Source organism: Gymnodraco acuticeps, unplaced genomic scaffold (genome assembly GCF_902827175.1).
Source record: "Gymnodraco acuticeps unplaced genomic scaffold, fGymAcu1.1, whole genome shotgun sequence".
NCBI lineage: Eukaryota > Metazoa > Chordata > Actinopteri > Perciformes > Bathydraconidae > Gymnodraco > Gymnodraco acuticeps.
The window spans coordinates 1,076,254-1,144,131 of record NW_022990559.1 but is presented as its reverse complement, the minus strand read 5'-3'; the positions used below and the strand labels follow the sequence as shown (position 1 = coordinate 1,144,131).

Sequence of the window (67,878 nt, the reverse complement as noted above, 5' to 3'; positions counted from 1 at the left end):
AAAATGTAAGAAACTTATCACAGAGAGTAGTCGATGGCACAATTGAAGAACATCACAGGGATTAATAATGAGTGAGGACATTAAAAATAACCTGAGGATTATGGCTGTTTTGGGAGATTAACAGAGAAATGTGCTCTGTTTTGGCTGCTTTGACTGCCGTCTGGTAGTCGGAAAGGCAAACACGAAGGATCTCTAGGGAGACATGAAGTTTATACTTTTTCCATTTTCACTCGCCTGCAGGTGCGTCTGAGAGCACGAGTACAGTCATTGAGCCACGGCTCTGAGAGAACTCATGAATGTCAGCAGGCGTATTATGGACATTGTGAGTAAAATATGAAAAATATATGGAGCCAGGGAAGTGCAGTTATAATACGATAAAGCCGTGCATTAAGAAAGAACAACAAGGATATTCTCTGGATATGCTAAATGTAATATTCCCTGAGATTCTGAAGTCATACACAATACAATACAGCTTTATTTATAGAGCACTTTAAACCTCCAGACCAAAGTGCTGTACAGTCAAATAAACAAAACAAAACATACACAAAATAACACACCACAGCTCACACACCATAAAACAAGTACAAGTAAAAACAATAGACAATTTAAAAGCAACGCTCTACAAGATGTTAATACGCTAAAGAGAAGAGGTGGGTTTTAAGAAACGATTTAAAAACAGGCAGTGTGGAGGCCTGTCTGATATGCATGGGCAGATTGTTCCACAGTGTACACATACATTTTCTGAGAGTATGGTCACAATTTGCCACCTATAAATAGAAAATGCTACATGCAAATGTCATTCAGGAGCGGCATCATCTAACTGCATTAGAATAGAACATGGTGTTATCTGTGTGTTTGTCCATTGAGATTAATGCCAAAATAATAATAATAATATAATGATGAAATGTCATTATATTAATATGGTGATCTAAAATCATGACTAAGTACATAATACTAAATCTGCATGCATAACAGACAACAAGTGGTCATATCAGTGATGTGATGTATTTCTTGTTATTTGTGATATTTCTTTTTAAATGTACCACTTATTAATTTCAGGAACATATTTGTTTTTCTTATTACGAGTTAATTCATGTTGTATAAAGATAGGCCTCCTCCGGCTCTGTAATTAGAAAAAAAGGAATATAAGAAACCTCTACAATGACCCCAATGTGCTTTAGTGGGTTCACTTGAAACAAACATTTGACATTGCATCAATATTATGCTTTAAGTGGAATTGCATGGAAGGCAATTTCGGGGTGTGCGTAGCTTCAACACATTCTCACTCCCAACTCGGTCTATAGTGACATTATGTCAGGGTCCCTGTCGTCACTTTCCAACGTAAAGGGGGGCCCTTTAGCGTCGAGTTTCATTACATTACATTACATTACATTACATTGCATTTAGCTGACGCTTTTATCCAAAGCGACTTACAATAAGTACATTCGACCAGGAAGACACAACCTTGAAGAAAACAGAATCATATAAGTACATCAGGTTTCATAGAGCCAAACATTTCAAGTGCTACTCAACTGGCTTTAGGTAAGCCAGTCCTTTATTAGTATAAAAGTGCTTCGTTAATAGTTCTAACGCTCGAAGTGGAGTCGAAAGAGATGAGTTTTCAGTTTGCGCCGGAAGATGTGCAAGCTATCTGCCGTCCTGATGTCAATGGGGAGCTCATTCCACCATCTTGGAGCCAGGACAGCAAACCAACGTGTTTTCGCCGATGGGAACTTGGGTCCCCCTCGCAGCGAGGGCGCAACGAGTCGTTTGGCTGATGCAGAGCATAGTGCACGCGCTGGGGTGTACGGTTTAACCATGTCCTGGATGTAGGAAGGGCCAGATCCATTCGCAGCATGGTAAGCAAGTACCAGTGTCTTGAAGTGGATTCTAGCAGTTACCCGAAGCCAACTATCAGGGAGTCCCATTGAATTGCATAGAGCTCCCTGAACGTTGGTAATCGATAGATAGATAGATATTTAAGTTGTCATTGTACAGGTACAACACAATTACAATGAACACAAGGTGCCAACACGCAACAACAAGACAATATAAAAACAACAAGACAATATAAAAACAACAAGACACTATAACAAACAAGAAATGGGACTTAAGAGTTCCGGTGAAGAGAGTGACCATCATGGCTGCTTAGCCCTTTGCTCTGCTCCGCTGGGCTACTCTGCCCCCATGCCACAGTTATAAAACTGGACCAAACTCTACTAAAATAGTCTCAGATAGTGGTATAAGACAGGATGTCGCAGGAACCAAAGCAAAATCTACCTCGAACAACAAGGAATCCGAAGAAGAGCCCGACAGAGATGGAAGCTCAAGGCGGCGGTCAGGCAACACGTGCCGACGACACAAAATCTGAACTTGCAAGCATCAACAGCCTCCTGAGAGGAATTGCAGCAGATGTGAGCAGTGTGAAAATGGGCCTGGAAGTACTACAGAGCACGGTGGAGAAGCTTGGAGGAAGGATGTCGGAGGCTGAAGCGAGGATTTCTAACCTAGAGGACATTAGCAACAGCTGAGGTGCTAGCATAGATGCCACCGCAGCACACGTGAAAAAGCTCCAAGATAAAGTGACATACTTGGAAGATGCAGGGAGGCGGAATAACATTCGTATAACGGGCATACCAGAAAATGCTGAGAAACAGGACCTACATGGTTTTGTGCTTAGCATATTTACTGAAAAGCTGGACCTGGAAGTGGATATGGGATTCGAACTGGAGCGAGCACATCGCATCGGACTGAAAAAGGATGGCGGGCGCAGCCGACACATTTTGGTCCGCTTACTGAGATTCAGCGCCAGAGAAGCCGTTCTACGGGCCGCAAGAGGAGAGTCGAATGGCAGGTCAACAGAATCTCCTTCTGATCTTTCTCAGAAGGTACTTCAGCAGCGTAGGAAGTTTGATATGGTGAAGAAGCAGTTCCAAGAACGCAAAATACCGTACTCTATGTTGTATCCAGCAACTCTTAAGATTACGGTAAACAACCGATCCAATATCTTCACCTCGCCGGACGCAGCGGCGGGTTTCCTTGGAACACTAGACTGAATACCACGGTTATTGAACTGGCCCGTTTCGGAATCTAAATTACCGCACAGGTTGGTGGAGACACATGTTGCTGCGCTGCTTGCTATTCACAGTAAGAGCACCGGTTCCACATTATGTTTAAATATTACATTGATTGAGCCTGGTTGTTGTAATCCTTCTGTCTCAAAAGGGGTTTGATTTAGATATTATCTCGGGGAAATGTCGGAGTTTATTACTCCCCATGGATGTGGCTGCGCCTACATACACATTTTGGGTCGGTATGCACAGTGGTGTAGTGGGGATTTTTTTACTGGGGGGACGCTATTTTAATTAGGTCCACACAATGCCACACAAGTGCGCACGCGCGCAATGCACTCACAAAACGGGCAGACAGGACCACAGAAACTACCGGTATGCTTAGTCCTACTTTAGTTACTGTACTGCAAAAAGCAGACGGCGCTGCGCTCAACACACACAGACTCAAAACCATGGACACACTGGCACATAATACTAAACATTTATAGGCTCTCTCTCTCCACTTTCAAAATCTATTTAAAACTCATAACAAAACAAACAAAATTCCCAAAAGTTGTCCTGAAATTAACTTATTAAATAAACAAAATGAAAATATAGCCTACTTATGCAAACAACATTGAATCTGGACTGAAAGTATTCTGATTAGGCCTAGCCTACATTGCAAATAAGCAGACAGCGCTGCTTCACACACACACACACACACACACAACACACACACACCACACACACACACACACACACACACACACACACACACACCACCACACACACACACACACACAACAACACCACACACACACACACACACCACACACCCACACACACCACACACACACACACACACACACACACACACAGAGAAGAAGTGTGAAGAATAAGTCAAGTATATTATAGAGCTTTTTTCGTTAGCGTTCTTGAGGGAAAGAGCTGCCGCAAAACCGGCGGGCGACGAGCCGGCCGTGGGTGTGTCACTGACACGCCCCCAGCTCGCCGCGGGGTCACGAGCGTGATGACGAATCATAATTTTTTAAGGAAATCGTTTTTATTTTTTATTATAATTACAGTGAAATGTATTATGTTTTTGTCATTATTACAACAAATACACACTTGCAACTGATAACACTGGCAATTATATTATATTTATTAGACTATTGAAAAAAAGATCATGCTCCAAATAAGTGGGGGTACGGCGTACCCCCACGTCCAACGCCCACTACACCACTGGGTGCAGGTAGATTTACTTATCTTTATCATTACGATTTTACCACTGCATGGTGTGTTTGTGTGTACACGCACACCTACGTAAATGTGCCCCAGTCTATGTGGGTCTGGTATATGTATCTTGTTTATACATTTTGAGTTATAATTTACTAATTGCATGCCTATCTATGGGTATTTTTCATAGCTTCTTATTTCCTTTTTTCCCCTGGAAGACACACTAATATTTAGTAGTGGTTGAAGAGACGGGCGATTTTATTTATGGTAACACATTTAAATAACAGGCTTTGTATTTAAAACAAAAAAAAACGGATCTGGCTTTCTTGCAGGAGACCCACCTGGAAAAAAAAGACTCTTTGTTGTTTCAGAGGGACTGGGTAGGACAGGTTTTTTATAGTGCTGGATCCTCTAGCCAGAGGGGAGTTGCCATTTTGATACGAAAGAATCTCAAAATTAAAATACTTAAACAACAATCAGATGAAGAGGAGAGATGGATAGCTATCGATACTGAATTATATGGTATTAGATGTACTTTTATGAAGATATATGCCCCAACAGCGGACTTGCCTGGTTTCTTTATAGACGTCAGCAATACTATAAGACAATTCGGAAACTCGTATATAATATTAGGCGGGGACTTTTACAAAGTTAGGGACCCTCAAGTTGATAAAAACCTATAGGCGGGGTATAATACGACCCTCAGGGGCTCAGAAAGCTATTGACGCAATGAAAAAAGAGTTGGGATTAGTGGATGTATGGAGATTTTCCACCCGTTGGAAAGGGAATATACCTTTTACTCCAACCCACATACATCCTATTCAAGGATAGACTATTTTCTTATCTCAAAGTCACTAATTTCTATTACATTAATGTGAGGTATCTATATATTACTTTGTAAGAGTAAACCCCAGCTCGGTTCAATAACCAGAACACAGTGAACAAAGATAACAGGACTCATGTTTCCAGTTTACTTGCTGCAAGGAGAATCAGCGAGTGACAGGTCATGTCAACTCCAAAACCAACTCCCAGCTAGGAGAATCGTCGAGTGACATATGCCATGTCCACTCCTTAACCAACTCTCAGCTAGGAGAGCCAACTCTGCTCGCCTTCTCCTTGGCACCCTCTTTTTATTTCAACAAACAGTTACAAATCATGCATGAGGAAGTGTATGTAACCAACGGCTTATTTGTCAATGGGAGTCTTGTGACTCGCAGTCATGTGGGTGAGTGTGTGTGTGTGTGTGTGTATGGTCCACAGAAAAGAGGAACAGACTATTCTCTGTTCCTCTTTTCTGACTATGGTCTCTTTACAACATAAAATGACAACATATTATGAAAACACTTTTATCCTTCAATAAACTCTAACATTCCCTCCTGTTTTTCATAATTACTAGCATCTGTCAACCATTTATTCTTTTCTCTGTCGGGTGCGTTGTTCTGCATATCCCTTAATATCACAAGAGGTATTGGTTGTGAAACACTTTCCTCTCTGTGTGTATGCGTCTCCCTTCTCGGTTTAAATTGTGGCCTAAAAAGATCACTTCCTCTTTCACAAACTGAAGTTTCTGTCTTGAAACCTTGTTTCCTGTTTTGGCCAAATGTGTCAGTACTTGTAGTGTGACTTTTGTGCTTTCTTCCTGTGTGGGTGACGCAACAAGAATATCATCTACATATACCAAAATCTGCGATGTGTCAGGTATCTGTAATGTAGCCAAACAATTTGCTATTTCTCATGAAAAGATTGCTGGGCTATCCACATACCCCTGAGGTAATCTGGTGTATGTGTACTTTGTTCCTTCATGTGTGAACCCGAACCATCCTTGTGAGTCTTTTTCTACAGGAATGGAGAAAAAGGCATTGCTCAAGTCTATCACTGAGAACCATGCCATATTTGGCTTAAGGCCGTTCATTAACGTGTGTGGACGTCCTCTTCTTCCTTTTCTACGTCTAGTCAGTTGTCATAACTATGTAGGTTATGTGAAGGGGGGGGGCCATGTCTTTCGTCTTTGTACTGTCCCTTTTGTCCCCCTTCTTTGTTCTGTGGTCTCTGTTCCTCACAGTCTCTCGCCATGTGCCCCTCCTTTCCGCACCTGTAGCAGAGAAATTTGCCTTCTGCGTTTCTGCCTCCTCCTCTGCCTCTGCCTGCTCCTCTATCATTCCCTCGTCCTCTGTTAAACCTGCCTCTCCCCTGTCCTGGTCCCACAAAGAAAATCTGATTTTCTTCCCATCTTCTCCTATGAAGAAAGCTGATGCTGACGCTTTCTTATGTCTTTTTTCTTTGATCTGGGTTGCTGCATGTTCTGCATAATTTAGGCACTCTTGTAAGTCGCATGTCCTATGGTTAACATTATGCTTGCAGATAAAGTCAGCAATACCTGGGTGGAACCCATTCATCAGGCTTTGTTTCAGCTGCTGCACATATGGGGAGTCAACAGCATTGCTGGGTGGAATTCCGCTATGGATACGGAAACAATCTTCCATTCTGATTCTGAAATCTTGTACTGACTCTTTTTCTCCATGTCTACACCCTGAGACTTTAGTAAAGTCTCGTCTCAGTGCAAAAACCCTCTCGATTGAGATATTTACGGGAGCGAGTGCATTTATGAGGTCCTGCTGACCTGGTTCCAGGGGGTTTCCATTGGGCGAGGACCCGGTGAAATCTCCCTTTACCCTGGCCCATTCGTGGCCAAAAATTGTCATAAGGGTTCTTAAAACTTCATGTTTTACTCACAAAACAATATAACATTCTTCAGACTAGTAGTTAACTTTATATAAGTTGTACTCTCTCTGAACTCTTCAAAACATCTACTTCTCCTGTCTCTCTCTCTCTGTGCCCTGCAGCTGCTCCTGCACAAGCTTCTCTCATCAATCACCTCTCTGTGTTTAGCCAACAGTGTGCTTTTAGCCTCGTGCAGCACCTCTGTCATGTTTAAACATGAACAGATCCCTCCTGTTTACTTACTCTTTCTTCATAAACACAATTAATGTCTACTAATGATATTAAAACAAAACTACCTAATGACAAATACCACAAAATTCACAATGCAATGCAATAGTAACAATCAGTTCTCAAAACTTCTCATGAAAACCACAATGTGACGTAACTGCATCCCACAAAAACTATGCTAAACACGACAAATTATAGTTTCTTATTTATTTAAATATCTACGACACATTGATCTATTAATTTTCAATGTTATTCACTCCAACTTCAGACCAGTCGTTGATTATTCACTCCTTGTTTTAAATTCAACGCTCAGCAGCCATTTTTGAGGCATTTTGAGAAGAAGCACAAGCAGTCATACTGCTGCTTCAGCAATTAGAGGAAAGCTGTGAAGAAAAAAGGGGGGCTTTCTTTTTATTCTTTGTTCCTGCGCTTTGTGTTCTTCCACTATCGCTCTCAATTTGTCGCTTAATTCTCTTACTGCTTGGTGTTCCTACTGGACAACGTGCCGGTCAGATCCTAATTCCTAATTCACCACTAGTGTACTTCAACAGACCAGAGAGTTTTTGTTATCACCGTTAGGTTTCCACTCTGTGCGCTGATTCCACTTGGTGACACTTTTACACACTGCTTTCACTCAATCACTCATAAGTGTACCCAAAGGCACGTCAATCTCTACCTCCTTAAATGGTGGAGTAACCTTTCTCATAAGTGTACCCAAAGACACGTCAATCCTCCTTAAATGGCGGAGAAGCCTTTCTCTACCTCCTTAAATGGTGGAGAAACCATGTATATCAACTTTTATCTTACCCGTTATCTGTGGTCACTGGTCCGGTTGGATTCCGTCAATCGTGCCGAGGATGAGGGAGGTTGGACATATAAGCACCGGCCCGGCCACGAATTCTGCGTCCCGGGTCTTTCTCGGGGTCGGCTGATGATCCCGGCTGTCGACAGACTTGCGGCGTGTCTTTTCCCTCCTCCTTCCCGTCACGATGTATTGGACTCCGGCTCGAAGGACCAATTAATGTGAGGTATCTATATATTACTTTGTAAGAGTAAACCCCAGCTCGGTTCAATAACCAGAACCCAGTGAACAAAGATAACAGGACTCATGTTTCCAGTTTACTTGCTGCAAGGAGAATCAGCGAGTGACAGGTCATGTCAACTCCAAAACCAACTCCCAGCTAGGAGAATCGGCGAGTGACATATGCCATGTCCACTCCTTAACCAACTCTCAGCTAGGAGAGCCAACTCTCAGCTAGGAGAGCCAACTCTGCTCGCCTTCTCCTTGGCACCCTCTTTTTATTTCAACAAACAGTTACAAATCATGCATGAGGAAGTGTATGTAACCAACGGCTTATTTGTCAATGGGAGTCTTGTGACTCGCAATCATGTAGGGTGAGTGTGTGTGTGTGTGTGTGTGTGTGTATGGTCCACAGAAAAGAGGAACAGACTATTCTCTGTTCCTCTTTTCTGACTATGGTCTCTTTACAACATCAAATGACAACATATTACGAAAACACTTTTATCCTTCAATAAACTCTAACAATAACAAACGTCCATTGGTAACATCTTAATATCAGATCATGCTTCAGTCGGGATAGCGTTTCGTTTAGGCCAAATGCCAAGAACCCCACCCACTAGGTGGAGATTTAATACATCCCTACTCCGAGATGGACTGTCCCTGGAATTTATAAAAAACGAAATAATGGAATATTGGCTGAATAATGAAGGCTCAGTTTCAAACACAGCCGTGGAGTGGGATACATTTAAGGCAGTCATTAGAGGTTGACTCATTCAACACTGTTCATAACTGAAAAATAAATCGGTTCAACGGTTTAAGGAATTGGAGCTGGAAATAAAAAATCTGGAAAATGTACACTCTTCCCAGCCTGACCACGCTACCCTTTTGGAACTAAACAAACTAAAAGTAGAATTTAACTCCATATTACAGAAGAAAGTAGAATATACATTATTCAGAACTAAACAGAAATATTATGAACAAGGGGAAAGAAAAGGGATATTTCTGGCGCAGAGAGCAAAGCAGCAGTATACACGATCAATAATACCAGCAATACAAAATGATAGGGGCGATCTGAAGACAGACGAGACAGACATTAACGCTATATTTAACATATTTGATCAAGATCTCCATAAATCAGACAATCCTGAGGGTCAGAATATAAGACATTTTCTATCTGAGATAAGATGCCCAACCCTGTCAGACGAAGAACGGGGTGAAATTGGAGTTGACATTACATTAGAGGAGGTTAAAAAGGCCATAAAAGACTTACAGAATGGTACATCCCCGGGGAGGACGGTCTCCCAGCTGATTTTTATAAAGCCTTCTCAGATTTACTTGCCCCAAGGCTACTTGGAGTTTTTAGAGATGGGTTAGAGAGGGGATCCCTCCCAGACAGTATGCAAACTGCTTTAATCACTTTGATTCATAAAAAAGGTAGGGAGCCGTAGCAGTGTGGTAGCTACCGACCCGTATCACCGATTAATGTTGATGCTAAGATACTATCCAAGATTTTGGCATCTAGACTGGAGGGTTGTCGACCAAAACGTATCCACCCAGACCAAGTGGGCTTTATTAAAAATAGAACATCATCTGACAATCTCTGCAGGTTGCTTCATCTTATGTGGCAAGATGGAAATGAACCTGATGTAACTGTGGCTCTCTTGCTTGATGCTGAGAAAGCATTTGACAGGGTAGAGTGGACGTTTCTTTTCCAGACGCTGGAGAACTTCGGCCTTGGTCCATCTTTTATTAAATGGGTTAAATTATTATATCAAAATCCTAAGGCATCTGTGGTAACAAATGGCAGGAAATCCCCCCCTTTTGAGCTTCATAGAGGAACAAGGCAGGGCTGTCCTTTATCTCCCTTCATCTTTGCGCTGGTACTTGAACCATTAGCAATTGCTATTAGGCAAAATTACAAAATAGTGGGCATAAAGGCTGGTGGAGAGGAACATAAGCTGCTCATGTATGCGGATGACATTTTGATACTGACCAGAAGCCCCGCAACAACGGTGCCTCACATCCTCAACGTGATCGACTCTTTTTCAGACGTGTCAGGTTACAAAATAAACTGGTCAAAGTCTGAGTCAATGCCCCTATCGAGACTCTGCCCACCTAGTGTTAGACAGGGATGGCAATTTGCATGGCGGCCATCTGGCCTAACATATCTGGGTATCAAGCTCACTCCACAGCTGGAAGACATAATGACGAACAACCTAATCCCATTCATCAAAAAAATAGAACCTATTTTACAAAATTGGACTAAACTGGGGTTATCACTCTTGGGGAAAATCAATATTCTAAAGATGGTAATAGTCCCTAAAATTAACTATGCAAGTTATATGCTAACATTAAGCTTACCACGCAATGCATTATTGAAATATAATAAAATTGTATACAACTTTCTATGGGATGGCAAAATACCATATATAAATCGCACAAAACTTTATGCAGCCATAGAGGACGGTGCCTAGGCCTTCCCCATATAGATTGGTATCATTATGCGTTCTGTTTGAAACAGCTATCAAAAATATGTATAACAGCCGGACAAGCCCCAATATGGGTTTCTATCGAGAGAGACCTTGTAAACCCTCACCCTATCCATGCTTTCTTTACGCAAACAAATGGGGCCACCCCTTATGATAACCCAGTCCTCACCTTTTCACAGGAAACATGGAGAACCTCACACAAGATTACAGGCTCAAACCCCCACTTTTACTCGTAAAACGTCACTATGGCATAATTCATATCTGAAAATAGGCAAAAAAAACTATTTACCTTGGTTGAAATTGGGAATTGTTTATATTGGGGATCTATTTGAAGAAGATCAATTCATGTCCTTGGAACAATTAAGGAAAAAGCATAGACTCCCAGGTAGGGACTTTTGGAAGTACTTGCAGCTGCGGAGTTGTATCCTGAAACGTCTTAAACAATCACCACTTATTTCAAAAACAGAGATACAGGTCAGGCTAGAAAAAGACTGGCACTTAAAAACTAAAACGTCATGCTTTTATAACCTTATGAGGGAGTCTCATCCACCCAAATGTGCAGGCCATTAAGAGATGCTGGGAGAAGGACATAGGGGAAGAGATAACTGGTGAAACATTGGGGGAAATTATTGGGTCATGGTTTAAAGTTTCAAGGGAAATACAGACACGTCTGATTAATTATAAAGTCATCAATAGAACATATTGGACTCCAAGTAAAATGGCAAGGCTAGGACTCAGAGGCTCTGACTTGTGTTGGAGATGTGATGCTACATGTGGCACTCTTCTGCACATGTTGTATTCATGCCCCATGATAGATATCTTATGGTCGAAGATTATTACCTTCATTAATACAGTAATGGCCTCTTCTCTGGCACAGGGACCAATGCTTTGCATACTAGGTATGGTACCAAAGGAAAGTGGGTTATATATTGGATGTAGGATAGTGTTGCGACATTGGAAAACTAGAAGGGATATATCCTTTAAGGAATGGATGGACGATATAGCCAAAATCTCCTCCTATGAAAGATTATGCTATAAGATGATAAATAGAATGGATATCTACATGAAAATATGGGGCCCTTTTGTGGCAGTGACTTGAAGTGCTGGAGAGCTCCACCCTTTCAAATAATTGAAAACCCAAATAAAGTTATAATGTGCTGTACTACGTATTTGATGTATATATAATATGTTGTATTGTAGTATGTGCAGGATGGTTTACATACCACGTATCATGTATATCGTGCATGCCATGGATGATGCTCTACCTCTGTGATGTTCCCTTTGTCCGTTTTGTCCGTCTTGTCACTTATTGTCCTGTCTCTGGTGTAGTTGGCCGTGGTACTTTGATATCTTGATATGTGATACATTTCGCAGGCTGTGTTGTTATGTATGTATGTCTGTTTTTCTTTTTCTGGAACAAAATAACAAAAAAAAGAAATGGTACTTAAGTAGACATGATAGGGAATGTGTACATAAATAAATAATAAATTAGATTACACGATTCCCCTGGTATTGCACGGAAGACTTATATAATTGAAATATTAGCAGCGTTTAGTGCACATATGGCCCTGGGAAAAAAACTGAATTTGAGTCTGTTTGTCCGGGAAGACATGGTACAGAAGCGCCTGCCTGAGCGCAGCCATACAAAGTTCTTGTTACCCGGGTGGGTGTGGATCCTTGAGGATTTTGACTGCCTTCTTGAGGGCAACGAGAGCTAAACAGTACCTCCATGGAGGGGAGGGGGAAACCGATGATCTTCTGGGCCGAGTTTGATGACCCTTTGGAGCGCACCCCTCTCTGCGGCTGTGCAGCTGAGGAACCACACGCAGATGCAGTAGGTGAGGATCCTCTCCACGGCGCAGCGATAGAAGGACACAAGCAGGTTCTGTCTGAGGTGGTATCTCTTGAGTATTCTCAGGAAGTAGAGTCTCTGCTGTGCCTTCTTGACGGTTGCCGTGGTGTTGGTCCTCCAGGACAGGTCCTCCGCCAGGTGAACGCCCAGGAATTTGATCACTGAGACTCTCTCCATCAATGTACCGGGGCTGCATGTCGGTCTTCTTCCTCCTAAAGTCAATGATCATTTCCTGGGTTTTCAGCTTGTTCAGCTGCAGGTTGTTTACTTTGCACAACGCTAACAGTTGCTCCACCTCGTCCATGTACACGGTCTCGTCACCCCCTGAGATGCAGCCCACCACGGTGGTATCATCAGCGAACTTTATGATGGAGTTGCTGGTGTGGGCGGGGACGAGATCATAGGTGTAGAGGGCGTATAGTAGGGGGCTCAGCACGCAGCCCTGTGGTGACCCGGTGCTGAGACTGAGGGACGTGGAGGTGTGGGTGCCTATCCTCACTCTATGGGGGCGATCAGACAGGAAGTCCTTCATGCATAGACAAAAGGAATGGGATACTCCCAGGACTGATAGCTTGGTCACCACCAGTCTATCAGGGAGGATGGTATTAAATGCCGAGCTGAAGTCCACGAAGAGCATTCATGCGTAGCTCCCCCTACTCTCCAGGTGAGACAGGGTAGAGTGGAGAGCTGTGGCGATGGCGTCCTCCGTGGACCTGTTGGCCCTGTAGGCAAACTGGTGGGGGTCCAGACCGGGAAGGAGGGATGAGACGATGTGGGGACGGACCACCTTCTCAAAAACTTTAGCGGGGGTGGAGGTGAGTGCCACTGGACAGTAGTCATTTAGGCAGCCGATGTTGTTCTTTTTCGGCACCGGGATGATTGTGGATGTTTTCAGGCAGTGATGGGACGATGGCCTGGGACAGGGACTGGTTGAAGATCTTGGTGAAGATCCCCGCCAGCTGGTCAGCGCAGTCTCTCAGCACCCGTCCCGAGACTCCGTCCAGCCCCGCTGCTTTCCTCAGGTTCACTGCCTTCAGTGTGCGTCTCACCTCGTGCTCCATGAGGATGAGGCTGCTGAGGGCAGGTGGGTGTAATGGTGTGGCTGCTTCCGATAGCCCCGTCTCGTAGCGGGCGTAGAAGGAGTTCAGCTCCTCCGCCAGCTGAGGGTCACCCCCGTCGGCCGAGGGGTGGCTGGGTTTGTAGTTGGTCATCAGCTGGACCCCCTGCCACACCCGCCTGGAGTCGTTGCCCCGGAAGCAGTCCTCAATCTTCCCCTTGTAGTCCGTCTTGGCCCGCTTGATCCTCCGCTTCAGGTCGGCTCTGGCAGTGCTGTACAGCTCCTCTCACCAGTCCTGAAGGCGATGTCCCTCTCCCTGACCAGGCGCTGCACCTCTCCAGTCATCCACGGCTTCTTGTTGGGGCGAACCCGGATGCGCTTATCCACAGTGACGGAGTCTGAACAGTGCCTGATGTATCCCAGGACCGCTGATGTGTACTGTTCCAGGCCCTCATGTTCGAAAAAACCCCAGTCGGTGTTTTCAAAACAGTCTTGCAGCTGTGGAGTGGCGTCTAAAGGCCAGGTTTTAATTGTCTTTATAGTGGTGGAAACACTTTTCCTGATGGGGGAGTAGGCCGGAATTAGGAGAAGGGACACATAATCTGACTGGCCTAGGTGCGCTAGCGCTTTAGCTCTGTAGCCCCCCTTAATATTCGTGTAGACCTTGTCCAGTGTTTTATCCCCCCTCGTGGCACATTTAACATGCTGGTATAGTCTGGGAAGCACTACCTTTAAGTTGGCATGGTTAAAGTCCCCCGCAATGATGTGGACAGCCTCAGGATACATGCTTTGTTGACTGCTAATAGTATCATGTAGCTGAATTAACGCCACTGCAGTTATCAATACAACATTGAACTCCCTCAGAAGGTATCTAGGTCGGCATTTAACTGTCATAAATTATAGGTTCGGGGAACAGTGGTTACTCACAGTGATTGTATTTGTGCCCCAAGAATCCTCAGTGTATATAATGAGGCCACCACCTCGCGTTTTCCCCGACAATTCTCGGGTCCTGTCTAGTCTGTAACGACTGAATGAACACAAGTAGAGGACTCAATAGCACAACTCGGAGACAGTGGCTTAGGATGCAAAACAGGTCTTTATAGCCAAGGTTCGGTACACGGGAGATCAGTCAATAAGGCTACCAAAACAGACGAGGAGTAGACAGGGACCGGGTCAGGATACGAAGCTGGGTCAGGTACACGTGGAATCAGATACTAGGAAAAACACTGCTGGAATGCTAGGAATAACAAAGACGAACTGGCACTGAAGGGAATGTGGATGCAGACTAAGTAGACAGAGGGAGAGATGATAATGGGGCACAGGTGAGGCTAATTAGGGATGGGAAGCAGGTGGAGTTCAATCAAGGGCAGGAAAGCTGAGACTGAAATGAGAGAAACAAAAATGAAAACAGGAACAATAACAAAAACATCAACATGCTGGCTAGGGCCTTACATAGTCTATCTATGGGAGGTGCGGCCAGCTAGCTCGATAGCTAAGTCCGGGATGGATGGATGGAGCCAGGTTTCTTTGGCTATTAGCACGCAGCTGTCCTTCACAGTCCTGTTTGTTTTGTAACCTGTAGTCTCAGTTCGTCCATCTTGTTAGCGAGAGATCTTGCATTTGTTAGAAAAATACTCGGCAACGGTGGTTTGTCCGGGCGGTTCCTTAGCCTCTCCAGCAGGCCGGCTCTGCATCCCCGCTTTTGTTTACATTCCTTTCTCCGTCTGCGACGCTTAGTTCCGGGAATAGTGAACCACGGGTCTCCAGGATTCCTGGCGATTTCCAATGGGATGTTGTTTCCGCAGATAAACGCGTCTGTAACGGCTCTTTCACTGAGTAATCCGATTTCTAATAGATCGTGTCTGCTGAAGATGTTATTTGCCCAGCATGATGTTACCAAAAGTGAAAAAAAGATATACAAGTAAACATGAAATAACATTAAAAAGGCACTAGACTTGAGTCCTAAAGCCGCTGCGACTGGTCGCGCCGCCATTAGACGACTTGGGATTGTGGCGAAATGCTCTCCGCAGAATTATTCTCACAGCGTTTATCAACCTTTTTCTAACTCAATATCAAGCCACACTTATTGTGTTTACTTCTTTATTTTAATTGAATAATGTCGGACTTTTGTTGCCATCAGTAGAGGAGAGGTGAGTAGGGGCTCAGAATACTAAAATCTGTATTGTTTCATCGTTTTTTCCTTCTAATTTTGTATTTTTTTCTAAACCACACTGTTATCTACTCAACAATAAGACACAATTATCCTTGTGTTTATTTATTTGTTTGATTGTATAATGTCGGACTTTTGGAGTCCGTCAGGACCGAGGGTCGGAGCAGCTCATTCGAACACAGGAAGCTGTATTTTCAAAATAAGAGTTCATTTTAATATTATGTTTGATAATATTATTTGTATTAACTAGACCACTGAGTCATGTTAAGACCATCTTTTCTGTCGGTTTGGTGTTACAAATATAAAAACAATATATGTGTGGATAACAAAATGCATCCATCATAAACCAAACTGGAAACAGCAGTATATTGTATTGTGTTAACACTGTAAACCTGTGCTTTAACCGCCTAGTGGCTAAAGCAAATTATTGAATTTCTTTGTTGATACGTTATATTTGATGAAAACATAAAAATATTAAGAGTACATACTTTCATAGGGGGAAAGTAGAAGTTCAATGATAGAAATATAGAATAGAAAATATCAATAAGATACTGTAAGTGATTTCTACAATAAAACAGTTTAGTGCAGGACGTCCAAAGATATTAATGGGAGGAGGTGCAAAACAGACAGACTAATTTGGCTTTATTTAAACATTAAAGAATACTTTAAGTTTTCTTTTAAATAAGAAAAAAGCTTTGGGGGTATCTACAAATAAATATTAAGCCTGACAAAGTACTTAACGTGTAATATATTGCATAATTTGTTTTGGGACTTGACAATCAACTTTCCTGCAATGTTAACTATGTTGAAGCACTTATTTTAACTGATATTATACACTTGTATTAAACTCTTATAAGATGTATGTAGATAGAATAAGAAATGTGCAGAATATGACAGTTTAATGGTGGAGGTATACACACATATCGATAGATGTCTTGTAATGCACTGTTGAGGAACCTGCGACCCAAGTTTTTCATCTCCGACCTTGTCAGGTATTGAACATTCAATAAATGAAGAACACAGAATTATTAAATTTAAAACACAGAATTTGTGTGATTATACTAAATGATTTACAAATAAACGCTGCATATGTACAACTGTTACACATGCTGCTGTAACGAAAACATGTCCAACTTGGGATCAATAAAGTATATCTTATCTTAAGATGATCGATGGCTACTGCCATATTTGCAAGATGTGCCTCTGACCCTTGACAAGTGCATGTTTCAAGGCATATCAATTAGGGTCACAGACATATGACCAGCTAAATAAAGCTCTTCTGACCTTAGCTGTCATGTGAGTATATTAATGCTGCCCATTATGGACACAAGCAATTTTCCACCCATTTATTAATTATATGTACCCATTCCAATCCAGTTTTTGATAGTCTGCCATGGTTTCATCCCATTTCAAAGTGCTGTTTGACGCTCGGCGTAACCCTCGGCGCACACTCAAACATTCAATCACAGAGCTTGAGGACACTATGAGCTGCTCCGACTGTCGGTCCTGACGGACTCCAAAAGTCCGACATTATACAATCAAACAAATAAATAAACACAAGAATAATTGTGTCTTATTGTTGAGTAGTAATACAAAATTAGAAGGAAAAAACAATGAAACAATACAGATTTCAGTTTTCTGAGCCCCTACTCTCCCCCTAACTGACGGCAACAAAAGTCCGACATTATTCAATTAAAATAAAGGAGTAAACACAATAAGTGTGGCTTGATATTGAGTTAGAAAAAGGTTGATAAACGCTGTGAGAATGTGTCTGCGGAGAGCCTTTCGCCGCGATCCCAACTGGTCTATTACCAACGTTCAGGGAGCTCTATGCAAGTCAATGGGACTCCCTGATAGTTGAAACTCAACGCTAAAGGCCCCCCCCCTTGCGTTGGAAAGTGAAGACAGGGACCCTGACATAATGTCAACATAGGCCGAGTTGGAAGTGAGAATGTGTTGGTAGCTTATGGACTGGCTTTTTGAGAATTTCTAGTTAATGCAGTCCTTTAAAAGTTAAAAGCGTTTTTAAACCACCAACATACAGAATGTAAAAAGCCAGATGAACTTTAAAGCTGCATTGGACGTTTGAAATTCAAACAACCAAAAAAACATACAGTGAAAACTTGGCGGCAATGGGAGGACAGGGATCATTGACAAAATACATTTCAGCAGAGGAGGCTCATTAGAAGCTCTGCTGCATAACAGCATTAATGATGGATACTGTACATTGGCCTACGTTCAGCTCCTGGAGGAGCTTTTGAGTTGCTGTTTTCATCATCACGTGTTATGGCGTTTGAAGGCAGATGGCTCATCAAGATGAGTAACAAGTGTTCAGACTCCAGAGGGAGCATCTAAGGTTGAGAAGGGCAGGAGACACGAGAAACTCAAGGTGAAATGTCGTATAGTGAGTAGAAATCAGAAATCAGGAAATACATAAAATATTTTTCGACATTTCCATGTGTGATGCTTAAGGGGCTTAGAAGCAAGTTACAATCTGTCTGTGTATAATTAAGCAGTTTTCAAACTCAAGTTAGTGTTAAGGAAGATTACCTCCTTATGATTACAGCATTTGTTCTCTGTGTTGAGGTGCAGAGTGGAGGGACATGAATGCACTTTGCTGGCAAAGTGTCACAACATTACTTGAAGCAAATTAGTGATTTTCTAATTATGGCAGAAATTCTAATGTCAGTTTCTATAACACTGCTCAGTATCTTTGTAAATACATGCTCGGATGCCAATTTAGGTACAGCCAGATAAAATAAATACATTATGATACAACATTCCTACATTTATATATAGTGAAAGAACATTGTAATGTTCAGCTTTGTTGAACATTATAGTGATAATTAAACTTCCTTTTAATTTGGAAGCTGTGTAGCGTATGTGGAAGCTTTTATAGACAGTGACGTTCTTATATTGAATCCACCCTATTCATATCAATTAATTGAATAACTAATTCAGAATACAAATACAATAATAATAAAAACTCAACACCACCACAAATTGCAGATCAACAGATACGTAGCAAAAAGTACGTCATACAGCTCACACAGCATGTCTTGCTTTTTATTGTTATAAATAATCGTCTGTGTAATTTATTCTGGTCCAACACTCCATGTCCTCTAATATCCATATGTACAGCTCTAATGAGTAAGCTGCGGCTTTTAAAAATGCAATTGTGTTTTCTCAGGGGACTCATATCATTAGTTACTAAGCCATGGAGAGGACAAGCAAGTAATGAACGGATGGACAATTTTAATAACATCAAAGTACCCTACCCATATAAAGAATATCAGTCGACATGGATCAAAATGCCAATACAATCGGAAGAAAATGTATTTGCAATTTTATGGAAAGATAAAATAATTGACGATTTGGAAGCTTTTTTCAGCATTTTTAAACACGTTTGTCCAACTCTCTGTATTAGAGTTCTTATGCTTTGGTTTAAAGGGTCAGTGTGGTCATTAGGACGCCGAACACACATCGAAAAAAAATGCACATGGTGTAAAAATGATAAGCCGGGAGTGAAACACTAATGCTCTTTTGAGTAATTAAGTCAATTAAGCAAGTGCAAAATGTGATTTCTTGCTCTTTAAAGCAGAAAAGGAATGGCTGTCTTATCTGTGATTATGTTTATTTTCTACTAAACATAATATGAATAGTGCTACAAGTTGTGATAATTTTAATTGACAATGTTTTGTTTACTTATTCTCTTAATTAATTGTTTCCTTGTTTGGCCAGTGCCTGGAAAAAATGAAACACTTAATTATCTTAAGCCCAAGGGGATTTTTTTGTTTGTTCGTTTTGAGAAATGACTTTCACAAGTTAGTCGTCTCAGTGGAGAGTTACTCAATATTACACATTATAAACCAAAGCTTGCCACAGACCTGCAAAATGTACTTCATTTATGTGAAACACAGCAAAACCCCACAGACGATCGTTTTGTTGTAAATAAATAAGAACAGATAAGAGCCTGGAGCAAAATGAGAGAACATACTGGTCCTCAGGGTAAGTTTAAAATCTGTCAGTCGAGCTATCCTAAAACACACACTAAACAGAGACACACAGATGCACGAACGGACACACACACATGGACGCAGACACACACATGGATGCACGCACACGGTGTCATGCACAAATACACGGATGCACACACACACACACACACATGCACACACACACACACACTACCTTGTGGGAGGGACGCATACTGTACTATGCACAGTTGGTTTCCTGTACAATAACAAAACATCCATTTCATAAGTATGTGCACAACATATTTTGAGTCTCCCACAGGAAGTATTACTTGGGACGGATGAGCAACTGTTCTCATGTTGATTTCCTCTCAGCTTATGACCTTGCCCTTAAAAAAACGTCATGCGGCTGAGTTCGGTAAACAAACGATGACCTGACTGCAGGGTTATGTGTACAGAGGTAAAAAAAGGTCACAGGCCTATTGACAAAATACTGCCTTGTTTGATAGTTGGAGTAGTTAAACCAGTGCTACTGCTACCAGACTTTTCAGTTACTTTCGACATTTTATTTTTGTCTTAGTATGCTATGAATACACAACAAGGCTATGTTTAGTAGAATTATGTCAAATAAAGTGAAGTTGCGGCAGATCAGATTATATAACTTTTACATTTCTATATGCCTCATGATTTAAAATGAGATTTATATAACGAGAGGCAGAAACTTCAACTTGATTGGACCTGATTGTAAGTCAACACAACATAAACTCTATGCAAAAGTGAAATTGTGGATGTAAATAAATCAATATGTATTCCCCAGGAGAACTCTGAAGCTGTACTTTAAATATTAGATCAGAGTGAAGGCACCATTTCAGCTCTGCACAGCTCCACATGCTCTTGATCTATAACTGATTCCCTCAGTTACTCATATGTATCCCCCGTGTGACTGCAATCTGCTAACCCTTAGTTGATGCACCCAGGGCTTCCACACTCATCATCCAAAAAGCATTCAGTTTATGGCAGAAGGCAGGGTGGGAAGTTTGATCGCATCAGCCCAAGGATACAGACAGTTATAAAACATCATTAGAGTTGAATTTAAATTACTCAGAAATGACAAAAAGAAAACTACTTTCTAACACTTTGGCTAACTTCTGTGAATGGTGGTATACACTCAATGCCAGCACAGACTGCATATCAGCTCTATACAAACAATTGTTTGCTGAGCACCCAACTCCAGATCTCTCTTCTATCCGTCTCTCTGTTTGTGGAGATAAGAGACATACGCAGTTGGATGACTTACTGTATGATGGATGATAGCATATAATTCATTCCCATGTTACAAAGTTGAGTCTTGGGATCCTCACTTTAAATCCAAACACCTGAAGCTTTGAGCCACACCACATTACAGCTTTTTTACTGTGAGAAGAATAATCTTGTTATCTCTCAGACTCTCAGTATCACATGGCACTCAAACGCCTGAGGCCGTGATCTTTATTAAATCCCTGTTTTGTTACAAGTATTCATTACGACTGCAAATCAAATAAATGGAATGCATATAACAATTTGCCGTGAAATGTGTTATGTTATACAGTGACAGCTTGCTTATTAGATTGGAGTATTGCAATAATTTGATAACAGTGCTGCTCTACAGCCTGGAGACAGCCTGGAGAGCCTAAGTGACTTTTACCAGAGCAATTATTCTGCCGAAATAATTGCTCTGCTTAAAACATGGAGCCTTAAACAACAACTCAAATCAGATTCAACATGTAAAGGGAATTTGTGGTCACCTCTTTATTAAATACTCTTTTTATTCTGCTTTCTGCCACCTTTGCTGTTATGCTGTATATTTCCCTGCTTTAGAATGAACAAAGGATTTCTAATTTGTGGCTGTATTGTGTGTATTTTTAGATCAGTGGTAACATTTCTACATTAACATCCAAGGTACATTATCTACCTTGGAAACAGCAGTTCCTAATGACCACAAGCTGCATGTATTAGCTGCTCTTGAGGGTTTGATCTCCATTAGCTTCATCCTGTGTTGTGGGCTTTTTCCAAACAAATCATGTTCAGCTAATGTTATGTTTGAAATGGAGATCACATGATCAATATGATTGATTATAATTAAAGTGAAGTAGACCTCATGGTGAATTTTTTCTAAAGACCTCAGCTTTTAAGCTAAAATGTATGAGAAAGTGTTCAGGAAAAAGGATATTCAAATGGTCACCATGACAACCGGGCAAACTCCATCGGCTGATTGTTTCTTAACAACCTTACCCTAAAAGGCTTATGGAGGAAAGACCAAGCAATGCAGGTATTTCAATCGTATTGTCATACTGATATTTTGTACAAACTGTAAAGTCCACTGAGACAAATGTAACATTTGTGATATTGGGCTATATAAATAAACATTGATTGATTGATTGAAATTAGTACATGGACACTAAAATATGTAACATAACATGACCATATTGTTTGGTACCACTATAATGCTTCAAAAGGGGAAAACTGCTATGGATTTGAACAATAATCCTTGGTTGTATCTAAAGAAAAATCATGTTTGAGGTTTAAAGGAGTATGTTTGTTACTTACTTTAAGTTAACGTGCATAAGGTAAGTACGTCATTGAGATTAACTCCACATGTTGACTTTTGGTTAAAGACCATAGTTTTTGATCTAACAATCCACTCAAAACGTCCTCCCTACATGGACTCTGTCGCTGTTTATACCGCATCATAGATAACTAATATCCTCCAGGCATATTTAATACCAACCAAGAGGCTGCCTAACAGTTTTATACCCTCCTGTGGTGATCCAGTTTACCAACGGAAAATAACATCCTATTGTGCAAATTAGGAAATAGCGTATTGCAACAACACCTGCTCCAAAATAACAGGTCACCTGACATTCATTCTGCTGATAAAGTTCAAAGCAGGTAAACATTTCATGACATGTATACCAAGCTGTTATCATTCTTCTAACAGCTGGTGATGTTGGCTTTTATTTTCAGTCCAATTTTCATAGCTGTATTAATATTTTAGGCAAACATCTTCTCTCCCTTTCTCTGTAGTCATGTATTCATGGATTTGACCCCTTCCCTGGAAACAGAGATAAGGTCTGTTCTTGATTGAAAATACTTATTGTGTTGTTACGAAATCATTTCTGTAAGTAGTTCTCTCAGAGCAATGACATGACCTCGTTCTGCAGGTCCACTGTCCCTGCTGCTTGCGTGAAACTGAAAGGCTCGGTGGAATAATTGCTTTCAAGATAGTTTTGACCTGGGGCGTCCAGTCAATATTACTCACTTTAATAAACTGCTGATGCTCTACATTTCAAATATGTTAAAATATAATGAGTGGATCTTGGTAGCATTACATTAACATGTGGTGCTCTTAAGAAAAAACGTGTGCACTGTTATAAGGTCGGTCACATAGCCTTCAGTCATTTCAAAATGCCATGCAATGAGCACTATATAATAGGATGTTATCATTGGTTATCAAACACATATTGACTAGAACAACAATGTGTGACAACAATACCGCTCTTGGTAATCCGACATTTTACAAAACAAGTTGATGGGCCTAGAATAATGACTTTCTTCCCCAAACACAGTGCACCATTGTAACAATTTCAGCTGCAAAAAAGTGTTTCTGTATACCACAAGTGTCAAAGGAGATGCGGCACATTAAGATGTGATCTTTTTGGTCTAAGTTCTACTGTGTTTGCTGTTAAAGGAGCAGATTTATGTATTTCCTCCAAGCTGTGATGTGGATTAAGACATTAAGTGTGAATTCATACTCCTTTACCTGTCGTTTATTATTTTTTACACTGTATTATGTTCTCATGTGTTTCATTGTTGGTGTATAGCTGCTGCCTGACTATGCTCAATGAAAGGCAGGTTTTCCTATAAAAAACAATCTCTATGTGTTGAACCCCTAATTTGGGGGAAATATTAGACAAGGAAACGTTTTTAGCTTGCTTCAAGGCAGGGTTGCCAACTCTCACGCATCTGGCGTGTGACACACGCTTTCACTCTCAATCTCACGCTGCCCAAACTATTCTCACGCCAAAAACTAGATGAACCGGCGATCGTTTTTGGTTGGTTATTTACAACGTTGAGTTGACAGCTTCTCAATCTGTCGATCCGCTTCCTCCCTGCCCCCACCACTCTTAACAACGTTAACAGACAGCAGAGCAGTGGGAGACGATTGGTCAATCCCCAACCAGTATTGCGCATGCGCAGATCTAAGATCCAGTAGAAATGATAAAAAGTAAAAGTCTGCTGGTTATTGTTCTAGGCCAAAAATAGAGTCAAAGAGTATATGAGAGTGAGAGTGCGTTAATTAATATATTTGGCAGTTTGGAGTAAGTCTGTAGATTTGTTTGTGTGTGTGTGTTTCATGTATAGGCCTCTCATGATAATTAATTGTGTTGGATACATTTTCCCGGAAATTATTGCGATAAACGATAATATTGTTGGCACCGTTGTATGACCATTTTAGACCACTGACACAATGATAATATATAACAGGGTTGCCAACTCTCACGCATCTGGCGTGTGACACACGCTTTCACTCTCAATCTCACGCTCTCATGCTGCCCAAACTATTCTCACGCCAAAAACAAGATGAACCGGCGATCGTTTTTGGTTAGTTATTTACAATGTTGAGTTGACAGTTGCTCAAGCTGTCGATCCGCCCCCACCACTCTTAACAACGTTAACAGACAGCAGAGCAGTGGGAGCCGGTTGGTCAATCCCCGACCCGTATTGCGCATGCGCAGATTTAAGATCCAGCAGAAATGATAACAAAGTAAAAGTCTGCTGCTTATTGTTCTACTAGGCCAAAATACAGTCAAAGAGTATGAGAGTGAGTGTGTTAATTAATATATTTGGCAGTTTGGAGTAAGTCTGTAGATTTGTTTGTGTGCGTGTGTTTCATGTATAGGCCTCTCACGATAATTAATTTTGTTGGATACATTTTCCCGGAAATTATTGCGATAAACGATAATATTGTCGGCACCGTTGCATGACCATTTTAGACCACTGACATAATGATAATATATAATAATATAATAATGATAATATATAATATATAATAATAATCCTTTCAAACTGCTAGTCACATCCTGATGTAAATGGCAATTTATCGAGTTCATTTTTATTTATCGTACGATAAGTCAATTAATTATGAACTATGAAACCTGATGTACTTTTATGATTCTGTTTTCTTCAAGGTCGTGTCTTCCTGGTCGAATGTACTTATTGTAAGTCGCTTTAGATAAAAGCATCAGCTAAATGCAATGTAATGGCTTATCGCGACAGGCCTATGCAAACAATAAAACAGTGGAAACAAACATGTGTTTGACTTTCATTAGTGAATGAAACTTTGTGCCCTTTATAGTCTGTATCCAATATTGTGTATTTGTATATATTGTATATATATCCTATATATATGCTAAGGTCCCGCTACTAATGATGGCAGTCATTTAGTGCGCATAGGCCTATGTGTAATTAAACCCATGATATCAAAATCTCACTCCAGCCAGGCACCCAAAGTTGGCAACCCTGATATAATAATAATTCAAGTTGGCTACATCCTTTCAAACTGCTAGTCACATCCTCATGTAAATGGCAATTTATGGAGGTCAGAAAAGTTATGGAGTTCATTTTTGTTTATCGTACGATAAGTCAATTAATTGCTTATCGCGATAGGCCTATGCACACAATAAAACAGTGGAAACAACAAATGTGTTTGACTTTCATTACTGAATGAAACTTTGTGCCTTTTATAGTCTGTGTCCAATATTGTGTATTTGTATATATTGTATATATATCATATGTATATGCTAAGGTCCCGCTACTGACACGATAGCAGTCATTTAGTGCGCATATGTGTAATTAAACCCATGATCTCAAAATCTCACTCCAGCCAGGTACCCAAAGTTGGCAACTCTGTTCAAGGTCCAATGTATTATTCCAACCAACAACATGGTAAACACATAGCACTCTGTATAATACAAAACATCGATTCTTGACATAAAACAACTACTAACAATGCACATACTGCAAACATATATCCAATTTAACACACAAAATGTCCTTCTTGGAGCTAAACTGCACCATCATAGCTAGCGGCGCTAGAATAGCTAACGGCGCTAGCAAAGCTAGCATACACAGCTACAACAATTACAGAACCCAGAAAAATCCTCCAAAAATACCCTCTAACAACTAACACGCCAACAGTGTGCTTTTCACATTAATATTACACACAGACAGTCTCCATATATAACATTTATCACGGATGAACTCAGGCAGCTATTCATGAACGGTAAGGCAAGCATATTATGCCTTTCTGAGACCAAATTGGACAATTCCATTACAGATTCAGAGATTGAAATTGAAGATTATCTTGTAGTGAGAAGGGACAGGAACGTGAATGGAGGTGGTGTCTGCATGTACATACATAAAGACACCAATTTCAAAAACCGTACTGACCTGCATCATGAAAATATTGAATCTGTGTGGGTTGAAATTATTTTTGACAATGCTAAATCTGTAATAGTCGGGACAATCTATAGACCACCGGAACAGAGTGACTTTTATGATACATTAGATGGGTGTTTGGCTGATGTGGGGGATGTAGAGACAATTATTATTGGAGACTGGAACACGGATATGCAACGTAAAGACACGTCCGTCTTCAAGTCCTTCAGTAGGATTTGTGATCTGCACGGCTTCAGCCAGCTAATCACCCAACCCACCCGGGTATGTGAAACAACACAAACTACCATTGATCTCATTCTGACCTCTGACAAGTCCAGGATCTCCAGTAAAGGGGTTATAGCATGCGGTTTAAGTGATCATTATATGATATTCTGTACCCGCAAAAAGCTAAAACAAAGGGCCGGCTGTCACAAAACAGTCATATCTAGAGACCTCAAAAACTACTCTAGCGAGGCCTTTAACCTAGAACTGGAGAGCCTGGACTGGTCAGATGAGCTCAGTGGTACACAAGTTGAAGAAACATGGCTTGGTTTCAAAAACAAATTCTCTGCAATACTCAATGATTTGGCCCCCCTAAGAACAACCAGGGTAAAAAATCGCGCTGAGCCGTGGATGCACTCCGGCATACTGACCGCCATGAAAACCAGAGACAAAAAATGCTCTGAGTTTCATAAAAGTCAGTCAATGCTTTCCAAAAGCACTAGCAGTGAACTCCAGGCCCACGTGACTGAACTCAAAATTGAAAGAAACAGACTAAGAAATGACGTAAGCTCCATGATCAAAACTGCCAAAAAGAATTTCATCAATGTCAAAACTGAGGAAAACAAAAATAAACCCTGTGAACTTTGGAAATTACTCAATAACCAGCTTGGCTGCAGTAAAAAACTCAAAACGAGATTTTCTAACTTAAACATAAAGACAGATAACAGACTCATCACAGACAAACTGGATGTGGCCAAGTACTTGAACATTTTTTTCACAAACATAGCCACAACTCTTGTAAATAAATTACCCTCCCACTCAGGGCTTTTTGGAGTAGATCACATCATGACCTACTACAAAAACCTAGGGGTACGCAAAGATGATTTCAGTCTAGCAAGGGTAACAACAGCAGAGGTACTCATTAAACTCAGCGCCCTCCAACCTAACAAGGCCACTGGCCACGACAATATCCCCTCCAAATTCCTCAGAGACACAGCAACCGCCATCTCACCAGTCATAGCTCACATAATTAACCTCTCCATAAAACAGGGAAAAGTACCCAAAGACTTCAAAATTGCAAGAGTAACCCCCCTGCACAAAAAGGGCAGCAAATTGGACCCAGGCAACTACCGCCCTGTTTCTATACTTACCTCCATCTCGAAAGTCATGGAAAAAATAGTATATGAACAGGTCGAAAAGTACCTCGCGGAAAAGAAACTAATCTATGAATTTCAATCTGGCTTTAGAACATCCCACTCCACTGACACATGCCTTCTTTATTTGAGCGACCACATCAAACAAGAGGTGGACGAGGGCAAGTACTGCAGCATGGTGATGCTGGACCTACAAAAGGCTTTCGACACTGTCAATCACCCCATTCTGATTGACAAGCTAAAAGCAATTGGTTTTGATAAACTATCGGTGAGCTGGATGCAATCCTACCTGGAGGGGAGAGAACAGATGGTGGAGGTAAACGGTACTCTGTCCCCCCCCCTCCCAGTGAGCTGTGGTGTTCCACAAGGAAGCATATTAGGTCCGTTACTGTTCCTAATTTATGTAAATGACATGTCATCAGCATGTGACTGCAACTTGTTCCTGTTCGCGGACGACTCAGCCCTGCTGGTCTCTGACAGGAACAGGTTGCAGGTTGAAAAAAACCCTCAGCTCCGAGCTCGGCAGAATCTGCACCTGGCTCGCCGATAATAAATTATCATTACACCTGGGTAAAACAGAGTCCATTCTCTTCGGTTCGAAACATAATCTCAGCAAATCCGACGACTTCTCAGTTGCAGTGGGCGACATTATTGTCACAAGTAAGAAGGAAATTACATACCTAGGATCTATTCAAACCTCTCCTGTGACAAAATGGCATCCAATGTAATAAAAAAAGTCAATCAAAGAACTAGATTCCTATACCGGATCTCCTCTCTGGTAAACAAAAACACCCTGAAAACTCTGGCAGGAGCACTCATTCAAGGGTACTATGACTATGCTTGCACGTCATGGTACCATAGCACTTCCAAGGCGCTAAAAATAAAACTTCAAACATCGCAAAATAAACTGGTCAGACTACTGCTTGACCTTTCATCTAGAACCCACCTCACCTCTGCCCACTTTGACAACCTAGGATGGCTTAGAGTAGACGACAGAGTACAGCTACTTGCAATGGGACTGGTCTACAAGATCCACTACACCTCTATGGTACCCATGTACATGTCAAAATTATTCCCAAAGGTCAAGGAATACCATGATCATAACACCAGAGGGAGCTCCACAAATCATGTGAAACCCAGATTTGGCACAAAAAAGGGGGAATACACGTTTCGCAATTATGCCACATCAAGGTGGAACGCTCTTCCCACAACTGTAAAGGAAAGTAAAACTATACTTACCTTCAAAACCTCTCTTAAAGAGCACCTTCGGGGGAGAGCATTGCAAAACTGGCCCCGGTAATGGTACAAATCTCAACCTGTCGTTCAATGGACAGCTTCCCCCCCCCCCCCATCTATGTATATACTCGCATTTTAGACTCTGTTACTAACTGTATATCTGTAGACTTGGTATGTCTTAAATGTCCGGTTAGGATGTATTAGAACGAAATATAAAATGAAAATTGTAAATAAGCAATCTGTATGTAAAAAACCACCTGTATGTAAATTGTAAATAAGCCATCTGTATGTCAAAGATGTCTTATATATCTTAAATGACATGATGAATTGGAAATGGGGGACCCTGATGTAAACAAGACGAAAGTCTTTCTCTGGTCTGCATCCCCTTAACAATTGTATGTTTTGAGCTGTACTGTACTGTAACCCAATATACAAGCTGTTAATACACTTTTCAATCAATCAATCAAACCTAATTTGGGCTCTGGATGAACGTTTATTGTGCCGAGTCACCCACCGTACTCGGCCCCTTCAACTAATCATCGCTAACGGCCACACTGAATCCCTGAGTTTTCATCTTTCATCTTGTTTCATTGTTGGTGTATAGCTGCTGCCTGACTATGCTCAATGAAAGGCAGGTTTTCCTATAAAAACAATCTCTATGCAGATGACACATTTGTTATCCTAAATATCTTGATCTCCTCTTTTCGAGGTTACATTGTTCTGTTGTCTTTAATAGTACACCTAGGTAATCAACATATTATCGACATTTACTTTCTCTTATAGTTTGCTACTCAGATTGGGTTACTGATTAAAAATGTTTTACGTGAAACTATTGTAATGGATGTAGGAAAAGTCAGGGTCACCAGTGTAGTGCCGTGAAAAGAGAGTCGGAGGCGGTGTATTAAGAATGGAGTTCCAATCTTTATTATCCATTACTATCAGAGAGGTTAACACATGCACTGCTCTGCCTGATGAGCTAGCAGGAATGGCAGCTAAAGCTACAGGTGTTCCCCACTAAAGGGTCCGTGTGGCAACACAATAAGCAAGGTGAATTATGTCCAATAACGTGTCACCACACGGAATACATTTTTAAAGTAACCCTCCCAACTCTGTTAACAAGAGAAGACAACACAAGCATACAACCTCTGGATAGAGAAACTGGATAATATGGGAAAATGGACTGAGGACAAGAAATACCAGGACTTACCATTATTACCATGACCATTATTAATGAGTCCTTCAACTACAACTGCAGACCTTTTGGACTAAGGGGCCTGATTTAAAGTTAGTCTTCTGTTAAGAGCCTCTGCAGGAGCTCACTAAGTTGGTGGTGTTATCAGAGAAATGAAGGAAAGAGTATGAAATGAGGGGGGAGAAATTGATCTGATAACCATTTTAATGAAACTCTCGGTGCAATTTCCACTGAGACACCCTCAGCAGTGGATTCAGCAACAGCTTGAAGTCCTGTGGTGACGAGAAGAAAAAAATGAAAGAGAAATAAATGAGGGAGAACAAAGCTGCGCCACAAGGGTGAAATGAACTGCTTGTGATATGTATACTAAAAGGGCTGTAAATGCACTGAACACATAATATAGTGACTATTTTAAGCTTGCAGGTATGACTAGGGCAGGACATGTGTTGTTTAATTGAGATTCTGAAAGCATCAGCACAACTGTAATTGCATTCAAGCTTGCTCACCTTAGAAAAGAACATTTGCAGGCTCACTGTGATGAGTTATTTGCTCAGTGAGGCACAAGACTGGCCCTGCATGCCAGATGAGTTTCACATTGAAAAAACAACAAATAAATAAATAAATATATACCTTATACTCAGGGTATTACAGCTGACAAATCTGAGTTTTGGAAATCGATCAAATTAAGAAGGTGGTGAAGTAAGGCATGATGAAAAAATGGATATAGCAGTTGAAAATGGAAATCTTGGCAGTCTTTATATTGAAGTAAATATGCTGCTGTACTCCACTCTGTGCTGAAATGATCATTAACCAGAAAATGTTGTGAACATATTTCTTAATTACTACCAATAATCTCTGGGTTAAGAAAATTGATAAAAAAGGCTTAGAGTAGAGAGCAATGAATCAGAGATTGCGTGTCCTGTTTGAATCAAGGTTACGTACAAGATGAAACAATTTGTTAACATTTCTAAAATGTCACTGTTTATCTCATTTTACTTTATTTTGATGCATTGCAGCAACATCAATCAAAGCTTATTTTTACTTCAAATGCTCACCATAAGAAATAACATTAAAAAACTACGATGAAAATCGAATTTTGTCCAAAGAGAATGTGTTTTTATCACTGAATAGTTTTATGACGAAGGGCAAAAGTGATTGCACCCAAAATGTAACATTGAAATGTCAAATGTCAAACTTAATATTGGAATTGTGGCTGAGGCATAAAGTCTTCTTGTCTCATAACACTTTTGAAAAGTTAGTTTCTTTAATAAGTTCATATTAAATAGAAATGGAGATGGACCCTTAACATTCAACAACACTGTGGTTGTCTTCCTTTTCCACAGTGGAAGCACAGTCCTTCAATAACCCCACTCACCTTGAAATATCTACTGTAGCTTGCTGTCATATATGCGGATGTCTTTTTGTTTTTGGTCGTGTCCCTCATGTGTTTTGGGCTAAAACATAAAAAATCTAGCTAAGGGAAACAGATAAATTCATGATCAGCGCTTTGGCTCAGAAGAAACCATCAACATATTCAGACCCTGGTGGTGTCACAGACTTTTACACAACATTTCATTGTGTTAGATGAACTATTAATAATGGGAGCTTAATTTGTAATACGCCTTCTGCCTATAATTACTTCAGAGCACAGTCATAAAAAGGCAAGTTAAAGTTATGTGAATGAAAATCCCTTTAAAATCACACGGCTATTCTTTTTATTTCGATTGCATGAGACGAGTCTTTCATGTTAATAAACGCGGATGCTTTCATCTTTCAAAAACACTTCCTTTTGTTCAAACCTTTGTACAGGTGCAGCTTTAATCTGCATATGAAGACATTTTGTTGACTGGAGAGAGGTTTACATGGAGAATGAGAGAAAGAAAAGATAACATTTGAAAATATGAAAAATGTATTCGTAGCTCAGTTTTTCATGCAGTAAAATGCCATGGTTGATTTAGGTCATATGATAATCTGAACTTGACATTTCATCGAATACCGAGCACGAGCAGTAATCCATTTCATAGACAGACGTGAAATCATCACCCTGAACATGTTGCGAATGTGAGGAACAAATTAGCTATGAGCTGACCATGACGGATAGTTCATATTAAAAATGTTCTTGTATACTGTGTTGAATTCTCCAATGCATTACATTACATGATACTTGTTAGACGCTTTTATCCAAAGGCGATTTACATACTCAATACTGTGAATCCCCACATGAGCAATTTGGGGTGAAGTGTCTTGCCCAGGGACACAACGACATGCTGACTGCAGTGGGGTTTGAACCTGTGACCCCCCTGATCCGAACACCTACACACAACCCACTGCACCACGCCCACGCACAACCCACTGTGCCACACGCCTCCCACATGTATTATTGACTTTACTGGGAAACTGATCCTAGCATCCTTATTATTTATTCAAGTCATGGTTACAGCTGCTGCATCCTCCACTCTCCTTTCTCCTCATTCACCTCTACTATTATTCCACACCTGTCCACCAGCTATCACTATTTAGGGTGTCACTTCAGCCCATTACCTGACCCTGTCCTCTGTCAAACCAGCTTCTCCTATTTCTCTCTAGTTTTTGTGTGTACTATATATATAAAGAAGTGAGCTGTCAATCACTCTGTTTCCTGTTTGCACCTCGTCTGGTCACCTTCACCCTGTCTTTCGAATACCAGCTCTCCTCTGGGTTTTATTTGACTGTCAACCCAATGTGTAGTCTACATTGATTGTCTTTTCTATAATCAAGACTATTCTTACCACCCTGTTTTGCTGTGATCCAATCTTACAACTTAAAGAGGACAAATACTTTTTAAGGTTCATATGTTTATTTAGTGCCTCTACTGTGACATGTTTGCTTGCTTTAATAATGTTCAAAAAGCTCTTTATTTTTGCTGCAGCACTTCTTGTCACACTGTCTGAAACCAGAGCCCAGTCTGCTCTGATTGGTTTGCTTGCAGTATTTTTTGTCATTAGTCAACCTCCTAGAGCCCCTTTTATATTTTATATTGTTGGATCGATTCAGTTGTCTTGTGTCTTATCTGTCAGAGAGAAACCATTATTAATTTTAATTGTATTTGTATTATCATACATTTTACCTCCTTGTGTCTATTAACCTAATACAATGTTATATTTTGCTGCATGTACCTGTAAAGTTCTTAACAAATAATTTCTTGTTGTTTATTTTTAACTTGTGATGTGTCCTTTTGTAAAGCACTTTGAGCTGCATGTGTTGTATGAAAAGTGCTATATAAATAAAGCTTTATTATTGTAATTATTACCCTATCACATACAATACATTTCAGCGATAGCCAATAGAAGAGCAAATGTTGCACAGTGATGTCATCATGTTAGGGAAGTAATCAAAGGAGTCCAATGGAGGCGTATTACGCAGAAGGGAAGAGTGTGTGGGAGAGAAACTCCTTCTGGAGGGAACACAGGGATGTTTGCCTTTGCAGACCATTTACATGCACAGAAACCCACTACAGGAAGTGCAAATCAAAACAGGGCCCCTTCAAACAAGAATGTGCATAGCTTATAGTTTACTGGAAAACATATCTCAAACATCAAATCATTTTGCTAAAAGCATTTAGACTCCAGTTTATTTGTGCAAAGAATGATACAAATATGATTAGATGATGCCCCTGGTTCAGGCAGTCTTATATTCATGCTTCATGCCAACCTGTGATTTCAACAGTGGCTTAATGATATGTCATTTTGTAGATTCCAGAAGACAGAACATAAACAGGTTTTGAGCTCAGGTTTCTTCTAAGACTGCATCATTGAACTGTTTGTTGTACTTCTGCTGTGATGGTAGACATGATGGATGCACAACAATAAGATCAGGTTATGCCTTCCAATCGTAATATTGCACTTTGTGAATGAGTAATAACCATATCAGTCACAACCGGAGCAAAGCTTTGGACCATTTGGTTGACAAATGCAATGCCAAGATAATGACTCTAAGGGGAACATGCACTCAAACTAGTATAAACTACCTAAAAGCAAGATATACAGATAATACTGAAGAGACACAATTAATCACGTTAAGACAGGAAGAATGCTTTGTTAATAGTTCAACATTTTCCGATGTACTGTGTGTTTAATTCACCTTTTGATGAGAATTAGTAGGAAAAACAACCAGCCATATAATGATCAAGTGCAAGGGTGAAGCATGGGCCTAATAAGAGTCTATTTACATTACATTACATTGCATTTAGCTGACGCTTTTATCCAAAGCGACTTACAATAAGTGCATTCGACCAACAAAATACAAACTAGAAGAAGACAGAATCATATAAGTACATCAGGTTTCAAAGAGCTAAAACATTTCAAGTGCTGCTCAACTGGCTTTAGATAAGCCAGTCCTTTATTAGTATATAAGTGCTTTGTTAATAGTTCTATCGCTCAATATTTCCTTTTGAAACATCCAAACCACAGGGAAAATACACAAATTATGTTATCCTTTGGTTAACATTGCAATACTGATGTCAAAACAAGCTGGAAAATGATTTTGATAGAGTAACAGCTTTCAGTGGCGGCAGTAACATGGTATGGGGCTATATCTCCATCACTGGCAAAACAAGGCTTTTCACCATTGAAAGCCATCTAAATGCTAAATAAATAACTTTACGAGATCTCACAGCCAGTGGCGATTCTATATCTCCACAATCTGGGAGCCATCTCCATTCTCCAAGATGACAATGCCTGCCCTACAGAGATGAGGTTATCACAGCCTATACCTTCACAATGTGGGAGAAGAGAGAATGGAATAGCCTGGGTACCGCCCAGATCTCAACCCAAACACCACCTCTGGGATCAGTTCTCCTTAAATATGATCAAAGCAGTTGGATTCAAAACATCAAAGCCAATATAGCTGTTTGTTCTAGCTGGACAGTCTTTTACTATGCAATGCCTGATTTAGAAACATCTGGTGTGTGTTGCATCACGCTTACAAAAACTGCACACTCAATTGTGCATGTATAAATTAAGTTGCCCAAACAAGCTGACAAAAGATTTCACTGACATTGTGTGTAAGCAAGATTTACATAACTACATTAAAGGGATGGGATTCTCTCTGTGTTAATCCTGTTTGAGAGGATAACTTCATTATGATAAATGTTCGTTTTTAACCTAAAGCTCTTTACTCAAAAGTCCCTGAGCATGACAAACCGTGCTCTAGTTTCAACGGAGATCTGTTTCAATTCTATGCCTCAGTCTCAAAAGACGGAGCTGAATTTAGCTCCAAATCTGAACGCACCACAGGTGATCATCAACTATCACTCACGATTTCCTGTCCTACATTTTTTTAAATAAATATCTGTTGGCGTGACGAGAGGATACAAAGTTGGATTTAACATTTAAGAATCCAATTTGATGCTTCATGTTGTGGCCTTTCGTTTCATGAGCACCTTTTAATCATAATCTAAATCAGAAAGTCCATTTTTAAATTACATTACATGATACTTGTTAGACGCTTTTATCCAAAGCGATTTACATACTCAATACTGTGGACAATCCCCACAGGAGCAATTTGGGGTGAAGTGTCTTGCCCAGGGACACAACGACATGCTGACTGCAGTGGGGTTTGAACCTGTGCTCCCCTGATCTGAACACCAAAGCACTATTCCACTGCGCCACACACCTCCCTGAATTACAGTCTGCTCACAACCTCTCCATGGGTCCATTTGGATTCTGGATTAAATTTGATGAACGCAACTGAAGATTACAGCGCAAAGTCATTATCAGCAGTTCTGCAGAAATTAAACTCTTCACATACAGGTGCTATGCATCCCGACAGCTCACATCCTCGTGTTCGTTAAAAATAAAGTGGATTTGAGGGGCTGTTGCAATCAGTTAGCGTTTGAATAGCCTAGCCGAGTTCCCAACACAGCTGTCTGCCAACTTTAACATAGGTGCTGTGTGGGAACCGACATGGCTCCAGCCAGACTGGATATTACATCTAATTAACATGAGCGATTGAACTCAGTGCCTCAAAGTAATGGTTTAGAAATGGAAAACTGTAATACCTCTGATGATCCAATGTTCCACAACTGCTTTCAGGAAACCCGCAGCAACAATTTCAAGGTAGCACTGCGTACTTTGTCATGCTTAACTTTGAATTCTTCATGTTAAAAACAAACAAAGATAACTGAATTTAGGCAAAGCTGAACTTGTTGAGCAACCAATAAGCTCCTCAAAGTGTATAGAAAAATTACAAGAGAATGAGAGACTTGAACTTTAGGTTGTTCCAGCTAAATGTCACTTTCTTTTGTGATATTGTTTCTGGCATATGCGGGCAACCCATGTTATCTCACATTTCTAAGATGTCTTCTCTCGTTACCTTTACCTGTCTACTGAAGCATGAATGCCAACATTTTCTTTCAAAATAGTTCACTTCCTCAGAAATGCTGTGGGAATCTGAGGATATGGTGCAAAGTAGTTCAACTCAGTTCTCCAGTCTCACTTTAAAGACCCCATGCATAAGAATTTTTTTTTTGTGTTGGTGTTTTCCCAAAATATGAAGGCTTAAAACTAAATGCAGCAGCCAGCGGCAAGGACCAGGATAAATACAAACAGTGGGGATTCCCGTTTCTTATTTTACAAGCAAAACTGTTGATTTCCATAAAAGAAAAACTAATTGTGTCTATTTGAGAGTTCCTTGTCCGATTCGAGGGTCTAAGAAAAGAGGGTGTAGTATTCAGTACAAACTGTAAAGCCCCCTGAGACTAATGTACCATTTTTATATTGGGCTATTAGATAAACATGGACACAATCATTTGATGCAGCTTGTGAGTTTCAGTGAAGATGCGTTTCACACAAATTGAAATGACATTACTTTATCCATAGAGTAAAACTTGTATGAATGGAATTCTTCCAACATTTTTTTTAGATCAATGTGTCATTTTTGTGCCCGATAGTTTGTGGCATTTGCAACTCAAATAACAATTACATTTTGAGGTTATTGCTGCACAAACACAAGGAAATCAGTCAAATAATAAGGGCTCCAGCAGCAATCTTTACTGTTTGAGAGTTGTATTTTTATTTGCATATTTGTAACATCTACTCACATTTGATTGACATAGTTTAAGATCAGTAAGACATTCTCCTTCTTGATTTCATTAACCCCATATCATTATTCAGAGAGGACTCATGTAAAATGTGTGTTATCAACTATATTCTCCCCGGTGCACGATACAAATTAATCAAGAGCACACTGCTTTCATGTCACAACACTGCACACACACACCGAGCTCCATGGGGAGTAGATGGGCATGAGGCCATGAGCTGTGGAGAACCACTGGTGTGGACAGAAACATAAAAGACTGCCTATAAAAAAGGGATATTTTTAAGCGCAACACACAGTGATGTCATTATCCAAGATGTTTTAATAGCATGATTTGTGAAGTAAAAGTTTGACAGTATACTCCTCTTTTAACAGCCATGAGGGCATTTCTGTATAGGAAGCTTTCACCAAATGTTAGCTAGGAGAATTCAAAAAGGACCATTTCCATGTTTTTTTCTAAAGACAGCTTTACAGTCATTTAATGGGATTTCAAGGGGTTTTATAAAACCAAGCACATTGTTTGTGATGAATGAATTTGGCCTTTTCTTGATGTTTTTACACGACGGTCTTCCGCTTTATTAGATCTTTGAGATGGCGGACAGCACGGAGCCGGTCAGCACGACAACGGACGCCAAGGAGAAGATTAAACAGTTGCTTAAACCCTGAGAGGAAAAATCACATGGAGGGCTTTACTCAAAATGTAGGGTTAGGGTGTTTTCCTTGATTTCAAATATTGAAGAAAATACTGAAAGTTGAAAAGCTGTTAACCTTCATCTGGAGGAAGTCATGTTCTCCTTGTTAAACTATGTAGTATACTCATACAAGGAGGAATGTAAGATTTACAACCAGATTGATGATAATCCTTACCCTAATCTCTTTGAACACCAAGGATCCCCACAGAGCCGCAACCAGACCGTATCCCTGCAGAGTAAACAAAGCACAAATTAAAGATTCAAATCATTTACTTTTAATATTTTTGAAGATCTCATAAATCAAAGGTTTTTAAAAGTATGCCAACAAGTGTAATTGCCTGAGCAAGCAATAATGTCAACATAACAGTAAGGGGGAATACGCAATGCAGGAGCTCATTATGCCACCAGAACAAACAGCAGGTTCTTCCATCTAACATTAAGTCTGGCTAAATTGCTCCGAGAGAAACTGACTGGTTATTAACATAACCCGTCAACTTTTGCTAAGGTCATCATTTCAAAACCATCCCCTTTCTTAATGAAACTCGTATTAAAAGCCAATTTCTACTGTTCAAGTTGGCAAGTCAAAATAAAGTGTATGGATTTCATGGCATTTAACAAGTGGTCATGATCTTCTGGGAAATTAACTTTTCCTTTTAAAATTCTGCACACTTCATAAGTATTTTTGCCAACGCACCACAGGGGCCATATCCCAATCAGAGACAGACATCTCAGAAATCTAAAAATATATAAACCATGCTCGGCTAGATAACGGCAATTAGATGCATCCATTTGTCATGCAGGTCTGCAGCTGGAGAGTTTAATGAATTTCAGACTATAGAAGGATTCTGACACGTCAAACTTAACTGAAACATCCGCAAGACTGATGTAAATTGTTCAAGTGTTTTTCCTTTCCATCATTGACAGAGATAATTGAAGACTCACTCTTCTACGTCAAGGCAAACGGACAGTATTTCAATTAACCAGCCCATTCAGCTGTCAGGACATGGCGTACTTACGGCGGTGACAATAGGATAGGTAACGACAGCACTCAGGTAGGTATTGGCCAGGAACCAGCAGTATGTGGCCGATGCCCACATCAATCCAGAGAAAATACCTGAAGAGCAGACGGAGACAAGAGTGTACTTTTGTCACACTGACTCGGATACACTACGCAGGTTCTACATTTTGGCATTGAATAACTTTTGCACAGAATTAAAAGCAACATTATGCAATGTTCTGTATTTTCTTCGTCAGTTGCAGAGGTGAATTCTTCATTATTATTTGAATACAGTTTTCTGTCCGTCAGAAAAGTAGTCAAGGCAAAGCAGCCCAAGGACATCACAAGGGAACACAGTCAGTTTCCTCCATCATATATTATCCAGTTTCATCAAAATCATCCCAGCGCCAAAAAGCCTTGTGCATCATCCCAGGAGATCATACAACCCCTACACCAATGTGACAGTGCAAGAGTTTGGTGTGCAGAGAGGCAATTACAGAGGCTAGTCTTCATGAATTTGGACTTGAGAATATGTTTTTTTTTTTTTAACATTTCATACAACTTGTTTTTAAGTTGTGCTTGACAAGCAAACCGCATAATCTGTCAAAATGTCAAGCAATATTATTTTATATTTCCTTGTTAATCACTTGCATAGATTCTCTTATCAATCATATCTGTCTGCAAAACCTAGTTTTATTAGTAATTGCCTTTTAATTGAAACAAGAACAAGACAGTATGTTTTCTTGGAAACTGTAGAATGAATAAATACTCTCACTGCACAGGCAGACCTTTGTTTTTCAAGATATTTACTCAAGTTAGAGATAAAATGTACTCATGGTTGGCAGGATATTATTTGTAGTTTTCTATTGGATCCTATTAGTTTGAAACTACTAGTATGATAGACACTTTGGGGTTATCAAAGCCTACTTTAGCTTAAAAAGGGTGTACAACAACTTTTTATTTTTAAATCTACAACAAGCCCATTTCAGGATTTGTATACATTTCTTTTTAATCTCACATGAAAAATATCTGGTGAGAAATCACCCATTTTGCTCATTTTACACGAACGTCCTGCTGTTATTGGCTTCATTATTTGAGTTAACTGTACAGTGTTTTGCTTGTTCTGTACCGTTATTTGTATTCATTGTATGTTAACTGAAATATGTCACTTTGTCAGGAATCTTAGGTTTACCCAATGAAAGGAAAAGGGGTCTCTAGGATAAAGGTATGGGAACCACTGATTAAAACACACGGAATATCATCAATGCCTTTAGGTTATGCATAAAACATATCAATAAGAGCAAAAACTAAAATGCCATGATCCTAGGTTTACAGCAGTTGCAACATTGGTTATGCCACGAAACACCCGAGTGATAAAGAGTTACCTGGTAGGATGACTCTGGAGTAGACTCTGGGCCTGTTTTTCATGGCAATACAGTAGATGGCAAAGTACACGGTGCTTGTAGCAAGAATACCAGAGCACACCGAGTGAATATAGTCGAGGTCTGTTGAGAAGACAAGAATTGACAGTTACATTATTCCCTTTTCTTCCCTGTAGGTTTGCAATGAAGACATCAATTGTCCCATGCTTTAAGAGGTGAGTCAGTAGAACCAATATCAAAGTTAGAGCCACTTTAAAAGAAGCACAAAAAAGGGAAGGCGTACCATCGCAGTGACTCTCAGGAAGCTGGATATTAAACCTGGTACGCTGGAGGATCAGGTGTTATTTATAGGATAACGGTGTGATACGGTCTTAAACCCCAGAAGACATTGTAATCTTTGTAAAAAAAGGTAAAAGTGAAGGCTGGTATCAAACACTGAACCCCTACCATAGTCACTGGCTCCGTAGAACATGCTGTCTCGGAATGATGAATGGCTCTTAATGTAGAGGACGGGCGAATAGACGGAGCCGTACAGCAGGCCCGACACAACAGCAAGCAGGTAGCCTCTAAAGAAGAGTGACACTCAGAAACTGCACGGATTTCAAACCTCCACTGAAACATGTTTTTTTTTTCTTTAATAAAGCAGACCATTTCATAAAACAGACACATAACATGGCCTTTTAAAAAATATATTTCAAAGTGGATACATCATTTCTAGTGTCTATCGCCAATTGTTTTTGCATTTTACAATGTTCTGCCGTTTGCATTGAGTTTTTAAGTCCCCCTGGCTTGTCGTTTTATTTTGCTGCAACCCACCCACTTTGATTTAAGTGATGTATTAATAGTGAAATTGTGTGGGTCATGACTGAATAAAAAGGTGTACTTAAAAAATGTTGCCTGGAAAATAAATGCTTGCCAAGAGACACATCATGTTACATTTAACACCAAGCCTCCCAGCAGCTGTACACATAATACATAAGTCCTCTAGTGAAAGCCTGGGGCTTAGTTTAAAAATATATTTGTTTCTTCCTAAAGGAGCATTTATAGTTATAATGTAATCAATGTTTCATAAAATGTCCCTTGCTTCTGCTTTTAGCTGGCAAGAACAATATGTGTGCACACAGCTCACTGACTGATAAGGATTTGAGCTCACACGAAACGCCTGGTCTTCAATCCGATGATGTCTATCCAGAAGTCGGAGGAACTCGGACAATAGCTGCTCGAATTTATTCTCTGTAGAGGGTGAAAGCATCCTTATATTAAGGCATGGTTCAAAACACAAAGCATGTCAAAGTCATCACAGCATGGATGGAGTGTCCTTCAGATTCTTGAACTTGGTTCCAGTTTGATTTCAGAAATGATTTTTTTTTTTAGATAAGGCGAGGATAACAATAAAATCAAATCAATGCCCTTACCCTCTCAAGAAGTAATGGGATTGATTCAGAGATTGGATGCAGTTCCACATTTGTTTTCACACAGAAAAAGATAAGGCCACTGTATCAAATCAAAAGAAGTCACATCAGTCATCCAAAACATAACTCAATATAAGACAGTGGTGTATTTTGTTCCGTTTGCAGCTATAGAATTACTAAACTGGCAGGAAGGTGGGATACTTTCACATTTGAAGTTTACCTTAGAAGACACATCCCTGCTCCACAATAGTTTAATATTGGCCTGGAAACCTCCTCTGCAGTAATCCCAAACAAGCCAAACCTGTGAAGAAAAGTCATTTTGATGTTCACTTTCTTCTGACCAAACTGTCAATTTAAAAAGTCCCCTGCGGTGAAATCGATATAACCGGAACCAGCCACTGTCTTCAAACATTTATTTTCCCAGAATGCCCTTCTAATATAAAGTTAACTTCATCTAGAAAATAAAAAAGGAGTCAACAAAAGGAAGGAAATTCATTTCCCATTCCGAGTGGAGGAACATAACTCTGACTCACCGTGAAGTTCCCCAGCCCATCAACAAACTACAAGAGCCCCAAATCAGAGTCCCCAGGCCGAGGCCAATCGTTTTCACAATTGGAACAACCATTATATTGCCTGTGGATGGGAAAAAAAGTAAGCATCATGCAAGCCACGTACAGGTAGTATCCCTCTTTGTGAAGCTTGTGACACATGTCAACGTCATCAATAAAGTCAACAGAGGAGAATGCAGTGCAAAAGGTTTTAGGCAATCCAAACTTGGAATACATTGGAATATTTGTTTTTAAGTTTTATGCACAACTGAATGGAATGTTTGATCGGCAAAAGGCCAAATAAAATGCTATGGAATTCATTTGCAAGGCTGTATTTTTAAGCCAGATGTACAGGGCGCAGCTCAGGAACTTAGCCTGGAAACCAAAGGGTCGCCGGTTCAAGTCCCGATCTGGCCAAATAGATGGAGGGTTGACTGGTAGCTGGAGAAGAGCCATTTCACTGATGGGCACCGCCAAGTTGTCCTTGAACAAGGCACCATACCCCTGACTACTTTTGGGCGCCAGCCCCGTCGCTCTGCTCTATATACCTCTTCATTAATGCATTTCTATTGGTCCTGTTAGTGCGAGAGTGTGTGTGTGTGTGTGTGTGTGTGTGCGTGCTCATTTCCAGCTGTATGTCTGTAATATTAAAATAACACTAGAGTAAAGAACTGCATTTCCCCTTGAGGATAACAAAAAAAAAAAGGAGATCTTAACCGCTCCCCATACAACCAAAGAACTTGGGTCTATCTGGCCCTTAAAGTTTGTCATCCCTCACAGCAACAGATTCAATGTCAGCATTTTAAATTGGACTTGTGAAATAAGATGGTCCGTTTCTACATTCATCCACACTTGAAGGTGACTTGCTCCAGTGATACAAATGCATTCAATCTCATGAAAAACGTGACAAATAATTTGCTTTTACCTGTAGCCCAGAGGACACCTCCAAGCATTGCAAAAGGATGGAATTTGGGCGAGCCAAGCATTATGTCTCCAACCAAGGTTACAGCCCATAGTGCTGCACTGTATACCCAATGAAAGAACATACCTGTAAACAAAATACTTGTCATATAGGCATGCAAAAAAACGCTTTTTGATTTTACTAGAAAAAGTCCTTCTCCATACGGAAATATTTAAAAGAAAAGCAAGAACTGTATGCTTACCATCTCCAGTCTCTACTCTTTTAAGAGGAACATAGGTGCTTCCATACAACAGCACAGCAACCGCATTTGCAGCTAATCCATAGGAAAAATAAGTCATATTGGTAATTTTAACCGTTCCCAAGCTGCCTGCTGTTGCATTTTCACCACCTTCCGTATCTGGAACAAGTTTAAAGCAAAGCAAAAGACCAAATATTTTTGATTACAGACAACATGCCATCCTCAGGCTCCTTAATAACATTAAATCACAAACAATTCACTCACCTTGGTCAGCATCATTTTCCGTACTGTTCACCATCAACAATGCGGTAAAAAATATAAGCAAATGGGGGAGTTTTGATTCAAGCATGTTAAAAGTAACAGTTGTTTTCTGTCGTGTTAAACAGCAAGAGACTGTGTGTGTGTGTCTGTGTCTGTGTGTGTCTGTGCAGTGAGTAGTAAAGCTCAGCCAGGTGCTGCCAATTACCCAATCACTCACTCTAACTCACAGGCTGAAATGGATCCATTCAAACCTTTATTTAACGAGATTGGTCCCATTGAGATCATAGATCTCTTTTTCAAGGGAGACCACATGACCACAGGGAGTTAATTACTGCAGGACCGGTGGTGAGATATTTTTTTGTCTCATGAGAGCAGTTTTAATGTCATGTTTGTGGCTTTGTTAAAATATAAGATGTGCTGAATCGTAGAAAATGTTTTACTTAAATTATACATGTATTTATTATTTATTGAGAAGCCTGCAGCCAGGATTTTAAACGAAACAACAAAAAGAGAAATCATATTTCCCTTCTGCTGGAATCACTGTACTGGTTATAGCATCTTTCATGGATTGAAGTCCTTTTATTGATCTACATAGCCTTACAAAATATTGACCTTTCATTTATCATTGAGTGACTGCCTATCATCTTACAACCCTACAAGAACACTCAGGTCCTCCACTGCCTTTATTTAATAAGTACCTTAAGTGTGTTATGAGAACATCTGGGAAGGCTGCATGTGGAACAGAAGCTTCCCTTTAAATCTGAAAACAGCTAAATCCCTTTGATTTAAAAAAAAAAATACAATAGAGTCATAACTTTTTTGATTTGACTTTTAATTTGGGTTAGTTTTAGTGGTATCATGTATTATTGTAACGCTTTTTATTTCGTTTTTGTACCTTGCTTTTGGTCATTTTTGTTCATTGTCAAGGTTTTTCTGTACCTCAACTGCTCTGTTGAGCATTTTGGGATGCGTGAAAGGTGCTATACAAATAAAGTTATTATTATTAATTAAAAAAATTAATATGTTTGTTGGTGGGAAGTAACCAAGTATATTTACCCAAGCACTGTACTTGATTATTATAATCAGCTTTTTATTTACGTAACATTTCAAAGGAAACACAAATCTAGGCTGACATTATAGGCCACTCCATTACAATGGTATACCTTTAGTTGTTATAGTTAAGGATCCAGATCAATGATACAACATTAACTGACATTATATTATAGGTATATCAAAACAAAGATATATCAAGCAGGTGAGGTTGACATTTGCAGCTTCAACATTATTTCTGTCCATTGAAATGTGAATAGATGGTTTTCTATTGAAAACATTGTATTTCTACACTGTGGTATGGTACTTTGAGTACAATGTGAGTTCTTCTTCAATATCTGCACATTCAAATCCTCATGTCCTTGTTATTTTAGGAAGACAGCACATCATCAGTTATCTACATAATCTACAATACAAGTCTATATAGGCCACAACAATAGCTCTATATTTAGCCGTTTTATTTTCGGCTTCAGGAAATCCTTTTCATGGGCTCCAGGTCCAGCTCCTTCCACAGGAGGATATAGTGGTTTCCTGCTGCTAACTGTTCCACTTTTCACGTGCATATTTTGTTCAATTGTATTGTGTCTCTAAAATGTGAATGTGCGCTCAGCCAATTAAAGATGAAGGAACTGGACCAGCAGGTGTCGCCTAAAACGCGTGTATTCAGGCCAATAATGGATCAATGGTTTTAGTACTATATTTTAAGAATCCCCCTAACTCGAAAGTTTATTTATAAAACATTTGTTCATGAATTACATGTTTGCACAAACTGCTAGGATAGCTCTTGTATTCATATCCAGGGTGAAAATGAATGGGATGATATCTCCGAAACATACATGATTTTGTTGCTTTTTATAACCTGGTTATTTTTGGCAGACCATTATAGTTACCAATAAACAGATATCGTTTTTGTCCTCGGTAATTCAACGAATTTCAGCAGCATATAGTCTGAGTTAGGCAACACAAACTGAATAAATGATATCCAAGTGATTTCTGTTCTTTGTATTCACCATGTTGGATTATAGCTATATCTGAAGGTAGAAATACGTTAAAAAAAATGTTGTGTCCTCATGTTGGGTCAGAGGGTGGTTTCCCAGCCCTGTCCATCCCACGCAGTTGTCTCCATGCATTATGTGGCCACAAATCCTCCTTTCGAAGATGAGTTTCGGAAGTTGTGCGCTCCTCCCTGGTTTGAGTTTGTCAAAAAAGACACTCAACCATAATAATATCATAAGTTATAATGGGGAAGTTTCGCTTTCACTGGCTGCTCTTCCCTTTCCTAAGACTGAGCAGCAGCTACCGGAGGTGCCCTCTTTCCAACAGGAGTTTAATCATTGCCAGCGTTTGTGTAATTTATTTGTTGTTGGTTGTTTCACAAGTTGGATACTCGAAGCAGCACCGGGATAGGAGGACTGATAAAGACAAGTACCGACTCACCCGTGGATTGTATACTTTGGATATTAGTGATGCTCAATCAGACAATGTGGATTTTCAGACCGGTGCGAACTATGTTGTCCCGACACGGTCAAACGTGGTCTACATAACGCTAAAGACTAAGCGACTGAAACCTGCTAATATTCGGGGGACACTCAGACCAAAACTGAGGAAAAAAGGGAAAAGGATTACGGAGGCTAACTCAGCTTTTACGCAGAACAAACGTGGCACTTTGTTGCGGGACGTGGGCCAAATTCAGCGAAACTTTCCACATAAGAATTTCTTGGGAGAAATCAAGGATGTTCATTATAAATTATTGGATATAATCCCTACACATCATACAGATTCACAGGCAGGCTCTCACATTAGTTCTATCCGAATTTACAGTCAGAGGGCACCGCCATGGCTCAGCCCCCAGGACGTGAAAGCCATGCGCTTTCTAGCGGATGCCAACATTTTGCGCATCAAAGAAGTTATTCATGGGGATTATACGTCACTTTTAATATTTGAGGGTGAGACAAGCGTTTCATTGGGCAACCAAAGAGACACACAAGGGAACAATGTGTGTGGAGGGCAGTGTGGAGTGATCAGCAGCCCCGTGGACACCACCGAGGTGTTCGCTTTCCATCTGGACAGGGTGCTGGGGCTCAATAGGACATTACCAGCTGTCAGCAGAAAGTTCAGCTTCTTACACGGTATGTCAACAGGAGAGGACAACGTTTATTCTATTCTGACCCAATCTGGATAACACTTGGTTATAGAGCACTGTTAAAACCAAGTTAATTCACGTGATTGCTTCATCTAACAATCTAACTTGTCCTTTATGTGTGTCATCTCTAACTATAACCTCAGTCAAATTTGCATTATTTCTGTGTACGCACCTTTCAGTTCACAACTCAAAACAGAACAAACACATTTAAAAATCCCCCTGCAGATAGAGTGTATGCCAATTTGTAATAAATGTATTGTCACACAATCCTTTTAAATGTATGTAGACAGTAAATGTATTGTACAAATTAAATTAAATTAAATGTCAGTTAACTCATGTGCTATGAAGTTGAGGTCTAGTGGTGGAACATATGTGTGCTGAAGATCCATGTGCCATGTGCTTTTGTACCACACACTGAAACGTTGGCACTCAGCATGTGGGCCCACTCAGTCAGGACTATTTCCTTAGAGGCCATACTGAAAGCAGGGCCAGTACAGACAAAAAGGTATCCACATATTTGAACCTAAGACAGGTCAGGGAAGGTATACATTCTAACTTCTGAAACATGTTGAGAATGTCAGCACTGAGCTCTTAGGGGCTCAACAGTTGTCCAATTTTGTTTATTCTCCACAAGTCTTTGATTCCATCTGTGAATATAACATCTGTGTCCGTCAACAGATCATGCTTCTTAGAGTCTTCACAGTTGGTTGTTTCGTGATTTCAAATGAATGATGTGCAAAAGGAAAGTATATCAGAAAATGTATCCACAGTCCACTTTTGATCTGCTTCATTATACAGGGGAAAATGATGAGGTTTTGCTGTGCAGGTGTTTATGTGTTTACCACCGACAAAGCATTTGCATTGCTCAGTAAGCTTTTCCTCTGTAAAAATAGGCCTACAAAAACTCACTGAAACCAAACAGTTGCTGAAATCTAACCATATAATCCTTTTATCCTCACTCTGTAGATGGCCTGCCCGGGCCAGTGTTGTTATGGGATGCATCTCTCTACCCAGAAGGCCTTGCTGCAGGCAGGGCCACCGTGAGGATGACATGGGGGGAATACCAGAGTTCCCTGAAACAGAAGTGTTGGCATAAAAACATCAGCCCGAAGCCTGACTCCGACTGCTCCACGGTGCATCACTATGAGTGGAGTAAACTGGCTCTGTTTGACTTCTTACTACAGGTAACACAAGCAATATAACATTTAAAAAAGACAATAATGACTAAAATATTTGAAAAGTCCACATGATGAATAGCAAAAACATGTTTCCTTCTCTCCTTCTGTTTGCTTTCATGCAGTTGCAGCCTCTCTATGCTTCCAAAAATGTTTCATAAATGACTATTTTTAACCTTTCTTTTTGGCTGAAATGAAGTCTTCTTTCCTATGTGGAAAGCCTGGATCACTGATATTGCATTATTATCACTTATCCTGAGAATTATTTAAAATTCATTGCATGAACATTAAAGAGCAAAACTAGCAGAGTGAGTAATGAAAAAAAATGACTTTCAAATAGATTGAATAACTGTATTACTATTAAGTCTGGCATTGAGGTCAAAGTGCCACTGCTTTGACTATTTACCTTTATTCAAGTTCCTGATGAATTGATTTCGTAACGGTAAAGTTACATTTATACTGTGCAGTTAAGAGGAACAGACTTGGCACATAATAAATCTAATGAAAGACGCAAGTCATCTGAAAACAGTTAAGGTACATTGGTTTCTTTGATATTGAACAACTCTAACACATTTCACTTCATAGATATACTTTCTTATCCTTAAAATACCCTGACAGGCTGCTTACTCCTGAATACAGATGCCAAAGTTAAACTGTGCAACTGAGAAAATGTATCTCTAAAGTTAGTGTCTCAATTGTGTTTCTTTCTTGAACCATCAAAAAGCTGGTTTGATTTTTACATTACTAAATGACCAAAGGAGAAATAGCAGAAATATCATAACATTACTAAGTAATTAATTCATAACCAAATGCTTAAGCAATTGAAAACAACCATGGCTTTAATAATAACATTAAAAAAATAGAATTTAGAAGTTTAACATTTGTTTTTTTCTGTGCATATTATGTGTGTTTTTCCACCTTTTATAGTTTAAGACACTAGACATTAGCCTATATGTTAAGGTATTGGCCTTAAATGCACTTATAATATGCTTCATAGTTATGCTTACAATGCTGTAGTTCATTAATGCTCCTGTGGATACAGTTCCCAGATAGTCGCAGTTTGGCCTACTAATAATGATGATTTAACCTAGATATCATTTAAGATACCAGCTTCCTTTGAGCATAGATAAAGACTAAATGGGTCACATCTGGGTGTTGTACGTTTGGGCCCCTGCATGTAAAACCAATGGTTAGACCTCTTATACCATTGCTGCGAAGTTCATTTGAATGAATGTGTACCTTTACCACACAATAAGCACAAAGGCGAAAAGGTGGATATGACAAAATATGTTACAAAACAGAAAGGGAGAGAGATGTTTTTTTGAATGCTTCACTGGCTTACTTTGTCTCCCAATAACCAAACAACAACAACACAAACTGTATTTTCATTATCTAAGACAGAAAGTGTTTAGAGTCCATAACAATTGAAAGATGCTGTATATAGGCCTCAATACATCTATATTTAGGGGCTTGTTGATTGACAGATAAAGAAGTATTGTGGATAATCACACTGCATGTGTTGGCATACAGTGTATGCTCATTGATTTAACAAGTCCCAAGTGAAACCAATGATTGACATCTGAGATGCTCCATCCTTGGTTTTACTTAGACTTGGTAGCATCTCCTGAGACTTCTGCCAATCAAATGGTTAAGAAGTTAATGATTGACAGATGGTTTGAAGCCTCCATTGGGATTATGGCTCACCTGTCTCCTTGAATAGGAAGTAGGAGTAACGTAGGAGGAAGTGCTGTCTGATCAAAAGTCATTGAGAAAAGCACCACAATAAACAACCTGCTGGATAGCTTTCTGTTTTCTATTAACTTTGTGAGATGATTTAAAATACTAGTAAGGGCATCTTTCGCTGTAAGGTAGATCGAAGTGTCGGTGATTCGATTCCCAGTCCTCAGGCAAGATTTGTTATCCCAAGTTGTTCCTAATTGCACTGCCAACAGTGTGTGAGTGTGTGTAAATGTTAGTTGCTTCAAGTGGCTCCTTGTATACTGTAGCAGCCTCGTTATGAATGTGTGTGAATGAGTGAATACTGACTTGTTTATGTGAAACACGTTTTGAGGGCCCGTAGAGATTTGAAAAGCGCTATGTAAATACAGTTTATCAATCCTTTACCATGCAAATAAATATGTTTGTGGCAAGAAGAAGAATGTTATTTTTGTTTATCAGATTCACACCCGTCTTGATAAGAGCTGCTGTGGGTTCAGGCCCAGACAGGAGGATGTGTGTGTGGAGCTGGGCCTCGATGCTGAGTGTGGGAACCAGAAACACATACAGCTGACAAACATCATCCACAGGGGACACGACCCCAGACACCTGGTGTTCACCAACAACAAAGGCTTCTTCGACCGCAATGAGGACAACCTGGACTTCAGGCTCCTGGAAGGAATCAAAGAGTAAGTTTGGATCACAAAAACAGTGATAAATACTGATATTGGTATGATTATTATATAGAAATATATTACATTTCACTCAGAATGTGTTGTTTCTTAAGATATCAGAGCAAAAATAACAACTTTTGTCAAATGTATCAATCTTCTATTTCAATTGATAGGTAGTTAATTTACAAATGTTAAAATACTAATAATAATCAGATTTGATAATCTGAAAAGAATGTGTTTAATATTTGCCAGGCCTGTTCAGAAACTCAATTTAATATTTTTGGCACAATAATCTGCAAACACAAAGCACAAAGGGAATTGAACAAACACCACAATGATATTTTAAACTTTCAAATCCTGTTTTTAATTTAAAACTGACTCACAGAATCACTGAATCACAAATGGCTTAGCAAAGTAAATATGTATTTTTGGCCTGAATCTGAGGGGGGTTAATAATGTTTTTTCCTTTATGGATCTGTAATTATCTGCTTGAAAACCGAAATGTAAGTAACAGCCAGTCCAACGTCTCCCAGTCATCTTCATAGTCTACATTTGTAAAGCTTCAGTCATTTTAGCTGTACAAACATTCATCGGGCGAACTCTTCTTGCAGACAATTACATAATCCTCCCATAACACAGGAATGCAAGGCACAAATCCATCTCTGTATCAAGTAACAGCACTTTAGTTCATTAACACCAGTCCACCACTCATAGTAAGTACCCTAAACAGGTCAGCTCCAAGCCAGTTGCTGCTTCACATGTTATACGATCTCATTTTCAATCTCTGCAGATACTTCATTTAGGAGTGGAGCCTTTTACTGAGCCTATTTGCAAGATGTGCGAATAGCATACAAATTCCAGAACTAAGAATCTGTTGCTACTAGCAACACCCACAGGAAGATTGCCAATGTCACAACGACTTTTGATCATTTCCATGTATTTAGAAAAACATGGAGGATGACTGTTTCAATAGATACATCTGTGTTGGTTTTTAACGTCTCTTTCCAAAACTTTGCAACCACACGCTGCTAGTTGGCGGACATTTGTGGGCGCTAGCTAGCTAACATGACTCGTCACTAAAAGTTAGTGTACTTTTGTCTCAATTGTGTTTCTTTCTTGAACCATAGAAAAGCTGGTTTGATTTTTACATACTAAAGTACCAAAGGAGAAATAGCAGAAATATCATAACATTATTGAGTAATTAATTCATAACCAAATGCTTAAGCAATTGAAAACAACCATGGCTTTAATAATTATGTGTTTTTCTGCATTTTATAGTTTAAGACACTAGACATTAGCTTATAGGTTAAAACATTGGCCTTAAATGCACTTATAATATGCTTCATACTATGCTCCTGTGGATACAGCTCCCAGATTGCCATTCGGCAGTAGCAGTCTGGCTTACTAATAATGATGATTTAACCTAGATATCATTTAAGATACAAGCTTCCTTTGAGCATAGATAAAGACTAAAGGGGTCACATCTGGGTGTTGTACGCTAGCTAGCTAATGACTCGTCGCTAGCAATAGGCTGTTCATTTCAAAATATTCCTCTCCCAAACTCAGGCAAACTCCTGTCCTCAGACTTTATCGGAGACGTGCTTACCTGCTGAATTGCTCTTCACATACAAGCATACCGTAGAGAACAAAGATGACATTTAGTTAGGAGTCATAAAGTTGTTCTTATTTTATCAACTGTCTTTTTTCCACGTGTTCTTCCCCTTTAGCTTATATTGTTTTCTGCACGTTTGCCTCTCGTTAAAGTTGTCTTCTTAACATTGCAACTGGTTTATTTTAAGAAACGAAGATAAAGTTGCACACATTTTCACTACCATGTTGATTTGTATCTTTTATGAGCACGTTTGTATAGGCACTTTGATTCATAAAAACAGTCTAGCCTACTTAAGCATCACCACAGAACTAATCAGATTATTTTCTGCTCCCAGCCAAGAGAAGCTCTGCCTCTGAGATACCTGAAACTCTAATTGAATTGACCTCTTCCTGACTCACTTTCTGTCTTTCTAGGCTCCCAGAGTCGGCGGTGTCTGTGCTGCAGAGCAAGAGGTTGAGGGAGAAGCTCCTTCAGTCTCTGTTTCTTGATGAGACATACTGGGAGAGCCAGGGAGGCCGGCAGGGCATCGACAAGCTGATCGATGTAATTGAGAGGCGGGCCAAGGTCCTCCTCACCTACATCAATGCACATGGGATCAAAGTCATAACAATGAATGTGTGATGAGGGTCACTTCAGCCTAGTGGCCAAATGATTGTGGCACATAATAACGACTTGAACCCTGTGACTTCACTGGGTTCAGAGAATATCCTCTTACCAGACACTGAAATGGTTTCTACTTACATTCTTTTAAGTACCTTTGAAAAACACGAGTTAATGTTTGAAATTGATTCTGTATTATCCACTTTAATATAAGAGCGTAAACACATAATGGTTTCAACCTCAGCAGACCCTTTTTCTCAGGACCATATCAATTTGCCGTTAAATATTGGATTATTTACAGGTTTTATCAATATGTTTTGGAAAAATGACCATTGACTCATATCGCTATAGGAATTGTTAGAAATTCAGACTTTTCTTTCCAAATAGCATATATTGTGTTGTTGATAACTTTTTAACATAAATCCATTCAAGTAATTTGCAGTTAGGAAACCAATCAAATTTCTTAACTAAGATAGGCTTCAATTTCCCTAGCCAGCATTCAATATGATCCTAGTGTCTTGTGTTTCACTACCGGTTATTTTTAAGTCTTTGTTTCCCTCTTACCTGGAGCCAAGGACACTTATGTCATTATGTACAGAGCATAGTGCAGTCATAATTTTTGCTCCCCCAGAGGCCTTTCAGTAGGCTTAGAGTCATTTGCATTGTGTATGAATGAACTGAACTAAATTATATATTATTTTCTTGCAGGAATTGAGATGTTGATTAAGCCTCTTATCGTATAGCTAACAAGCTACAACCCTAATCCAGTAATTAATTGGGGGTTTTTCACTGAAGAAAGATTGCCATTTTAATTAGTTATTCAATGTTGTGTACAGTCTTGATGTAAACACAACAACACAGCAACACCCATCATAAAGATTGGACATTGGAAACTTAGCATTGACTATTCTCGGAAGAACTTTAAGAGAAGTCGAATGGTGTTTTTTATATGCACTATTATTTTCCTTTTAAAAACAAAACAATTTTCACTGTATTTATTTATTAATTGTCGAAAATGTTCGAGCTCCAGATGGTCAATGAATGGATTTCTTTGTAATACATTTGCTTTGAATAATAAAATCATTTTTGGAGAAAAACAAGCACACTTTGATTGTCATCCATTATGAGTTTCGGCCTTCCATTTTGTTCAGCTATATTGAATTTTGGCGTTGAATATGGCAGCATGTGATTTCAATTAATGTTTGAATCACAGACAGGCCTGCAATTGTATTTAAATCTCTGTTATCGTGATATAAAACATTGACTCCACCATTACAAAGTTAACTTAAAAAATGCATTATGAAATATATGTTCTCACGTCTATGCAGAATGTGTCAAAGCATGGTCAGAAATAGTCTGTGGCTCTGAAATCTGAGCCAGAGCGTGGTGTACTTCTCCTGCAGTCGTAAACAGCGTGCTTTGGGCTCTCAGAGCTGGAGTCAACGGGGCTTTGTGGGTTATTCTCTCGTGTCCGTGCCGGGCATGTTGTTTTAACTCCTCGTCACCCGCATTAGTGCGTCAGTGGTCCATGCCTCTGTGTGTTTGTGTTAGAAAGACCCCTCTTGCAGCGGAACTTACTTTCATATTCTCACACAATAACATACACACGGAAAATAGGAGACTTTTGACTTTTTAGCAATAATATGTAAAGACCATACACAAACACATAGACAAGCATCATGACAGTTTCTCCTATGTCCATACTTTCAGGAAGTGAAATGTGATGTATAAAACATTGTGTCGTGTTCTGCAAGTCAAATCCTTCAACCCAAACATGCCTAAGAAGCAGCTACTTAGTCAGCAGCTCAGTCAGGCAATCTCAGCCAAGCGCTAGCCTTCACAAATGAAAAGCATGTCCCTACTACATTGCATATAGATGAAATGAAGACTGGTCCTTTTTCAGCGAGATACATTACATCTGAAATCCATAAAATCTGAATATATGGAAGTCTCTCCCCATTTATGGAGAATCAGCTGATTTTCTACTGCAAAGATGGCAGTCCAAAACCGAAAGCTATTCAGTTTTATATGATTGGCATTTCTGCCATTTTAGCATGAAAATTACTCAATCAATATTCAAAATAAATGATATGTTGCACTTCATACAATAGTCAATTACTTGTTGCAGCTCATTGTGTTATAGTATATTGAGGGTAGAAGGCATCTGTGAGATGTGGGTTAGTGAAAGTCAGAATCACATTTTTTTACTGAAGAACAGCACAAAAAAATAGTTTGAATATACTTATTTGCTTCCTTGCAGCGAGTTCGATGATAAGATTGATGTCCCCCTTATCTCTGTATGGTTAATATAGAGCTGTAGCCAGCAGCTGGTTAGCTTAGCTCAGCATAAAGCCATAGCATTAAGGGGAAACAGCTAGCTTGGCTCTGCCCAGGTAACAACATCTGCCCAGAAGTAAATCTAAAGCTCATGAATTCACAGGTTAAATCTCTTTGGTTTCATCTTTACAAAAACAGATGTATAACAATTACAATTTGCAATGGGCTGTGGGGTTGTGTGTCAACAGTTGGAGACGTCAGGAAGCTACTAGCTTTTGTAGAATAGACAAAATGCTATCCTCTTATGCAGGGAGTATAATAACGATGTGCTATGCTCATTATCAGCTACATACAGAACACTTTGGATTCACCCTGCTTATTCTGTAAAGTGCAGTGGTGTAGTGGGCGTTGGACGCGGGGGTACGCCGTACCCCCACTTATTTGGAGCATGATCTTTTTTTTAATAGTCTAATACATATAAAATCATTGCCAGTGTTATCAGTTGCAAGAGTGTATTTGTTGTAATAATGACAACAACATAATACATTTCACAGTAATTATAATAAAAAATAAAAACGATTTCCTTAAAGAATTATGATTCGTCATCAGCTGGGGGTGTGTCAGTGACACACCCGCCCTCCGATTTTGCGGCAGCTCTTTCCCTCAAGAACGCTAACGAAAAAGCTCTATAATGGCAGGCACATTTTTTTTACTTGACTTATTTTCTAAAAAGAATATAATTCACAAGAAGAAAGAGCAGCACCGAAGCTACAAGTGAAGCTGCTACTAGCACTACATCATCAGAAGAGCCGCCTAAAGACGTGGATAATGCTAGCACTGTAGTGCCGAGAGATAGGGAGTCGGAGGCGGTGCAATGGAGGTACAAAGCTTGCTTTAATGAGCAGCAGAAATGTAGATGTTGTTGGGTCGCAGCCCGGGACGACAAGAGAAAGAGCCAGGAGGGCACACAATAGGGGTGGGCGGATCGATCCCAAAATATCGATACCTCCGATATTACGTTACGTTTCAAAATATCGATACTAGAGCCAATAGGATCGATACGGTTATACTTTTTTTCTCGTCTCCTCTACTCGTCAATTTCTTCAAAAAACTATGTGCAGACGAACACAAGTATATGCTCTTTTCTTCTCTCTCCACTGCTGTCCTCTTCTCCTCGAGGCTCCCTGCCTGAACGCCGATTATCAAGCTGACTGACAGCAGCCAGCAGGGCAGGACAGCAGCAGCCAGCGACTCGCGAGTGCAACACACACACGCGCATGATGGCTGAGAGAAAGAGCAGCGTTGTGTGGAGCAATTTCACAACTGGCCATTAAAACTTAGTGAACTGTGATGTGTGCAAGAAGACAGTTCGCTACTTTGGCCACTTTGTATTGTTATTTTTCATGTTTGCACTTTAAATTTGCAAAAGTAAAACGTGTATTTGTCTATAAAAACTGTCCTGTCTTTATTCATGAAAATGAATTCAGATTTAGTCTATTTATGATGATTTCAGCTCAAAAATCATGTCATGCAGCTCTCCCCTATATGAAAGTACATAAGACGCTTTTCATTAAAAAAAGTATCGGTATCGATATCGGTATCGGCGATACTGGCCCTGAAATACTTGGTATCGGATCGAATCCAGATTTTGTGGTATCGCCCACCCCTAGCACACAACATATAAAGGTAACCACATATATGTCCGTGTGGAAACAATACCCCCAACTCTAGTTCCATGTGTGGATTATGTAACCCAGTGTATTAAAGGTGGTCACCACACAAGCCCCCCCAGAATCCAAACATGGCAAAAAAATCCCCGCGTCCGGGAGGAAGCACCACAGGGGCCGAGGAGGGTGAGGTTGCAGGTGAGGGCCGGGCCATGGAACGGGCCGTCGGAAGGGGGCCGCAGGAGAGGGTAGGGGCCCTAACTAGGGCGAGGGCACCCACACCGGGGACGGGCCGTCGTAAGGGGGCCGCAGTAGGTGTCGCGGAGAACCCAGCAGGAAAGAGCGCAACCCGGCCGCAGCCAGACGCACAACGGCGGCGGGCACGAAGTCCTCGGCAGGCGTCGAGGTATCCCCGGAAGAGAGGAGCAGTCCCCCCGGGAGGAAGGAGCGCAACCCGGCCGCAGGCAGACGTGCAACGGCGGCGGGCACGAAGTCCTCGGCAGGTGTCGAGGTATCCCCGGGAAGCAGGAGAGCAATCCGGCCGCAGGCAGACGTGCCGCGGCGGCGGGCATGAAGTCCTCAGCAGGCGCTGAGGCATCCCCGGGAACCGGGAGAGGCCAGACAGGGTCCCGGAGCGCGCCACCCATGGCCGATGGAGCATGGGCGACGTCCGGAACTGTCGAGGTGAGAGGGGGTCCAGGAGTGCGCCACCCAGGCGCCGATGAACGTGAGTGGCGTCTGGATATCCCCGGAAGGCAGGAGAGGCCAGACAGGCTCCGGAGCGCGCCACCCACGGGCCGATGGCAGCATGGGCGACGTCCAAAACCGTCGAGGCGAGACGGGGTCCAGGAGTGCACCACCCAGGCGTCGATGAAAACGTGAGTGGCGTCTGGAACCGCCGTGGAGGTGGTGAAAAATGTGAGAGTGTCCACATGAGGTCAACCGGCTGGTCGAACATCCTCTCCGGCACCAGAAAATAACTCAAAAAGGATCGATAGCCGTTAGCAGCTAGCTGGCAGCCATCGGTAGCTGCTAGCCGTAGCCGTTAGCTAACGTGGTTAGCTGCTAGCTGTCGTTAGCTAGCGCAGCTGGGACGTGCAGCCGCACGCCCCGAAGAAACAACCCCACGAGGTAGCAATCGGGTTCATCCCTACCCAGCAGGTCGTGCATCGTCCCCCTTGTAGTCGGAAGGCAGATGCGGGAATGGCGAGCAACATCCTCAGCCATTCCACGAGGCGCGCACCGAGCCTCCGTCCGCGTGCCTGTAGCAGCTACGGTCGACTCCAAAAAATCCCCGGCATTTCGAGAAAGAAACCTGGGTTTCCTTTGCCGTGTTCGGGTCCGTCTCGGAAACTTCCCAAGACGCTGTCGGGGTCACCAATGTAGTGCCGAGAGATAGGGAGTCGGAGGCGGTGCAATGGAGGTACAAAGCTTGCTTTAATGAGCAGCAGAAATGTAGATGTTGTTGGGTCGCAGCCCGGGACGACAAGAGAAAGAGCCAGGAGGGCACACAACATATAAAGGTAACCACATATATGTCCGTGTGGAAACAATACCCCCAACTCTAGTTCCATGTGTGGATTATGTAACCCAGTGTATTAAAGGTGGTCACCACAGCACTAACGTTAGCTGCGATAGCAACGTTCCCCTGGCTAGCTCAAGCTCACCTTTCCCAGATGTATGGACGGAGGAGATGTGGCGGAGGAAACAAGAGGCATACCCGTGGATAGACTGCAAAGCTGGGAAACTGGGCTGCAAAGTTTGTTCATCCATTTCGGATTTATCAGTCTTCAAAACGCAAGGTGTGTGTGTGTGTGTGTGTGTGTGTGTGTGTGTGTGTGTGTGTGTGTGTGTGTGTGTGTGTGTGTGTGTGTGTGTGTGTGTGTGTGTGTGTGTGTGTGTGAAAAGCAGCGCTGTCTGCTTATTTGCAATGTAGGCTAGGCCTAATCAGAATAATTTCAAGTCCAGATTCAATGTTGTTTGCATAAGTAGGCTATATTTTTCGTTTCGTTTATTTAATAAGTTAATTTCAGGACCATTTTGGGAATTTTGTTTGTTTGTTATGAGTTTGAGAGAGAGAGAGAGTTTGAGAGAGATGCTTACAGTAGTTGCAATACTGTAGTTTATGCAATTTAGGCCTATAAATTGTTCATGTAACGTATGTGCCAGTGTGTCCATGGTTTTGAGTCTGTGTGTGTTGAGCGCAGCGCCGTCTGCTTTTTGCAGTACAGTAACTAAAGTAGGACTAAGCATACCGGTAGTTTCTGTGGACCTGTCTGCACGTTTTGTGAGTGCACTGCGCGCGTGCGCACTTGTGTGGCATTGTTTGGGATTACCTAATGAAAATAGCGTCCCCCCAGTAAAAAATCCCCACTACACCACTGGTAAAGTGCTATAGGTTTAATTAATCCCATTGAAAACAAATAAACGACACTTGATCTTGAACAAACAAATGAACAGTTAAATATAAATTGGAAGTTTGAAGCAAAACATTTGTTACCTTGAGCCGTATGTGCCTTTTGGGAAAATGCAGTTTTTGCAAATCCTATGTCCTCAGGCATGTCATTAAAATGTAAATACCCTGAAGAGACACTTCTGTTAAACAGGGTTTAGCTTCTGCTCTGAGACATAAACTGGTAATTTGGATAATAATTTGTACTAACGTTTTCTAAACAACTTCACAAGGTTTAGCTTCAGGAATGGTTTTTAAACATATATATTAATAAAAAAATGTTTTGTATGTATTCTATTTTTGTTCACATTGAGGATTTCTCTCTGTTAGAAAAATATCACTCGTCACCGGCTTGGTCTTCAATATCAGGATACATGTAGGAATGGAAGTAGTCATCACACACAGAGCTGCGTGGGACAACCAACAAGATGGAGGAATACTGGTTCAAAGCAGTATTCTGGCATTAGTTCAGATTAGCTAAGGCAGCAATAAACATGACAGTCATATGCTGTCTCTCTAGGGGCTGTGTTATCATGTTAATCGTAGGAACATAGCTGTCATAACTTCAAAACAGTGTCTCATGAGCGTCATCATACATCCGGTTACGTACACAGTTACTGTACAGTTAGGCCTTTGTTATCATGTGCTACTCTGATATTAGAAGAGTTCAGTATTGTCCAACACTCTCTTACACTCTCTGCTTTCCTTGTGTTATAACATCAACAAAACACATTTTGTATTCGTGTTTCTTGAGAGTGCATCACTTGCGAAAATATTTAGATTTTCAGACTACATGATGAGAATAGTTTGAGACAGTTCATGTTAGCTGCGGCTTGGCCAGACTCCAAACATCATCCAAACAGAGGAGTACTATATTCTCGTGACCTCAACTGGGCGCTGATAATCACTCTGGTTTACCACAATGTCACTTTTCCCATTCCCTGCCCTCCAGAGTTTCCCACTGACCTCCATGAACCCTGTCTAAAAACATGTGCCATGTAGCAGTACTGGTCAGAGTAATATATATATGTTGACATTTATTCACCCAGGCTCTGAACTTGTGCAGAACTTGAGACACGGGCAATATCTTGATATGTCACTTCAGTAGAGAACATGAAACAGCAAGTAAAGACAGTACACACAGGATACTCTACCTGCTTTTGCAAAAGTGACAAGTTAAAAAAACGACATTGGTGTTAATATGTATCTGTTTATATACCCAGGGGGATTGCTGCTTTGTCACTTTTCAATTTTTTATAAACAAGCTTCATGATTGTAAAAACAATGCGCTCTGCGACTTCATTTCCATTCAAATTACCCCCAAAAACTCCCATTGTGAATCCATTTATTTGGATTGTGATTTAGTGACGGTCGGGGGCAACCAAGCACCCTACTGGCTGTAAATTGAGTATCACTGGGACACACCATGCCGCTAAATCATGATGCTTCGAGGGATTTACTGCTCTTTTGACATTGGACTGAAAACAGGGGGAACCAGTTAGCTTTGCTCTGTTGAAAAATAAACAAAATCCCCCTACAAGCACCTTTAACGCTCCCACTTTGACACACTATGTTCACAAAAGCTTCAAAGTAAAAGCAATGTTGTGATGCCATGTGCAAAGCGAGCTATTTCCCCATAAGCTGCTAACTCGCTGCTGGCAGAGAACCTTCTCATCAACCTCCAAAATGTCAAACTATTTCCTTAACATGTGCCAACTTCTGCTAATGGACTCACACTGACACAACCTAATAATCGCATAATATTTAAAAGAAAAACACTGATAAGATAAGTTTGCTTTGACATTTGTGCCGACAGCAGCTGTAATATTTATTTGACTGTCTGCTGTTTTTAAAAAGCCTTTATATATATATTGTACCATTTAGTCTTGAAGCACTTGAAAGATTATACTGCCTTCACTGCCAAGATTCTCCAGGAGTGTTTCAACAACACATCATCTGGGTGGTCACTGTCAGAACTAATAGCTTGCATGGGAAGAAACCTAAACACCTTCAAAATGATTATCTTTGTGTCTTCTTAACACACAAACCACCATGAAACTGTCCTGCCATGAGGAATTTTCTCTCTTCTCTTTTCTCTACACTGATAAGGACTTGAAAAATTGAAAGAATGTCAACATGTGTCAGATGCAGTCATGTCAAAGCTTGTTTGTTCCTAAACAGCCACATATTTCTTAGCTTGAAGAGTGAAATACAAATGATGTATTTTTCGGTGACTTTTCCTGCCTGTAGAAAAAAAAAATGCAGGCGTGCTGCCAGGAACGTTTTATCGTATCCCCTCTTTGTGAAAGAGATCGAGGAGTCTGAGTGGATTTAACTCACTAACTGAACATATCTGCAAATATAACCTCTCGCTCTTGGTCAGATGAAAGGACACACACCTTCTCTTATATATTTCCTCTTTATTCCCTCTCAGAATATCCAGATCTTTTAAAATGCAACATGAGCAGAAGACACAAGTTTATCGTGCCCTGTTTTATTTTTCATTGCATCCCAAGACATATCTCTGATTCAGGTCATAGTGGTAGTTTGATTAACCGATAAACAGCCGTAACCATTTTCATGCAGTTTTTTAAATTCTGATTAAAGGGGCCCAGCCCTGTTAATCTCATGTCTGGGTTTGTATTAGTATTTTGTGCCACTGCTGTGACATGTCTCTCTCCATGCTTTAATGTTCAATAAGCTCTTTATTTTTCTCATACTGCCTGTGCGCACCTCTTTTCACCCTCTGTCTGAAACCAGAGCCCAGTCTGCTCTGATTGGTTTGCTGGCCGGCTCTGTTGGTCAACCGCTTATAAATGTCACAAACAATGTGTATGGGCGCTAGCCAATACTAGCACCAGTGTTTCATACTGTTGTAACAAAAAGAATGCGTCGTCTATGGGGAGCTGAGCTACTGGTGAGAAGATTATTTTGATATCTCATTCTTTTATATAATGCCCCTTTTATTGCATGTTCCCATCAGCACTTCAGGTAAATCAATAGATGCCTCAGATTAGAGCCTTTTGAAGGAAAAGGCTAAGGTTAAGAATGCAACCACATGAAATAGTTTTGCCGGAGGCCGTATACGGTAAGGACACTATGTCAATCATCTTTTCATTATAGCAGTAGGTCAATAACCAACATGAACAAAGCACTGAAATATTAACACACTCTTCAAACAGATTAACAATCCTATATTACGTGGGATTACATATATATGTGAAAAGGTCCAAATTAATAGCTAGGACTCATCTTTTCATCCTAGCACATTTAGCTCCATGTTTTCTATCTGTACTTCATTTCTCCTGTTCTGTAAGTCAGGTGTTGGGTCAGTGGCTGAGCATTCTCCCTAGAGCTGGTTCGAATTCAGCGAGCTGCTCAAGGACATGCGAGGAAGAAATCCGAGGTCAGTTACAAGCAGTGTTGTGCTAGTTACTGAAAACCAGTAACTAGTTACCATTACTAGTTACTTCATTTCAAAAGTAACGCAGTTACTTTACTAGTTACTTACACAAAAAGTAATGCGTTACTGTGAAAAGTAACGTTTCAGTTACTTACAAAAAAGGGCTCCCATTAATGCCCTTATAGCCTTCATTTCAGTACTGTTATTGCATTGGAGAATAATACAATCTGTTGATCAACTTGACATGCATTATATGCAATCTGGATTGCATCGATATTAGCTGGCTTTCCATTTTTGTATATTCTTTCTCCAGGTAGTTGGACAAAGTTTTCCGTCCCATATGCCGTGTGCCGCCCGGACATGGTATCATGCTAACTAGCTCCCTGAAAGCGGGTGACTCCACTGTAGCAATAGCCTGCATGTGTTCTACAACATACCGTGCAATGGCTTTATCGACTTTTCCCTGGCTAGCAGTCCCTCGGTTAAAATCCAGCCGCTTAGGTGGAGGTGGAGTGGCGTCGGCTGAGTCTCTGTGGTCTTAGCTACTAGCTTCGTCCCAGCATGTTGTTTTTGCAGATGTTTTAAGAGATTTGAATTACTGGTTTGGGCAGTAGATAGGATCTTTGACCCACCAAGACACAACTTACATTTAACTAAAACTTTATTTTCTTTGTGCTCGACAAAAGTGAAATAGTGAGAATATCTCCAGGTGGAGAAACTAGACTTGAGCTCCGCCGCCGCCATGATAGTCTTGTTAGTAAACAACACAAACACGCCCACAGCGCGTCTCCGCATGTGACACAGGAAGTATCAAAGTACATTTACTCAAGTACTGTACTTAAGTACAGTTCTCATCTCTGTTCGCCTGGCTGTTGACTATATAAAAAAACTAACGCAGTAACGGAGTAACGCACCATGTAGTAACGGTAACGGAGTTACTGAATTTAAAAAGTAATGCGTTAGAGTACTAGTTACTGTCAATAATAACGGCGTTACAGTAACGCGTTAGTCCCAACACTGGTTACAAGGCAGCCTCTCCAACAAACCACATCTCTACCCTGCTTTCATTAAGCTACTGCAAAGGGAGCATGTATGGGAGTGAATTTCCTTTCAACATCTATGATTGCAGCTAACGCATAGAGAAGAAAGGGTTTCTACTACAGCAATACCTCAATAAAGATACATGTGTGCCATTCAGATAGCTGAAAAAAAACTGTTTTATGGAAAACAAACATATACAGTGTATATAGTAATATATGGTACATCAACTGAATGCTTTGGTACTGTATGCCTTTGCTTGGTCTGCAAATGTTGTGTTCTTGTATGGATCCTTTAAGTGAAATCCACAATGTGAGCATAATAATTTAAATTAAGTCATCAGGATTAGATTTGAACTCAGGGCCGCTCTACAAGATGTGGCCTAATTTAGTATCAAAAATGTCTTGAAAATATTCATGTTAATTCTTCAGTATTGCCAGCAACAATGGAATTCTTCTAATTACAACTCACTTATGACACAGAATGAACTAGGATAGTTGTGAGCTAGAAATACTAAAAATATAGTTATCAATAAATATGGTTTGTTGTTGTTGAATATACACATTTGAGACACTGCAGAGAATAATGTTTCAACAAGATGAAATAATAAATGAACCATAACAAAAATCCTGGTTCAATTTGATCAATATTCTCATTTATTATGCCTTCAGTTGCTCCAAATGTTACATTTTGAATTCCTGACACCAGACACATGCAGTTTAACCCTACATAATACTATAAGCACTGAGTTAACCATCCAAGGAACATTTGGCATTCGAGGAATAAAGCTCTCCATTGAACCTCAAATTGATTACATTCTTGTATAGTTCACTAAACGCCATGTCAGGGTTATTGACTACATCTACTGTGGTCACAGTTGTGAGGAGCTTTGGTTATGCAGAAAGTTGAAAGCAATTACATAAAAACCAAGTCAACGATGAAAATTAGAATACCATGGCATGTTTCTATGGTCAGATAATAACCTTCTGAAGTAGGGACATCTGAGGCCGTGGCGCTGGATTAAAGGGATGAGCGCACATATTGAAAAGGCTGTGAGGCATCTCCATGGACTGGCATCTCAAAACATCTGCTGCCGGAGATATGTGGGGCAATCAAACAGTTGTGGGCTGAATATGTCACATTCTATATTTAGAGAACTTGTGATGAGAGAGGTGTGTCATGTAGAGCATGCAGCAGTCTCTAAATGACACCATTAAGGATGATCGATGACATGATTCAACACATTTAACGCTAAGGTGCCACATGATGGGAAAATGATTTAACTTTATTATTCATATTTTATTTGAATTCAACCCCAGCAATAGTTCCACATGTCACCCAATTGAGTTACAGGTTGATGTCAAAACGTTTAGTCTGGTTTAGTTTAAGTTTTTGCATTACCATATGTAACACTTTAATTTAGCAGAATTTCACGAGCATGTGATGTTTATCCAAATAAGAACATGTGGATTTAGGGTTTTCTTTCAAAAACAGCAGCAGATCATTTCACTTATTGTACTTCCCATTTGGGCGGTATACAAACCTATATCATGTTTCTGGACACACTTTTTGAAGTTTATAATAGTCCCATTTTTCACCCTGCAGACTCAGCCGGTGCATTCCCAGCAACTGACCGTCCATAAGTCATCCCAAGTGGAAAACATACCTGCAAACATATGAGGACCCAGAGGAGAAGAACACACAACCCTTACAGTCCAACACAAGCCACTTTGTTACCCTGAAAGTATGCTCCTCTATTAAACTGACACAAGCATGTGCAGTCACTGGCTGAAGGTGCGAACAGCCTGAAGAGAGAGGCACCAAACATTCCTCTACTACCCCATTCCTGACTCGTCTCTCTGAGGTCAAACTGTCCCAGCAGCAGTACTCTGAACTTGACTGGGCCTCACTCCCGAGCTATACAGAGATCTTAAGTGACAGAGAAGGTATTTACTGTATATTCTATACCAGGGATAGGAAATCAAGGCATGCCTTCGAGGCAGATGACTGAGTATCTACGCTTTCAGTCTGTCCAAAGATCAAAGCAGGGAATATCACGGGCTAGAATCTACCCTCTGGCTTGGAGACTAAATTATTCTAGGATAAAAACCTGTTTTATTTGACCCTATATAGTGCATGTGACTGCTACTAATGATGGTAAACATATGCATTTGATGTGGCAAACAATTAAGAACGTTTATTACGGTGATAATTTCATATCACTGCTGCAACGTTTGTGCATTCTATCTACTCTCTTTTCTTCTGAACTAATCAAATTAAATTGTTGCTTTAGAAGACTTAAAATGAATTGCTTCCTGTGCAAATCCTTTTTATGTAAGGTATCCTGTGATAAGTGTCCAATTAAACAAAGTGAGGAATATGAAGGTGGATATGCCTCAATATTATTTGTGTTAGCAGATCTGCAATCTTATAATGTAAAACACCTTCCACAATACAAAAAAAAAGATTTGTACGTTTAAAACAAATGGACAGATCTGCTATCATACAAAGATCATCCAAAAAAAATATTGACTATATATTTTTAAGAACTGCAACTTTTGATCAGGTGTTTGAGAACATTTTATTCATGTGGAAAGTGTACGCACTGCAACAATGACTCAACTGTTTTTAAAGAAAGTGTAACTGATGGAAGATTGTGAAACGTATTGTCCCTTTGCTTTGGAAATACAAAGCGAGTTATAAGGAAGGAAGGTGACAGAGTTCAGAACATATTTTCCACAGTTTGGTCTGTTTTCAGAGTCAAAAAGGAAGACTAGTCTCAACAGAAGAAATAAAACATTATTACTTCTATTCTTCAGGTCACTGTCACTAGGAGCCCTCCAACTGCATGTAGGCTGTTTCTCTCCGATCCTTATTTTACTTTTGATTGTCCGATATCAATTCACAGGTTGGAACATTTTATTTAAAAAACTCATGCAGCAGATTTTTCGGATCGGCCTGTGAAAAACCCCTTTATTACATTCATTACAATGACATCACGAATGTACAGTGACATATTAGTGATTGATCCTTCTCTTTTGTAGAAATGTCTTGTTTCTATCATACACATCACTCACAAATGAATGAAGACAAAAGCACATACTGTTCAACGTCATGAAACAAAAAAGAAATAAGATAAGAAAAACAGAAAAAGCGATGATTTGGTTTCACTAAACAGTTGCTGGCAATCATGTTGCAATTGAAGGACTCTTTGAAACACGATCATTTGCATTTTTCCAATCACAGTGCGTCTATGTTCTTCACAGAGCAGAGTTATGCTTTTGAAAACTTGATGGAATAATTTCCACCATCAAGTTTGACGTCTTATCTGAAAGACCTCCTTTCTTTTCATAAGAGTCTTCAGATGGGGTTTTGCTTTTCAGCCTGTGTGAAGAAGGAAGAGGAAAGAATTGGTCAACGCTGTGGCTGAGGCAACACTCCAAACTAAATCTTCCATGGTGAATGTTACCCATTCCTGCAGGAATACAAACAGGAACAGCCTGGCTGGGCGAGAGGACATTTCTGAGCCCAGCCTCGGGATGGGGAGGGTTCAGTCTGCTGGTCATGCCCAGAAGTCTCCGGCCTCACTGGCATCACAAGCCAAGAAAATGTTGAACAGGAAGAACAGGAAGATTGTGTTTCAGAAGCTGGTATTGCTACGACTCAAACAGTGGCTGACCAAGACTTACTGTTAGTGGAGAATGCAACAAATGACATTTTACATCTTGTAATGTCTTCTCATGTTACATTTGAACACCTGACACCAGACATGTAATGCTCTTTCATGAGTCAAACTCAAAGGAGTGCCCCGTACTGTCAGTTTTCTAATGTTATATAATACTCTTCCTTTAAGTCATCTATTTGTTCTTGATTTATGTGATTTTTATTTACCTCTCCTGTCACAAATGTGTTTTTATACTGTTTGTATTGGTGAAAACAAATACTTAATTAGGTTGTTGACTCAACAGAATGTGAAGATGGACATCTGAACATAACATGTAAGCAAAGTGAACAATACCAAGCGGTTCAAAATATAAAAACAAGAGGATGGTGAGGGTTGGTGTAAAATGTTGCTCCAATTTCAAAATGGCCATGTACAACTGTCAGCTATAATCTTAATTGATACTAATACTAATTCAATTAAACTCATTTAATTTTAAAAGTGATGTGATTGTTACTCATCTGCTTCATCAATGAGCAACTGATGTTAAATTAACAACTGATGAAGATCAGTATAAATAATATAATGTATTTAAATGAATGAAAATGAACACATTTATGATTTGCATTGTGGAGGGGAACAGCAGTCATTCTACACAAATATACTAAAGTTTGAGCACATACAGTATACCCTCCATATAAACAGGAACACACTGCTACCTAGAGGATTGTAAACAGAAGATCTAACCAAAACCACAGTCACAGTACTGGCCACACAGACTGTTTAGATGCCTAAAACCTTAGAA

The 67,878-nt window shown here is 40.3% G+C and overlaps 2 protein-coding genes across 2 annotated transcripts; one reads left to right on the top strand and one right to left on the bottom strand.

The window, feature by feature from the left end:
• Positions 1 to 37,139: 37,139 nt before the first annotated feature.
• tmem144b (transmembrane protein 144b) lies at positions 37,140 to 43,811 on the bottom strand. Its single transcript, XM_034227642.1, has 12 exons — positions 43,609 to 43,811; positions 43,348 to 43,503; positions 43,110 to 43,232; positions 42,170 to 42,269; positions 41,857 to 41,937; positions 41,640 to 41,718; positions 41,378 to 41,457; positions 40,672 to 40,790; positions 40,228 to 40,347; positions 38,862 to 38,959; positions 38,021 to 38,074; positions 37,140 to 37,815 (listed from the first exon to the last, which is right to left on the bottom strand). Exons 1-12 carry the CDS (start codon positions 43,691 to 43,693, stop codon positions 37,732 to 37,734), a joined length of 1,179 nt encoding a protein of 392 aa, XP_034083533.1. The 5' UTR covers positions 43,694 to 43,811; the 3' UTR covers positions 37,140 to 37,731.
• A 2,009-nt stretch (positions 43,812 to 45,820) lies between these two features.
• On the top strand, positions 45,821 to 53,662 carry gask1b (golgi associated kinase 1B). The gene is made up of 4 exons (XM_034227628.1): positions 45,821 to 46,784; positions 47,765 to 47,982; positions 50,152 to 50,378; positions 52,389 to 53,662. Exons 1-4 carry the CDS (start codon positions 45,896 to 45,898, stop codon positions 52,594 to 52,596), a joined length of 1,542 nt encoding a protein of 513 aa, XP_034083519.1. The 5' UTR covers positions 45,821 to 45,895; the 3' UTR covers positions 52,597 to 53,662.
• The last annotated feature ends 14,216 nt before the right edge of the window (positions 53,663 to 67,878 follow it).

Coding starts and splice junctions, on each gene's coding strand:
- tmem144b (XM_034227642.1), bottom strand. CDS start 43,693: ATGCTTGAATCAAAACTCCCCCATTTGCTTATATTTTTTACCGCATTG. Junction 43,233..43,347: donor AAGAGTAGAGACTGGAGATG/GTAAGCATACAG, acceptor TTTTGTTTACAG/GTATGTTCTTTCATTGGGTA. Junction 38,075..38,861: donor CCTATCCTATTGTCACCGCC/GTAAGTACGCCA, acceptor TTTACTCTGCAG/GGATACGGTCTGGTTGCGGC.
- gask1b (XM_034227628.1), top strand. CDS start 45,896: ATGGGGAAGTTTCGCTTTCACTGGCTGCTCTTCCCTTTCCTAAGACTG. Junction 46,785..47,764: donor AAAGTTCAGCTTCTTACACG/GTATGTCAACAG, acceptor CTCACTCTGTAG/ATGGCCTGCCCGGGCCAGTG. Junction 50,379..52,388: donor CTCCTGGAAGGAATCAAAGA/GTAAGTTTGGAT, acceptor CTGTCTTTCTAG/GCTCCCAGAGTCGGCGGTGT.